The following is a 72,089-nucleotide window of genomic DNA, read 5'->3' on the forward strand; positions in this document are numbered from 1 at the left end:
CTTTTTTCAATGTAACAAAAAAAAAAAAAAAAAGTTGTACATAAAATGTATTATGAAAATATATATTAGGCACTTTGGTGCCATATGACTGTACTTACTTCTAATAAAATAAAATATTAAAAAAAAGAACAAGGATATGTCGAATGTCCTAGAAAGGAAAGTCTCATCTTGGGAGAAGATGAGGCGGAGACAGAGAAATTGGAAGTAGGGATAGTGTCTTTGCAAGAGGCAGGATGGGAGGAAGTATAGTTCAGATAACTGTGGGAGTCGGTAGGTTTGTAGGAGACATCAGTCGATAATCTATTCCCGGTGATGGAGACAGAAAAATCAATAAAGGTGACAAAGTTGTTAGAGATGGTGCATGTGAATTTGAAGGCAGGGTGGAAGTTAGCAGAGTTTGCAGGTTTGATCTATAATGCAGAAACTCAGTCAAATTACCTGGGCTAAGAAGATTGGACGGCACTACAACATCATTCTCGACCTCGTAGACCAGGCTGGTGGTGGAGGTGGAATAGTAGGCAGTAAAACAGCAAGGTTTCATAATGTTGACGGTTAGTTGGGTGTATTTCAGATGATCTCTGAATTAGACACCACTAAACCTTGTTATTATTCTGCCCCCTTCATCCACACGTAGGCACTGCTTGAGTGAATGCTTGCAACAGCTGTTTTCCTGAGGTTTGAGAAGGCTGCAAACAGCCGTATGAACCTGCAGATGCTGGAATATTGAGCAAAACACAGACTCAAGAAGAGTCCCGATGCAAAATGTTACCCGACTACTCCTTCTCCATATGCTGCTCGACTCATTGAGTTCCTCCAGCACTTTATGTTTTGGCCATTGCACATGATGCTGTGACCATCAGAAAATGAAGGAAGAAATGTGGAAAGGATTTTTTTTTTAAAAACAGGCTAGAACTTTCTCATGCGCATTTTATGAATATACATTTTTGAATGGTGTTAACATTGCTGCATGCAAGGCTGTAGAAATAATTTAAACTCAAACTGCTGAAAATTGCTTGTAGGCAGATTTGTTCAACCTACAGCTAAATTAAATGTTCACAATCTTCCTTTAATAATATAAGCAATGATTTTCAATCTTAGCTGCTGCGTTGTACAAACCAAACAGATTCTGCCCTTAAATAATTCCTTTCACAAGCATTCAATTCTATCTACATCATCCTCAGATAATCAGGACATAGATTTAAAATAAATGGGTTTTTTATTCCTTTCAATTCTCACGGAGTTTAACAATATTGTAATTCTGGTGTCATTTTAAGACTGCGCCTGGATTTAAAAACACAGGTTAAATGTTTTAAATCTCTGCAGTTTACCACATCTGGGGGAGGAAGTGAGGCTTGTAGATCACATCTACTTTGTGGCTGCTAATAATGACTGTGTACAAATCGATCGTTATCATAATTGCAATTACTTTTTATACATCCTTTCAGAAATTGGAGATTTATCAGAGAAATTGGGATTATTAAAAAATAGTTAGAAACCATAAGAGTTTAAGAAGGAACTGCAGATGCTGGAAAATCGAAGGTACACAAAAATGCTGGAGAAACTCAGCGGGTGCAGCAGCATCTATGGAGCGAAGGAAATAGGTAACGTTTCGGGCCGAAACATTGCCTATTTCCTTCGCTCCATAGATGCTGCTGCACCTGCTGAGTTTCTCCAGCATTTTTGTGTACCTTAGAAACCATAAGAACATGGTACTCCAAAAGAAAACCCAACAAACTGAGGTAAATGTAGTTTTAGATTATGTTGAGGCATATTATTCTTACAGAGCATGAAAAATTATGTATACAGTGCATTCAGAAAGTATTCAGACCCCTTCACTTTTTCTTCATTTTGTTACGTTACAGCCTTATTCTAAAATGGATTAGATTCATTTTTTTATCATCCATCTGCACACAATACCCCATAAGAAAAAGGCAAAAAAAAGGTGTTTAGAAATTTTTGCAAAGCAATTAAAAAAAATAACCGGAATATCACAATTACATAAGTATTCAGACCCTTTACTCAAACCTTTGTTGAGGCACCTTTGGCAGTAATTACAGCCTCAAGTTTTCTTGGTTATGACACTACAAGCTTGACACACCTGTATTTGGGTAATTTCTCCCACACTTCTCTGCAGATCATCTCAAGCTCTGTCAGGTTGGTTGGGAAAACGCCGATGCACAGCTATTTTCAGGTCCCTCTAGAGATGTTCGATCGGGTTCAAGTCCGGGGTCTGGCTGGGCCACTCAAGGACATTCACAGACTTGTCACAAAGCTGCTCCTGCATTGTCTTGGCTGTGTGCTTAGGGTCGTTGTCCTGTTGGAAGGTGAACCTCCGCCCCAGTCTGAGGTCCAGAACGCTCGGCAGGCAGCAGGTTTTCATCAAGGAGCCCTCTGTGCTTTGCTCCGTTCATCTTTCCCTCAATGCTGACTAGCCTCCCAGTTCCTGCCACTGAAAAACATCACCACAGCATGATGCTGCCGCCACCTTGCTTCACTGTAGGCATGGTAATGGCTAGGTGATGAGCAGTGCCTGGTTACCTTCAGACGTGACGCTTGGCATTCAGGTTAAAGAGTTCAATCTTGGTTTCATCAGACCAGAGAATCTTGTTTCTCATGCCTCATGCCAAGTGGGATGTCATGTACCTTTTACTGAGGAGTGGCTTCCATCTGGCCACTCTACAATAAAGGCCTGATTGGTGGAGTGCTGCAGATATAGTTGTCCTTTTGGAAGTTTCTCGCATCTCCACAGAGGATCTCTGGAGCTCTGTCAGAGTGACCATCGGGTTCTTGGTCACCTCCCCGACCAAGGCCCTTCTCCCCCGATTACTCAGTTTGGACGGGCGGCCAGCTCTATGAAGAGTCCTGGTGGTTCCAAAGTTCTTCCATTTAAGAATGACGGAGGCCACTATACTCTTTGGGACCTGCATTGCTGCAGAAATTGTTTTATACCTTCCCCTGATCTGTGTCTCGACACAATCCTGTCTCGGAGGTCTATGGACAATTCCTTTGTCTTCATGGCTTGGTTTTTGCTCTGACGTGTACTGTCAACTGTGGGACCTTATATAGACAGGTGTGTGCCTTTCCAAATCATGTCCAAGCAATCTAATTTACCACTGGTGAACTCCAATCAAGTTGTAGAAACATCTCCAGGATAATCAATGGAAACAGGATGAACCTAAGCTCAATTTTGAGTGTCATAGCAAAGTTATTTCAGTTATTTCTTTTTAATTTGCAAAAATGTATAACACCTGTTTTTGCTTCTTCATTCTGGGGTATTGTGTGTAGATTGATGATAAAAAAATGAATTTAATCCATTTAAAAATAAGGCTGCAAGGTAAATAAATGTGGAAAAAGTGAAGGGGTCTGAATACTTTCTGAATGCACTGTATATAGCATAAAGGATGTGCACAATACCTAACCCATAATAGGCAAAACATGCTGGAGTGATTAAGGCAGCATCTCTGGAGAGAAGGAATGGGTGATGTTTTGGGTCGAGGCCCTTCTTCAGTCAGAAGAAACGTCTCGACCCAAAACGCCACCCGTTGCTTCTTTCCAGAGTTGCTGCCTGTCCCGCTGAGTTACTCCAGCATGTTGTGTCTATTTTCGTGTCTATCTAGTGTCCATTTTCAGTCTAAATCCGCATCTGAAGTTCGTTCCTACGCACCCAACTCATGCAATTTTTAGTCCATTTAGGTACCCATTTATGACCCATCACCCCAAAAACTAATGCTATCCTGAACATCAACTTGAAAAGTTCAAGAAGTAAAACATCTCAGGGCATTCCACTGCACCATAACCCAATGCAATTTGACATTGAGCCTTATAAGCATATTTCAGGGCTGATGATCAAAAATCAAAGCAACATGAGTTAAGACGTATTCTGAAAGAAAGGAAATGAGGAAGGGACCTTCTTGGTGGTAATGGTCCCTGGTTGCGTTTTGGGGGCTTACGAAGGTGAAACCTCAGTAAATAACTCCAGGTGTAGTGCATAGAGAGACCCCTGCATAAGAGAGGCACCCGCGTTAGACTGAAACTCTGCTTTCAATACCATTATCCCAATCCAAGCTCATTCCCAAAGTTGTAGAACTGGAAGTCAGCACTCTACTGGATCCTCGAGGAACTGGATCCTCGACTTTCCGACCAAAATACTCCAATCAGTGAGTAAGGGAGACAAATCATCCTCTACGATGATCTGCAACACTTGTGCCCCTTTCTTTAATTCTTCTATACCCACGACTGTGCAACCACATACTAATACAACTCATCATCATACTGTGCCAGATATCACATAATGATGAGCATAGGAAGGCAATTCAGAATCACATAACCTGGTGCCAAGACACCAATTTATTCCTCAATGTCTGCAAGGCAAAGGAAATTGTGATCGACTTCAGGAAGCAAAGTGGTATACATACCCGCAAAGTAGATACGATTGAAAGCTTCAGGTTCTTAAAAATAAATATCATCAGTAAATTGGCCTGGACCAGCCACATCAAAACAATGGCTAAGAAAACACACCAATGTCTTTTTCCTCAGAAGGCTTAAGAAATTTGGCATGTCCCTAAAAACTCACACCAACTTCTACAGATGCGGCGTAGAAAGCATTTTATCAGGATGCGTCACAGCATGGTTTGGGAACCGCTCCATGCAAGACCACAAGAAATTGCAGAGAGTTGTGGACATAGGCCAGACCATCAGGCAAACTGACCTCCCTTCCATTGACTCCATCTATACTTTATGCTGCCTTGGCAAGGTCACCAGCATAACCAGCCTCACTCCCTCTCCTCCTCTTTCCCAACAGGCAAGAGGTACAGAAGTTCCAAAACGCACATTCAGATTCAGGGACAGTTTCTTCCCAGCTGTTTTCAGGCAACTGAACCATCCTAATACAAACTCGAGAGCGGTTCTGACCTACCATCTGCCTCTTTGGAGACCTTTGGATTATCTTTTATTGGATTTCACTGGACTTCTCGCACAAAACTTTTTTCCCTTTATACGTATCTATAAACGGAGGACGGCTTGAATGTAATCATGTATAGTCTTTCTGCTGAATGGATAGCATGACAAAAGTACAACAAAAATGCTTTTCACCACCTTGGTACACGTGCCAATGATAAAACTAAACTAAACTAGTGAAGAAGGTGCACACTGGTGGACTGGTGGCGTACAAATTGAATGTTTAGGTGGGTGCATGAAATGTTAATCGAGTGAATTGCTTTGAAATGGAATAAGGGAAAAAGACGTGACAAACATTTTGAGTGCCATTGCTACTACATTTATCCAGGCAGGTGAAGAATATAAATATATAAATAAAAGGTGTAGCAAAGGTGCATTTACATGGACCCCAATGGACTTCAGCAGTTACCTTGGTGACACCTCCTCTCATCCTGCCTCTTGTAAGGATGTCATCCCTTACACTCAGTTTCTCCCTCTACACCACTTCTGTTCTTAAGGTGAGTCTTTCCACTCGATCAAAGTCGATGCCTTGATCAAAATTCCCTTCCTTTGTCATGAATCATGGCTTCCCTGTTACTGCAATTGATGGAGCCTTCATGCACATTCTCCCCATTAGCCGGACATCTGTTCTAATCCTCCCCTCCCACCCTCCTCTCAGGTAGCATGGGGATAGAGTTCCCTTGGTCCTCACCTTTCATCCTTACAACCTCTGCATCCAGTTCATCATCCTTCATCATTTCTGTCAGCCGCAATGGGATCCAGCCACCAGTCACATCATCTCCTCCCCACCTCTTTCTGCTTTTGGCAGGGATCTCTCTCTGTTATTCCCTAGTTTATTCATCCCTAACACCACTTCCTTCTCCTCTGGTACTTTCTCTCCCAACCATTGGAGGTTCAACACATCTCCCTTCCCACTATTCAGGAACATAAACAGCCTTTCCAGGTCAGTCAAAGATTCACATGCACCTCCTCAAACCTCGTATACTGCATTCGGCCATCTTTTCACACAAAGGGTTTATGGAACAAGCTGCCTGAGGAGGTAGTTGAGGCAGGGAATAACCCAACGTTTAAGAAGCAGTTCGATAGGCACATGGATAGGACAGGTTTGGAAGGATATGGATCAGACTGGTGTAGCAGGAACATGTTGGCCGGTGTGGGCGAGTTGGGCCAAAGGGCCTGTTTCCACACTGTTTCACTCTATGACTCTATGACTCTCAATGTGATCTCCTTCACATCAACAAGATCAAACTTTAATTAGGTGACCTTATTATGCAGCACCAATGCTCTGGCCATCCTGCTGTTCTGGTTCCTTTTCATTTCTCCCCATCCCATCTCATACAGACCTAAAAGCCCTTGGCATTCTCCAGTGCCATGCTGAGGCCGAAACCAAACTAGTATATTCTGCCTGAGTAGTTATAACCCAATAGTATGAACACTGAATGTTCCCTTGTGCTCCTTTCCCTCTCCTTCTGATTTTCACCCACCCCATCACCCAGTTTATAATATTAGTAGAAAGTTTAATTAAATTACAATTACAATTTAAATTCTAATTAAAATTAAATTGTACAGTTATTAATAAGATTATTATGAGTTATAATATGCGGCACGGTGGCGCAGCGGTATAGTTGCTGCCTTACAGAGCTTGCAGTGCTGTAGACCCGGGTTCGATCCCGACTATGGGTGTTGTCTGTACAGAGTTTGTACGTTCGCCCTGTGACCTGCATGGGTTTTCTCCGAGATCTTCGGATATAAAAATTGTCCCTAGTGTGTGTAGGGTGGTGTTTATGTGCGGGGATTGCTGGTCAGCGCAGACTCGGTGGGCCGCAGGGCCTGTTTCCACGGTGTATCTCTAAACTAAACTAAACTAAAAAACTAAGTGATTCAATAGATCGAATATATTTTTTAATGTCACGTCATAAACAGCTAAGTCACTTTACTTGTTAAATAGTTACTATTTTGATCCTGGTCAGCCGTGCGGGGCGGCAGAAACCGCAGGCCATACCTTGACAACAGGCCTGGCAGAAGCGGGAACCCACCTGGAATCATCCGAGGCTCGTTTCCTGCACGACCCAGATGACCGCCAACCGGTGAGGAGGACTGCGATGGTGGTGGACACTGGACAAAGGGAAGTTTTCAAGATGGCGGAAAACGGAGGAGAAGACCGCCAGGACAATGGGTCTTTAAGGCCAAGATAAGACTGCACTCTTAAGAACTTTGTTGGTGCCAGAAACGTGGCGATTCTTGTGTACTGTCTCGGTGAAGTCAACACTACATCCGTTACACTTTTGTACTTATCTATGATTGTACCTATCTATAGTATGATTTTAGTGGATTGTATGCAAAGCAAAGATTTTTTACTGTGCCTAGATGCACAGGTTTATGTGACAATAAAGTATTATCATCAAAATAGGTCTCTTTTTAGCATTAGACTAGACAATGTGCGGATCCGCTGGCCCCATCCCCCAAGGCAATATTCCACCACTGACCCATAGCCCCCAACTGTACAGGTGCAGCTGTGGGGTTCCCATTGTGACGCCAGAGATCCCTGTTATGATGTGAGTCACAGAACCCTCCCCCAACTGTGCCTCGCCATCCCTCTTCCTACCCATCTCCTCCTCCATTCCCCCAGCACTCCCTCTCCCTCCTCTTCTTTCCCCTCTCCTCCTCCACTCCCATACTCCCTCCCTCACTTCTCCCTCCCTCTCCTTTCCCCTACCCTCAGTCACTCCCTCCCTCCATAACCCCTCTCCCCTCGCTACACCTCTCTTCTCCCTCTATCTCCCTGCTCTCCTACTCCTCACCTCCCCCTATCCCACTTCCCCACTCTCCCTCCTCACCTCCCCCACTGACTTCCTCTCCCTCTATCGCCCACTTCATACCCCCCCCCCCACTCCCCCCTCTTATCCCCCAGCACTCCCTCCCCCTCCTTTTCAGCCTCACAATTGCACTTGCTGCCAGGACTTTAAAAAATAATCAAATTGCACTTCCCCTGCCTCCCTCAGCATTCACTCCCCCTCCTCTTCAGGCTCCCTGTTTGTAAACTTAAAAAACTTGCTGGCAGGACTCAGTGTTCTGTTACCTTTATTGGTTGCCTTTGTGACGCCAGTAAAGACGGGAAGCTTCCCCCAAGTGCGCATGCAAGGGTGGGGGTGCTGTTTTAAGTTAATTTAAGTTTTAAACGTTAATAACTTTTAAAATATACCATCAATCTGATCGAAATTTGTTTTATTTACATCACAGGACAATGGTGAGTAATGGTGTTTTGGAGTTTCTTTACTTTTTCTATGCGGGGGAGGGGGGTGGGGTAAGGGGGAAACCGCTTAACAATTGCTTCCTGGTGAGGAAGCGACTATTCTCCGAGTAGCTTCCTCGCGGCCTACCATCTGGATCGGAGCGGCCTTTCCTGCCGGGGACCGGTTCAAAGTTTCAGCAGCGGAGTCGCAGCTCTGGATTCACCGGGGAGCGGAGCAGAGTGGAGCGATGCCTACCTGGATCGCCGTTTGAAGCTCCGGAATGCTGGGTCCGCTGCTCCAACATCGTGGAGCTGAGGTTTGAAGAGCTCCCAACGCGGGCGGCGCTGACCAACATCGAGGAGTCCTGGGACCCTTTGCCGAGGGCCGCCATCGTGAATTTCCGCCCAGCGCGGCCTGTGGACTCCGGGAGCCGTGGACTCTGGTAGGAAGCGGCTGATTCGGAGGTCTAAGCCGTGGAGGTTGTTCTCCCGTTATATCGGGCATCCTTAGGAGGGCTGCGGAGGGCTAGGGAGTCCCCGACCATGGGTGAACATTAAGAACAACAGAGGAAGAGGACTGACTTTGGTGCCTTCCCTCACAGTGGGAAAATTTGATTCTGCTGTGTGGTGATGTTTTATGTTGGACTATATCGTGTGTTGTGCTCTTTATTTAAACTGTATGGCTGTATGGTGAACACACATTTCACTGTGCCAACTGGCACATGTGACAAATAAATGTATCTTGATCTTAAGGTGGGCCAAAAATTGTAGCACAATCGTGTACGTTTTTTGTGCAAATACAAACCGGGCAAACAAACCGGCAAACCAACAAGATGAGAGTTTTAGAGATAGATAGATAGATAGATAGATAGATAGATAGATAGATAGATAGATAGATAGATAGATAGATAGATAGATAGATAGATAGATAGATAGATAGATAGATAGATAGATAGATAGATAGATAGATAGATAGATAGATAGATAGATAGATAGATAGATAGATAGATAGATAGATAGATAGATAGATAGATAGATAGATAGCAGTCCCTTCAGCCTATCAAATCCACACTGACCAGTGATCCCCATTCACCAGCACTATCCTACGCACTAGGAACAATTTACAATCTTTACCAAAGCCAATTAACCTACAAACCTGTACGTCTTTGGAGTGTGGGAGGGTACTGGAGTGCCCGGGAATAACCCATGTGATCATGGGGAGAATGTACAAACTCCGTAGAGACAGCACCGGTAGTCAGGATCGAATCCGGGTCTCTGGCTCTGTGAACCACCAAGTTACATTGATGAGAAAGGTAAATTGGAGAGTGCTAATAAAATGTTTCAAATACTTAAAATTAATAGAAAGGTCCTGGACATTAATAATAAAACAGAAAATGCTCGAAGTGCTCAGCATATCAGGATGCTTCTGTGGGGAGAGAAACAGAGTTAATGTTTCAGACGTTCACTCTATTTTTGTTCCCACAGATGTGACCCAACCTGTTAAGTATTTTATGTTTATATTTTATGTTCCAAATACAATTTATAATAGAACAAATTCATTTGGAAACAAAATATAGAAAAATGGAATACCCATCATTTAAAGGGTTTGCTGTTCAAAATTGAAACCAAGAAGCGGAGAAAGTTATATTTATCAATGTTAACTTCATGTGCCTGAGCAGGGATCAGGTCATTAGCCAGGTTAATGCACAACTATGATTTTGCCAAGAGATCTTTGGCCACCTGTCAGTGATCATTCTGAGTTCCCAGGAATAGAAAATTCAAAGCAATAAAAGGATTTCTTTTGATATGTCAAACTCTGTGCTTTTTCTGTGCATTCTAATATAGTTGTACAGTTGTACTGTTGTTGTGCAATGATAATAAATGTATTTGATTTGCTTTGATTTGAATTTGAGTTATCAACTAACCAAGTGGCTTCTCGGGCAATATTTAAAATTGAACTTTTTTTCATGATGAGTTTATTGATGATATTTAGATGATATATTTTCAGTTCTCTTTTAATTTTCTTTATTTTCTGAATTACCTTCTGTCTTCACTCTGACAGGCACTTTGAACGTGAACTCTAGACGTGTTATGGAATTTCAAATATTAATCAATTTTTTAGACGTCCCCATAAAACATGTATCCTATGTCAAATTAAATTAAACATATGTACACCACCAGTCAAAACAGGAAATCCATGTAGATAAAAACAATGGTTTTGTGACAGTAATTAATTGGCTTGTAATGATTTGGGTCCTTTGCTGGAAGTTCTGGAAATATTCACTGCTGGAATTTGATGTTATAATGTAATATAATTCACTATAAAGGCATATGCTATAAGATACGTTTGAGTTTCACACTTTCTCTTTTTTAATCCTTTCTATAAACAGACATGCCTAGAAATTCATTAGATCTACTTTTTGCAATGTTGATACAAATAGCAAAGCAGTTCATTAATGTTCATTCAATTCAATGCATATCGACGTTTGCAATTTGAGTGCAAGTACAAGGGCAAGATATTCTTTCATGGAATACTTCCATATATGGGCAGCAGTATGTGACATGATGGTCGCTCTTTCAATTCCAGGCAGCATTTCGCCATGGAGCAGTCAAGGCAAGGTTTCAGCTCTTAAAGGGGCACCCTCCATGGCAACCCAACAGCAGAAAATGTCATTGGGGAGATAGATGCAGGGGAGGGAAGGCACTGATTCCATGATCCAAGCATAGAAGGCGATGGGCCAAGCGCTGGTAAATGGGATAAATATTGACGTACTTTAAGCTGAGCTTGGACATAGTGGGCTGAAAGACCTGTTTCTCTGTTGCAGGAACCTGTGACTCTATGACTCACAAGCCATAGCTTGGAGATAGTGCTGGAGGAAATTCACAAATTCACAACAATTCACAACAGAACAGTTTTGCTGCAGCACAAGTGACTTCTGTCTTTTTTTCGCTCATACTGGGATTTTTTTTTGTTGATTATATATTATCTATGGGTATTGTGTTTACAGATCTGTAAAGCTGCTGCAAGTAAGAATTTCATTGCGCTGTTACTGGTACATACAGCAATTAAACACTCATGACTCTTGACTCTCGCTTGGCCCCTAACCTGCGTATAGCCTTTCTCTGGTTCATGTTCACCCAAATCCATCTAAATGCCAGTTTTAACTGATATTCTTCATTTCATCTTCCAAAATGAAAAACCTCACATTTGTCCAAATTATGATCCTTCTGTCATTTTGCTGCCCAGCTCGTTCCTCATCTATTTATCACTGTTGCTTCTACCACAGCTTACATTTCCACTAAGTCCAGGGGGGATGGGGGGCACTCAGCTGGGCCGGTTCAGAGCCGCTATAGCTCTGGGAATAAAGCTGTTTCTGAGTCTGGAGGTTCGGGCGTAGAAGGCCTTGTAACGTCTGCCGGAGGGAAGTAGTTCGAACAGTCCATTACAAGGGTGTGAGGAGTCTTTATGGATGCTGACGGCCTTCCTGAGGCACCGTGTGTGGTAGATGCCCTCCAAGGCTGGTAGCTGTGTCCCAATAATCCTCTGAGCTCCATGGACGACGCACTGAAGAGCTCTCCTCTCCGCCTCCGTGCAGCTGAGATACCACACAGAGATGCCATACGTTAATATGCTCTCTGTGGTGCAGCGGTAGAACGTTGTCAGCAGCTGTTGGGGCAGACCAGTCTTTTTTAATGTCCTCAGGAAGAACAGTCGTTGCTGGACTGGTCCAGGAAGGCTGAGTCAACAAAGCGGTTGATCAAATTAATCTGATTTTTTATTCTTTATATCCCTTTTTCCTGAAATCATTTAAATGGGCAGATATTTCAGTATTTATGGGCATTGTGGTCTCAGCAGAGATAGCCAGTATTTTATGCAACATCAACGTTATACGATACAGTACGATAGAACTTTATTTATCCCAGGAGGGAAATTGATCTGAACAGTCATAAAACACAAGATGCATGAAACATGAAATTAAAGTGACGAGTGGAAAGGGTACCGTTTGAAAGCCACAGGGAAAAAGGATCTCCTGTGGCATTCTGTACTGCATCTTGGTGGAACCAGTCTGTTGCTGAAGGTGCTTCTCAGGTTGACCAGTGTGTCATGGAGGAGGTGAGCTGTATTGTACAAGATGCTCCGCAGTTTGAGGAGCGTCCTCCCATCCAAGACCATCTCTAGTGCCTGCAACCCTAGCCCCAGGACGGGCCAGTCTTCTTGATGAGCTTGTTAATTCTGTTGGCATCCACGGCCTTCACCCTGCTGTCCCAGCACACGCCAGCGAAGAAGATGGCACTGGCTACCATCTTACTGCAGACATTGAAGGAGCGGAGCCTCTTCAGAAATTACAGCCGGCTCTGCCCCTTCTTGTGCAGGGCCTCAGCCTTCCTGGACCAGTCCAGTTTACTGTCAAGGTAAAGTCCAAGGTACTTGTACTCCCTGGTAAACTGCACATCCACACCCTTGATGGAGACAGGGGACATGGATGTTCCTCTCTCCCAAATTCCACCACCAACTCCTTAGTCTTGTCAGTGTTGAGCTGCAGGTGATTCAGCCCACAACACTCCACAAAGTCGACGACTACACCTGTGCACTCAGCTACCCTCCTCTCACTGATGCAGCCCGCAATTGCAGAGTCATCTGAAAACTTCTGCAGGTGGCAGGAGTCCGAGTGGGATCCGAGGAGTCCGAGTTATCTCTGAGCAGAGTTATTTATTCTCCATTGAATTGTGCCTTGCAGAATGTTTTGCACAATGAAGCTTTGTGAGTTGTGTGATTCTGTGTTCATGGAACACTTTGTAGTGGCAAATTCAAATGGCTGTATGCCATGTGGAATTGCTCGCTTGCTAATGTGAACATAGGATATAGAACATCGAACAGTACAGCACAGGAATGTTTGTGCCGAACATGATGCCTAGTTAAACTATGATCTCATCAGACTGAAAATGATCCATGGTCTCTTATTCCTTGCACTTCCATGTGCCTATACAAAAGCCTCTGAAACACCACTATCGTATCTGCCTCCACCACCACCCATGGCAATGTGTTCCATGCCCGCAACACACTCTGTGCAAAAAACTTGCCCCACACATCTCCATTAAACGTTCCCACTTACCTTATAGCTATGCCCTCTAGTGTTGGACATTTCCACCTGGAGAAAAAGGCTCTGACTCGCTACCCTATCAATGCCTCTCATAATTGTATATATTTCTATCAAGTCTCCCCTCAACCTCCAATGTTATCACATGGTTATCACATTTCATGAGAATTGTGTCTTCAGTCTGTAGTGACAATGAGCTGAATTTGATAAGCTTCTCAAATTTAACTTTATGCTGCTTAACTTGGCTTTGTTGTGCTCATGTAGACATTAATCGTCTACATCACATAAAAATGTGCATATGTATAGGTTGTGCAAAAATAAGTAGCTGGCAGCCTTTCTGTCATTGAACATAACCATAAATCTGTAAACAATGATAGTGTTATGGGCTCCATGCTTTAACATTAACATGATAGACAACCTTATTGGTGGGCGGCGCGACTTTCGTCAGCAGCGGCCTCTGCAGTCCGTCTGCGTTTTTATTATTTTATGTCTTATGTTTTTATGTAGTTTTTGTTATTTTTGTTGGGGTATGTGTGTGGGGGGGTGGGGTGGTGTGGGGGGGAGGGGGTAACTTTTAAATCTCTCCCTGCACGGGAGACCCGACCTTTTCTTTGTCGGGTCTCCGTTGTCGTTGGGGCTGCAACGAGGAGCGGCCTCCAACAGGAAGACCGGGGGCTGTGGTGCCGACTACTCACCTCACCGTCGCGGAGCTGGCCGAGTCCAGAGCGGGTGGAGCTGTGGTGGACGCTGCTGCGGCCCGACATCCGGAGATTCGGAGGCTGCAACTGTGGGTCTGGCGGACGGCACCGGGAGCCCGCGGGTCCCTGGAGGGAGACCGCTTTTCAAGGCTCCTGCAACGGCGACTTCTCCCGCCCGAGTTGCGGGGTTGAAGAGCTCCTGGAGCGGGGCCTTACATCATCGCCCCGCGCGGCTTGGAATGGCTGCGGGTCTCTGCGAGCGCACGCCGGGGGCTCTAACACCAAGACCCGGTGTGCGGCCTTGCATCACCCGGCGTGGCTTTAATGGCCGTGGGACAATTCGCCATCGCCCGCCGGGGGCTTTGACTTTGACTTTGACTCTGACATCGGGGGGGGAGAGTGCAGTGGAGAGATAAGTTTTTTTGGCCTTCCATCACAGCAATGTGATGGATGTTTATGTAAATTATGTTGTGTCTTGGGTCTATTTGTTTGTAATGTATGGCTGCAGAAACGACATTTCGTTTGGACCTCAAGGGGTCCAAATGACAATAAATTGAATTGTATTGTATTGTTGTATTGTATTATTTCATATTTGCATAAATCTTTCTACTTTACCTTTGACAAGTGGCCAGTCAATTGTGATTTTTGCAATTTGTAAATCCCAGTTAGGTTGCAAACTTTCTGAAATTTTCTGTGTTGAACGATGATCTATTGTTCATCCTCTAGGGGCTGTCCCACTGTGGGGACCTAATTTGCGGGTTTAGAAGAGTTTGAGCTCGACTCAAACTCGCAGCATGGTCGACACGTGGTCCTAGGAGGTCTATGTGCTCAACATCAAAATGCATAAAGACATAATGAAGCGTTGCCATGGTAGTGATAATAGCGTTAGAACTGACAATATAAACAAAGAGGAATCTAACAGTCATTGATAATTATTGGCAAATGATCAGAATATGGATCTATAAAATCAACAAAAAAGTAAACCGTCTCTAATTTCATGCAATTTTGCATTTTTTTAACGTTGATTCTTGCAGGTTTTGCTATTTATTGTTGAGATTTGTTGATAATATGTTCTATTCTTGGAAACAATACATTTTCTCTTTAACAAGTTTTGATTTCTTGAACGTTAATGACTTTCAAAGGTTTCAAAGGTCTTTTATAGTCACATGTACCAATTAAGATGCAGTGATATGTGAATTACCATACAGCCATACGAAAAAAAGCAACAAGATACACAAATACATAAAAGTTAACATAAACACCCACTACAGCGGATTCCCCACATCCCTTACTGTGATGGAAGGCAAAAGAGTCCAAGCTTCTTCCTCTTTATTTCTCATGCGGTCTGGGCAGCTGAACCATCCGTCGAGGCGATCAAAGCTCCCGCAGCCGGCGTTCATAGCTCCTGCGTCGGGGCGATCGAAACTCCAACATCAGGACAGTCAAACCTCCCGCGGCTTGGAGTTCCCGATATCGGTCCCTGACCAGTGACTGCGGGCTCCGTGATGTTAAGTCCACAAGCACCCAAGGTTGGAGCTCCGAGGTCGATCCCTAGCAAAGGGATCGCTGGCTCCGTGATGTTAAAGTCCCGTAGGCACCCACGGTGGAGCTCTCAAAAGTCGCTCTCCAGCAAAGGCAGCCAACTCCTCGATGTTAGGCCGCAGTGCAGACTGAGATATAAGATACGGAAAAAAATTGCATTTCTTTCGAGGTAAGAGATTAGAAAAGGTTTCCCACAACCCAGCCGGATGTTAATCTGGTTTTAGTTTTAGAATTTGGACAACTTGTTTGGGTGAAAACCATCAGGTGGGCTCATTTCCGATTCATTCACTGATGTCCAAAGAGAGCAGGAATTCAAGTTCTTTCTTTGTATTAACAAACGTGTAAAGGGACTCCTATGGTGTGGCTGGCTGATCGGCTATATACTGGTGCTGACATCCAATATGTGTAAGAAGGAACTGCAGATGCTGGTTTACACTGAAGATAGACACAACATGCTGAAGTAGCTCAGCAGGTCTGGCAGCTTTGCTGGAGAGAAGGAATAAGTGATGTTTCTGGTCGAGTCCCTTCTTCAGACTGAGGGTCAGGGAAACTAGAGGTATGTAAAGATACAGAACAGATCAGAGCCGAGACCGATGGCCAAAGAGCCCACAATGGTCCATTGTTGCCTGTGGAGGAGGTGATGCTCCTTAATGCCTTTCACCCTTCAATGCTACTGAAGCAAACTGTCAAGCTGCTAATGTTGTGTTTTAATTTAGTTTAGTTTAGTTTAATTTAGAGACAGCGCAAAAACAGACCCTTCCGCCCACCGAGTCCGCACCGGACAGCGATCCCCACTAATTAACACTATCCTACACACACAAGGGACAATTTACACTTATACCGAGTCAATTAACCTACAAACCCGTACGTCTTTGGGAGGAAACCAAAGATTTCGGATAAATCCATGTGGTCACGGGGAGAACGTACAAACTCTGTGCAGACAGCACCTGTAGCCAGGATCGAACCCGGGTCTCTGGAGCTGCAGGTGCTGTGAGATAGCAACTCTCCTGCTGCGCCACCATGCCACAGGTGGTCACTAAACAAGTGATCTTTACAATGTCAAGAGCTGTGGCTTCATTAAAACACAGAAGACTAACACGGGCACCTTAGATTACATGTTGACACTCTTGAATTTGAATGTTATTTGTGATAAATGCAGTTCATGAAATGTCAAAAGATTAATATATTTATAAGGAAAATAATACTGGCAATTCCTCTCTGACTTAAACAAAGACAGCAGATTTGAAATACAAAGAACTGCAGGTTTGGAGACACAATGAATTGCAGATGCTGGAATCCTGGGCAAAACACAAAGAGTTGGAATAACTCGGATCAAGCAGCATAGACGTAGATAAGTGAGAATTTGGTTTGGCTCCTCTTGAGATTCAATGTAGTGAAGGGAGAAAGCTGGAAAATAGGTGGGTTAAAGGGAGGGGGGGGGGGTGTGGAAGGCCTGTTAAATGTTTGGTGGATACAGCTGGTGGGCTGGTGCCTGATAGGCAGATGTGTGGACAAAGGCTAAAGATGTAAAAGAGACAACGCTGTGGATGTGAGGGAGGAGGTGTAGAGACTGGTCTTCTATCTCCTGTGATTGTAGGGGAAAGTACTTGGGTGGTTTAGGTGGGAAGGTATGAGGGAACCTAGGAATTGGGGCAAAGAGTCATCTCTGTCGAAAGTGGAAAGGGATGGGAAGAGGTGACTGGTGATAAGATTACATCAATGTGGCGGAAATATCGCAGAATGATGCATTAGAAATGGTGGATGGTGAGATGAAAGATATAGACCAGAGGATATCATTGTTCTATCTGGGAGGGGCGGGAATCGAGAGCAGAACTGTGGGACACACAGGTGTCACAAGTGAGTGATCCAACGCCAATAGCAGGGGGTAACCACACTTACTGAAGAAAGAGGACATCTCAGATGTTCTAAAGTAAAATGTCTCATCAAGGGAGCAGATACAGCAGAAATGGAGAAATTGAAAGGGCCTGTCCCACCAGCATGCAATAGCATGCGTCTAGCGCGACCAAACATGGTCGCTTCAGGCGTACGGCCTCGCGGGGCCAGTCCCAATTCGAACCACGGAGGCGTATGGAGTTGTGCGGGGCTGGTCCCGACATCAAACTCACCAATCAGCTGGGCAGGAGGCGGGCCGACTGAATTTGGACGCCGCACGGCGTCGGGCAGTGACGTCATCGCGCAACGCCGTGCGCTAGGCGTACGCCGTCAAGTCGCCGCGTACGACGTCAAGATGCTGCGTCCGGCGTCGAGACGCTGCGTATGGTCTCGATGCGGCTGCGGGCCAACAGGCCGTTGTCGCGCGGGATTTTCGGACAGTGCAAGATTTTTGGAGCCCCGCGCGATGTCGGGACCAGCCCGCACAATTCCATACGCCTCCGCCGATCGAAGTGGGACTGGCCCCGCGAGGCCGTACGCCTCTAGCGACCACTTTTGGTCGCGCTAGACGCATGCTATCGCATGCTGGTGGGACAGGCCCTTAAGGAATGCTCCTTGCAAGAGGTATGGTGAGAAGAGGTGTAGTCCAGATAACCGTGGGAGTCAGTATAGTAGACATCAATAGATGATCTTTCTCTTGTGATGGAGACAGAGAGGTTTGTTCATTTATTGAATTGACAGATGTAGCTGTAATGGTTCAATGGTTCAATTTATTATCATGGTTACAGTGAGATTCTGTTTTTACATATAGATCAGTGAGATTATTGTCATATGTAAGTATAATCTCTGGTGAAGCACATAATGCATAGAAACAGCCCACTGTGTCTATATGCATTTGGCACCAAGTTTTGGCTCCCTTTCACAGTCCCAACTGCAGCTTGCCGTAAAGACCTGTCGCAGCCATTGCCTCCACACTTATAGTACTTTGATTTGTGAGTTGCTGCTGTTTACCTTAATTGCAATTACAGTTTAAAAGAATGAGGGGGATCTCATTGAAATGTACAGAATAGTAAAAGGCTTGGATAGAGTGGATGTGGTGAGGATGTTTCCACTAGTGGGAGAGTCTAGGACTAGAGGTCATATGCTCAGAATTAAAGGACACTCTTTTAGGAAGGAGATGAGGAGAAATTTCTTGAGTCAGAGGGTGGTGAATCTGTGGAATTCTTTGCCCCAGAAGAATGTGGAGGCCAAGACATCAGGTATTTTTAAGGCAGAGGTAGATAGATTCTTCATTAGTAAAGGTGTCAGAGGTTATGGGGAGAAGGCAGGAGAATGGGGTTAGGAGGGAGCGATAGATCAGCCATGATTGAATGGTGGAGTAGACTTGATGGGCTGAATGGCCTAATTCTACTCTTATGACCTCTATCCATGGCTGAGTGCTTTGATGAGTGGGGAGAATAACAAACGTGTGCTCAGGATTTTAAAGTAATTGATCTCTGCAACAGCTTCCACACTTGTCACATACTTTGATGAGCACTGATGCACGAGGTTTGCTGAATGATGAAATTCTATGCAAAGGTGATTCCATGTATATTCAATCGTTTTCCCTCAGAAGGACATTCTGCATTATGGGCCACAACAATTAAAATATTGATGAGATTTCTGCTTCCCTTATTGATGCCAGTGAATTTCCACTCACTTCAAAGGGAGACGTTCAACCTTGGAGTTTCCTTTCTCCTCAGATTTTATTCACAGCCACCTCTTTTGTCCCTGCATCTCGACTACTGTACATCAACGACTTTACAAATTTGAGCAAGGCAGATATTTGATATTCTTTTCCTGAGCTTTCCATCAAAGTTACTTTGATGCAAATTCTTATATCTGCTCCTACTCTAGATTGGAAAGTTGACATTTTGCGATCATTGTTTTTGCTTTCATCGCTATTCACTTAGTTCTTGCCTCATGTGATACAACACAATTGTCTTGAATGTCACACTATGCTTTGGAGTACCATTTTATACTCCTTTATGTTATTCAGCCTTGACAGACATCTCACAAAACACTGGTTGCTCAACACTTTAACACCCCTTCCCATTCCCACACCGGCCTTTCTGTCCTGGGCCTCCATTGTCAGAGTGAGTCAACGCAAATTGGAGGAACAGCACCTCATATTTCGCTTGGGCAGCTTACAACCCAGCGGTATGAACATTGACTTCTCTAACTTCAAGTAGCCCTTGCTTTTCCTCTCTCTCCATCCTCTCCCAGTTCTCCTACCAGTCTTACTGACTCTGACGACAACTTATCTCTGTACCGCCCACTCCCCTGACATCATTCTAACGAAGGGTCTCGACCCGAAACGTCACCCATTCCTTCTCTCCAGAGAAGAGTGCAAATGTTGCACGCTATCTGGGCCTATAAATTCTGCCTGTCTTACTCAGTTACTCCAGCGTTTTGTGTCTATCTTTGATATAAACCAGCATCTGCAGCTCTTTCCTACACCTCTCATATAATTGCTTTATCATAAACTCTTGCCTCTCTCTTGAGGAAATCAGTGTACCCCTCTGTCCTGCCTTGAACAAAGGTCAGTAATGGAGCGTCAGGGTCACCAATGTAACATGACGATAATCCCGAAATGAAGGTGAGGAGGCAGGTGTTTTGGGAGGTATTTTAATCGCTGTCCTTCTCCAGACGAGTCTGCAAGAGGAAGATGGCACCTAAACCCCTGCCCTTAATCCCTTTAGCTAAGGGCTGCCTCCGGACTCATCCATTCCCATGTTGAGGGGTTCGTTAGTGGAAATGGCCTGACCCTTGGGAGCCGTCACAATACATTGATGAGGTTCCAGTCCCAGGAAATATGACCTTTACAATTAAGGCAGGCTGGAAAAAATGATCAGATCATCTGTTTTTGTCCATATATCTTCTATATTACTAAAAGTCTGATCTTGACCGCTTTTGGCTCGCTGTGGCGTGATTTCCAAGAAAACGCCGCCACCTACGGCTGTCACTTTTTACCACCTCGCTGAGAGCCCCCTCCGCCTTCTGGCGCCGGACAATTTTTCCCATTGATGAAAAATTGCCATTCTCTCTGCTGCCCCTGCTGGAGGGAGAGGGAGGGACTATAAAACCCGGAAGTGGTGTGCCTCACTCAGTCTCTGCAAGATGGAGGAACCAAGAGGGTCACGTCTCTCTGAGCTCTGAATAACACTGAACACATGTCTACTCAACTGTGAGTGCCTTTAATGTGGTTTGAAAATGAAAATATGGTTGGTTTGAAGTAAAAATGCACTGCTAATGAAGTAAAAATGCACTGCTAATGAAGTAAAAATGTACTGCCAATGAAGTAAAAATACACTGCTAATGAAGTAAAAATGCACTGCTAATGAAGAAAAAATGCACTGCTAATGAAGTAAAAATGTACTGCCAATGAAGTAAAAATGCACTGCTAATGAAGTAAAAATGCACTGCTAATGAAGTAAAAATGCACTGCTAATGAAGAAAAAATGCACTGCTAATGAAGTAAAAATGCACTGCTAATGAAGTAAAAATGCACTGCTAATGAAGTAAAAATGCACTGCTAATGGAGTAAAAATGCACTGCTAATGATGTAAAATGCACTGCTAATGGTTGTTTGGGTTGAAGTAAAAATGCACTGCTAATGAAGTAAAAATGCACTGCTAATGAAGTAAAAATGCACACTGCTAATGAAGTAAAAATGCACACTGCTAATGAAGTAAAAATGCACTGCTAATGGTTTTGGGTTGAAGTAAAAATGCACTGCAAATGGTTGTTTGGGTTGAAGTAAAATGCACTGCAAATGGTTGTTTGGGTTGAAGTAAAAATGCACTGCTAATGGTTGTTAGTGTTTAAAAAATGTTGAGAATCTCTCTCCTGTCAATCACACCATGAAGGCCACACCTTTTCCGGTGGAAGGGGGAGGGATTATAACACCCGGAAGTGTGGATGTGGATGGGGGAGGGAGAGGTCACAACTCTGTCTGAGCTGTGAATCAACTGAACACACTGAATGTCTACTGAACTGTGTGTGGTGTTTTGTGTGGTTTTATGGTGGTTTCACCTTGCTTTAAATGGTATGAAACTGCATTTGAATGTGGTGTTGTTGCACCCTGCATGAAATGGTATGAAACTGCATTTGAATTTGGTGGCCTTGCACCCTCCTTGAATGGTATGAAACTGCACTTGAATTTGGTGGCCTTGCACCCTGCTTGAAGTGGTATGAAACTGCACTTGAATTTGGTAGTCTTGCACCCTGCTTGAAGTGGTTGGAAACTGCTCTTGAATTCGGTGGCCTTGCACCCTGCTTGAAGTGGTAGGAAACTGAGCCTGAATTTGGTGGCCTTGCACCCTTCTTGAAGTGGTATGAAACTGCACTTGAATTTTGTGGCCTTGCACCCTGCTCGAAGAGGTAAGAAACTGCACTTGAATTTGGTGGCCTTGCACCCTGCTTGAAATGGTAGTAAAATGGATTTTTCTACCAACGGGTCCCACTTAGTCTAGTCTTTTCATGTATCTTTCATCAGTTGCAAATGTTGCACGCTATCTGGGCTTATAAATCCTGCCCATTTTTTCACTGTGTTTCACATTTTATCAATAACAATTATATTGCGTGTTTATCTCCACACACCAATTTTCACACCTACCATTAATATTGCAGCTAATGAAACCTGTTTGTGATTATCACCTTACATTCATACTACTTTGATTCATTTTATTTTCTAAGAATTGATATGTTTACATTCTTTCCTAACCTTTTTATCTACCCAAAGAAAACAGAAAATTGCATTAACATGGAATCATTCACATTCCCAAGATATCCATCATCCCAAGCTTTAGCTTGAGCCATTGCAAAGTATCATAAAATGTTTGCATCTTGAAAGACAGCAGCATGCGAATAAAATGTGTAAAATGTCATTGCTTGGCGAGGCCTGCTGTTCTCAGCTCAGGGACATGGATTTTCTTCCCTTTCCCATTCCTTTGGTCACAATAGGACAATATGTGGCTTATGTTAGACAGCACTGTGTGGAAGAAGATGGAGGCCAAGATATTCAGTGTGGCAGTGACATTCACCTTTACTGGCGGAGTAGTCCTTGCATGGTAGCATAGCCAGATGGCCAGAGGGCCTACAGAGGGTGGCAGAGAGTGCCATAGATGCATTACTCCTCAATCTGTTGGCAAAAGGAATTTGCTTCCCAAGCCCAGGGACCTTGCGAGTGATATCCCATCCTATCCTAACCTAACCTAACCAGAACCCTTCTCCCCTCTCTCCAGCTCCACTGGCAAGTCAACTTTTCCCCTTCATCTCTATGCTGCCACTGGATGCCGACCAGGTCATTCACGCAGCAAGGCTCATGAGTTACAGAATTATTTTAAATATTATGTTCAACATCGTAGTACAAGACAATGGGGAAAAACACATAATTACCCATATTCTTGCAATGTTCCTGTTTTACACCAAGAACATTTGTAATAATGGTTTCTCAGCCTGAAGTGAAGTGTTCCAGTTTCCTTAACTCTTGCCTCTGACTCAGGTTTATAAAATATATAAAAGGTCTAGATTAATTGATTCAGTCGCATGAAGTAAATTTTATTATATGTAGGGAGAAAATTAAGAATTTGCCATATTTGGAAAACAGTCCAAGTTCAGAGCACAAGGGTAAATTTAATTAGGACTTAAGAATTTAAGACTGACTGTCACCTTTTCTCTTTGCTTTCCAATGCTAAAAATACCTTTGAAATCTGGTCTCCCAATATACTTTGTTTGAACCATACATTCTTCTTCTGCCTTCGACTTTCTCCTCCAGAGGTGACACAGATAGAAGTGGGATTTTTTGTGTAAATTGCGGTGATATATTAGTATGATTCACATTCCTGCATGTGCACATTCATCACGATAGTTGTTATGGTTAAAGGCTTTTTCTTTTATGATGGATAGGTGAGGAATTGGGTAGTTCTATCAACCTTTAGTTGCTTTATTAATAGCTGCGAATGAAAAATATGAATTCATCCATTTAGGCGAGACAATGCCACTGACTCATGCTAAGATGGAAGAGAAGGAAAACTGGGAGTAGTGCGGTTAGCATGATGTGTTTACTTGCTAGTTCCAAGTCACGGGAAGCCAAAGGAGGTGGAGAATCTTTTAACTCTATCTGGAAAATGAACAGGTACCCTTTCAAAGGACCATGTCATGCCTCTACAGAGCATTGAAACAAATTTAATAAGTCACTGGAGAATCTCAAAGGACTACTGGGGGGAGGGATGCCAAAACATTTTATTTCATGAAGTTTCATGTAATCATCACATGCCTTAACCAATTTGTCATGCGGACATTAACGGCATAAACTTGTAGAGGGCAGATGTGATTACATGCACATCTGCAACTCATTGTGGCCAGTGTAAAACTTTGACACTATTTTGGAAAACACAATAAAAGAGGCATTAGGGTTTATTCCTAAAACAAATAAAATGCATCGGTTAAAAATCGCCTAGTCAGCATTATGTTCTCACGTCAACTTCGCACCTGCTTTCACAGGAGCTTTCTGAATGTGGCTTTGTTTCAAAGGTGGGCATTGATAGATGATTCCCTGTGTTATAGAATTATTATTAATGAATGGTTCATTTGTACTCCTCGGGTTAAATTGTTCACAAACGTGCTTAATTGACACTTTTCCCTAGAAATTGGATTTTGCCAGTTTCTGGCCTGCCAAGACATTGTTGCTTACTGCACCAGTGCCAAGTTGCGTTCCCCCAAAGGAATGCAAAACCGACTGCAAAGACCATTAGCGTGGACTCCACCCAAACAGATGGGTTAGATGGTGGCTTGTGCAGGTTCCAACAGGAGCACTCCCAAATCATTAGAGCTGTCACCACTTTGCTGCATATCAATCAGAGAAATACACTGCTCCTTAAAGGCACATTCCCATGGCAGCCAACCAGTAGCAACACATATTATGATAGCCACGGAGGAGAGAGAGAGAGGCTGCAGGGGACAAGGTGTGACAGCCAAGGCACTTTAAAAGAGTAGACAGACACAGAAAGCTGGAGTAACTCAGCGGGACAGGCAGCGTCTCTGGAGAAAAGGAACGGGTGACTTTTCTTGACTGAATAAAGGTCTCAACCAAAAACATGCCCTATTCCTTCTCTCCAGAGATGCTGCCGGTCCCGTTGAGTTTTCTGTGACTGTCTTTGGTTTAAACCAGCATCCGCAGTTCCTCCCTACACATTCTTTAAAAGAGACATGAGCAATCGAGCAATGTAAAAAAATAATGACATCAGAGTTGTCAAAGTGACCTTTGTGTCCAAATAACTACAACTCTTCAACCACACAGACACGCACACACACACACACACACACACACACACAGACACACACATGCACATGCACACACACATGTACAATGGTTCAGCATCAAGCTCACTAGATGAGAATTTCTGTGCTTCCTTTAAATTCACTGGAACCTTGTTTTCAACACTCCTTATAAAACACACTGTGTCTCCTTCCACAATCCGTTTAAACTCATTAGGACATAGTTTCCTGAGCAGTTCCATCCGGTATAAGTTTAATCTAAATTTGTATAGAAAGACGACATAAGAAATTGCAGATGCTGGAACCTTGAACAAAACACAAAGTGCTGGAGAAACTCAGCAGGTCAAGTAATATCTATGGATGAATGGACATGTGACATTTGACATTTTGGGTTGATACTGAAAGGGCTCCAACCCGAAACTTCATCTGTCTACTCCATCCACAGATGTTGCCTAACCTGTTGAGTTCCTCCAGCAGTTTATTTTGCATAGAATGACAGTTGAGTTCATTTGATATATGTTTTCAAGGCACACTAGAGGCACAGGAACTCTTTTGAAAAGCAAAGCATGATTAATCATTAACTATCACACCATTCCTAAGTATGTTAGTGTTTGTATGTAAATGCCATGTCCTTACAGGATGATAATAAGGGGAATGGAGAACTGCTAAACATATGCATCTTTTTTAGTCCACTCTCTCCAACTAACCTGAACATAGAAACATAGAAACATAGAAATTAGGTGCAGGAGTAGGCCATTCGGCCCTTCGAGCCTGCACCGCCATTCAATATGATCATGGCTGATCATCCAACTCAGTATCCCGTACCTGCCTTCTCTCCATACCCTCTGATCCCCTTAGCCACAAGGGCCACATCTAACTCCCTCTTAAATATAGCCAATGAACTGGCCTCGACTACCCTCTGTGGCAGAGAGTTCCAGAGATTCACCACTCTCTGTGTGAAAAAAGTTCTTCTCATCTCGGTTTTAAAGGATTTCCCCCTTATCCTTAAGCTGTGACCCCTTGTCCTGGACTTCCCCAACATCGGGAGCAATCTTCCTGCATCTAGCCTGTCCAACCCCTTAAGAATTTTATAAGTTTCTATAAGATCCCCTCTCAATCTCCTAAATTCTAGAGAGTATAAACCAAGTCTATCCAGTCTTTCTTCATAAGACAGTCCTGACATCCCAGGAATCAATCTGGTGAACCTTCTCTGCACTCCCTCTATGGCAATAATGTCCTTCCTCAGATTTGGAGACCAAAACTGTACGCAATACTCCAGGTGTGGTCTCACCAAGACCCTGTACAACTGCAGTAGAACCTCCCTGCTCCTATACTCAAATCCTTTTGCTATGAAAGCTAACATACCATTCGCTTTCTTCACTGCCTGCTGCACCTGCATGCCTGCTTTCAATGACTGGTGTACCATGACACCCAGGTCTCGCTGCATCTCCCCTTTTCCTAGTCGGCCACCATTTAGATAATAGTCTGCTTTCCTGTTTTTGCCACCAAAATGGATAACCTCACATTTATCCACATTATACTGCATCTGCCAAACATTTGCCCACTCACCCAGCCTATCCAAGTCACCTTGCAGTCTCCTAGCATCCTCCACACAGCTAACACTGCCCCCAGCTTAGTGTCATCCGCAAACTTGGAGATATTGCCTTCAATTCCCTCATCCAGATCATTAATATATATTGTAAATAGCTGGGGTCCCAGCACTGAGCCTTGCGGTACCCCACTAGTCACTGCCTGCCATAGATACATTCACCACACAGATATCCCGTTTCCTTTTTCTGTTGAAAAAATGAGTCATCTTATATTTACATTATTTGCAGATGTAGAAACATAGAAACATAGAAAATAGGTGCAGGAGTAGACCATTCGGCCCTTCGAGCCTGGCGCCATTCAATATGATCAACAATTGTTCATCCCAGTTTGGCAAAAAAAAAAATCAGGGAAGGTAGTGCATCCGTGGATAACAAGGGAAATCAGGGATAGTATCAAAACAAAAGATGAAGCGTACAAATTAGCCAGAAAAAGCACTTCCAGAGGACTGGGAGAAATTCAGAGTCCAGCAGAGGAGGACAAAGGGCTTAATTAGGAAAAGGAAAATAGATTATGAAAGAAAACTGGCAGGGAACATAAAAACTGACTGCGAAAGCTTTTATAGATATGTGAAGAGAAAAAGATTAGTTAAAACAAATGTAGGTCCCTTGCAGTCAGAAACAGGTGAATTGATCATGGGGAACAAGGACATGGCAGACCAATTGTATAACTACTTTGGTTCTGTCTTCACTAAGGAAGACATAAATAATCTGCCGGAAATAGCAGGGGACCGGGGGTCAAATGAAATGGAGGAACTGAGTGAAATCCAGGTTAGCCGGGAAGTGGTGTTAGGTAAATTGAATGGATTAAAGGCTGATAAATCCCCAGGGCCAGATAGGCTGCATCCCAGAGTACTTAAGGAAGTAGCCCCAGAAATAGTGGATGCATTAGTGATAATTTTTCAAAACTCTTTAGATTCTGGAGTAGTTCCTGAGGATTGGAGGGTAGCTAATGTAACCCCACTTTTTAAAAAGGGAGGGAGAGAGAAAACGGGGAATTACAGGCCAGTTAGTCTAACGTCGGTTGTGGGGAAACTGCTAGTCAGTTATTAAAGATGGGATAGCAGCACATTTGGAAAGTGGTGAAATCATTGGACAAAGTCAGCATGGATTTATGAAAGATAAATCATGTCTGACGAATCTTATAGAATTTTTCGAGGATGTAACTAGTAGAATGGATAAGGGAGAACCAGTGGATGTGTTATATCTGGACTTTCAGAAGGCTTTCGACAAGGTCCCACATAAGAGATTAGTATACAAACTTAAAGCACACGGTATTGGGGGTTAAGTATTGATGTGGATAGAGAACTGGCTGGCAGACAGGAAGCAAAGAGTAGGAGTAAACGGGTCCTTTTCGCAATGGCAGGCAGTGACTAGTGGGGTATCGCAAGGCTCAGTGCTGGGACCCCAGCTATTTACAATATATATTAATGATTTGGACGAGGGAATTGAATGCAACATCTCCAAGTTTGTGGATGATACAAAGCTGGGGGGCAGTGTTAGCTGTGTGGAGGATGCTAGGAGGCTGCAAGGTGAATAGGATAGGCTGGGTGAGTGGGCAAATGCATGGCAGATGCAGTATAATGTGGATAAATATGAGGTTATCCACTTTGGTGGAAAAAACAGGAAAGTAGACATTTATCTAAATGGTGGCCGATTATGAAAGGGGGAGATTCAACGAGACCTGGGTGTCATGGTACACCAGTCATTAAAAGTAGGCATGCAGGTGCAGCAGGCAGTGAAGAAGGCGAATGGTATGTTAGCATTCATAGCAAAAGGATTTGAGTATAGCAGCAGGGAGGTTCTACTGCAGTTGTACAGGGTCTTGGTGAGACCACACCTGGAGTATTGCGTACAGTTTTGTTCTCCTAATCTGAGAAAAGACATTCTTGCCATAGAGGGAGTACAGAGAAGGTTCACCAGACTGATTCCTGGGATGACAGGACTTTCATATGAAGAAACACTGGATAGACTTGGTTTGTACTCGCTAGAATTTAGAAGATTGAGGGGGGATCTTATAGAAACTTTCAAACTTCTTAAGGGGTTGGACAGGCTAGATGCTGGAAGGTTGTTGACGATGTTGGGGAAGTCCAGAACAAGGGGTCACAGTTTAAGGATAAGGGGGAAATCTTTCAGGATCGAGATGAGGAAAATATTTTTTACACAGAGAGTGGTGAATCTGTGAAATTCTCTGCCACAGAAGGTAGTTGAGGCCAGTTCATTGGCTATATTTAAGTTAGATGTGACCCTTGTGGCTAAAGGGATCAGGGGGTATGAAGAGAAGGCAGGTACAGGATACTGAGTTGGATGATCAGCCATGATCATATTGAATGGCGGTGCAGGCTCGAAGGACCGAATGGCTTACTCCTGCACCTATTTTCTATGATTCTATGTTTCTATGGCTGATCATCCAACTCAATATCCTGTACCTGCCTTCTCTCCATACCCCCTGATCCCTTTAGCCACAAGGGTTACATCTAACTCCCTCTTAAATATAGCCAATGAACTGGCCTCAACTACCTTCTGTGGCAGAGAGTTCCAGAGATTCACCACTCTCTGTGTGAAAAATGTTTTTCTCATCTCGGTCCTAAAGGATTTCCCCTTTATCCTTAAACTGTGACCCCTTGCCCTGGACTTCCCCAACATCGGGAACAATCTTCCTGAATCTAGCTTGTCCAACCCCTTAAGAATTTTGTAAGTTTCTATAAGATCCCCCCTCAATCTCCTAAATTATAGCGAGTACAAGCCGAGTCTATCCAGTTTTTCTTCATATGAAAGCCCTGACATGTCAAGAATCAGTCTGGTGAACCTTCTCTGTACTCCCTCTATGGCAAGAATGTCTTTCCTCAGATTTGGAGACCAAAACTGTGCACAATGCTCCAGGTGTGGTCTCACCAATACCCTGTACAACTGCAGTAGAACCTCCCTGCTCCTATACTCAAATCCTTTTGCTATGAATGTATTCCCTTTCCAGGCTTTCTGGGCTTCTTATTTTGTCAAACTAACATGTTCATGTTGCATCCATTTCTAATGAGGAAGGTGTCACTTGACTCTTCAGAAGAATTTTGTGTCATCGTTTTCCTCATCACCACTGAAACAACCTCTGGATTGCATGCAAAATCACACATCTTTTTCTTGTATCTTGCAGAAATTAAGCGGTTTAGTGTACGTGTCTAACTGTCTTCTACTTTTACAATGACTCTCTTTGTATTAAATATCACTTCAGCAACTCATTTCCAAATGTCACTTTTCTCCTCTGATGTTAATGATGTTAACATTGTTTAAAATATTTTTCTTCATGGCTTGGATTATAACTTCATTTCCATCTCAACTGTGCTTCTTTCACTTTCCTCTCAAGATTTGTTGGAACTAAGTTCAATCATGTTCTGAGTTTCCTTTGAATTTGTACCTCAACAAAATTATAACATAGTGTGGGGTTAAACTGAAGATAGACACAAAGTGCTGGAGTAACTCAGCACGACAGGCAGAATCTCTGGAGAGAAGGAATGGATGACGTTTCGGGTCGAGACCCTTCCCAAAATGTCACCCATTCCTTCTCTCTAAAGATGCTCCCTGTCCCGCTGAGATATTCCAGCACTTTGAGTCTATCTTTGGTTTAAACCAGCATCTGCAGTTCCTACCCACACATACTGTGGGTTAGTTCTGTGTATGAATGCAGGCTTATTTTGCATATCTATTGTAAAATATCAATTACTCTTCGTATTTACATACAACTTAACAATTGCAAAGGAATAATCTTGTTTGTTGCAAACTTTGGCCACCTGTTGAATCTGATACAGATCCAATGCAATATGCAACTGGAACTGCTTGACATTAATTACTGATTTAATGTCATCTGGCAACCACTGCACTGTCAAACATGTTTGGTTGCATTAGCTAAAACTAAAAGAGCCAGAGCACAAGGTCAGCAAATTGAAGGACTGATGGGAAGAGAGAGGTTAGGTCTTCTGAACGTCAAAGGAAGGACAGGTAGGGAGAAATTAAGGAATATCATGAAACTGATGGGCAGAAATGTATTTATTTCAATGCAAGGAATATTGTGGGTAAAGCAGATGAACTTAGAGTCTGGATCCGTCATCAAAAGTGTTTTATTGTCATATGTCCCAGATAGAACAATGCAATTCTTACTTGCAGCAGCACAACAAAATATGTAAACATTGTACACTGTAACCATATAATAAACAAGAATAAACAAGTGACTCTGGTACTCTGGAATTTAGAAGGATGGGAGGGAATCTTTTTGAAACATATAAGATTTTTTAGGGTTTGGACACGCTAGATGCAGAAAACATGTTCCCGATGTTGGGAGAGTCCAGAACTAGGGGCCACTGTTTAAGAATAAGGGGTAAGCCATTTACAATGGAGATGAGGAAAACACGTTTTCACACAGAGGGTTGTGAATCTGTGGAATTCTCTGCCTCAGAAGGCAGTGGAGGTCAATTCGCTGGATGCTTTCAAGAGAGAATTGGTTAGAGCTCTTACAGATAGTGGAGTCAAGGGATATGGGGAGAAGGCAGGAACAGGGTACTGATTGGGGATGATCAGCCATGATAACAGTGAATGGCAGTGCTGGCTCGAAGAGGCAAATGGCCTATTCCTGCATCTATTGTCAATTGTCTATTGTATTGTCTAAATCCCTTCGCTGGTGGGCGGGTCAAAACCCGTGATGGACTGGGCAGTGTTCACAACATTTGTTGGGGGGCTATGATGTTGTAGACATTACAGAGACTTTTTTTGTGAGAGGTGCATGTCTGGCAATTCAACGTTCCAGGAGTTCAATGTTTCAGACGTAATGGAGAGGCACTTAGAAGAGGTGGGGGAGTTGCTCTATTAATCAGAGAAAATATTCACTGAGGCGATATGGATAGAGCTCAATATTAAGAAAGGTGCAATCGCTCAAATGGGATTGTCCTATAGTTCTCCCAATAACCAGCTGGAGATCATAAGGTCATAAGTAATAGGAGCAGAATTGGGCCATTCGGCCCATCAATTCTACTCCACCATTCAATCATGGCTGAGCTATCTCTCCCTCCTAACCCCATTCTCCTGCCTTCTCCCCATAATTTCTGACACTCTAATGCCCCTGTCCCACTTAGGAAACCTGAACGGAAACCTCTGGAGACCTTGAGCCCCAACCAAGGTTTCCGTGAGGTTCCCGGATTTTTTTTAATCACTCTCCCTAATGGTCGAAAGTGGTTTCCACGTAGTCGAGCTTCTTCTATGTTCCGGCGATTATTTCAAAAAATTCAAAACTGGCCTCGACTAAAAATAGGTTACCATTTTAAAAATCGGTAATTTTTTAGTCGAAGCCGGTTGCGATGCTAGTTGAAGGTGGTTGCCGGAGGTTGCAGGTGGTGGAAGGTAAGACCTTTTTTTACCCAGTTTTATTCCACCAGGGAGGTCTTACCTTCCACTACCAGCAACCTCCGGTAACCACCTTCAACTAGCGTCGCAACCGGCTTCGACTAAAAAATTACCGATTTTTAAAATGGTAACCTATTTTTAGTCGAGGCCGGTTTTGAATTTTTTGAAATAATCGCCGGAACAGTGCAAAAAGCTTAGATGGGTTAGATATGTCCAAGAGGGCTTCCTAAAACAACATGTAGTCAGCCCAACTCGATGGCTGACAACACTTTACCTGGCATTGGGAAACATGCCTGGCCAGGCGAATGGTGTTTCTGTGGAAGAAGATTTTGGCGATCGTGATCGCAACTTCAGTCTGCACATAGGCAGAGGTTCACTTGCACCACCTCCAACCTCATCTACTGTATCCGTTGCCCCTGACAGTCCTTTCAAGTGAGACAGAGGTTCACTTGTGCCTCCTCCAACCTCATCTACCATATCCATTGTTCTCAATGTGGACTCCTATAAACTGGAGAACCAAGCGCAGACTGGACAAACGTTTCACTGAACACTTACGCCCAGTCCACCTGGGCCTACGCAAACTCCCGGTTGTCAAACATTTTAACTCCCCTTTCCATTCCCATACTGACCTTTCTGTCCTGAGCCTCCTCCACTGTCAGAGTGAGGCCACACACAAATTGGAGGAACAATGCCTCATATTTCACGGGCAGCTTATAACCCAGTGGTATGAACATTGATAGGTTTCATTTCAAGCAAACTTTGCTTTCCCTCTTTCTCAATCACTCCCCCATTCGAGTCATCCTGCTAGTTTCACTGTTCGTATCCCTTCATTATCACCTCTTCCACAGCCAACAATGGACCATTGTGGGCTTCACCTTTCCTGTGTTATCAGTGCCAGCTCTGATTTGTTCCTAACCTTTTCATACCTCTAGTTTTCCTCTCCTCTGACTCACAGTCCGATGAAAGGTCTCAACCTGAAATGTCACCAATTCCTTTTCTCCATAGATGCTACCTGACCTAATAAGTTACTCCAGCATTTTGTGTAAAACTAAGTGTTCTAATGAGTAATTTTCTATATCATATGCTAACAATTTAGAAACATTCGCTGCAGATTGCTCACTTACAATAATCTCAACACCACCGGCCAAATTAAACTTCTAACAGTTTCTTGGTACCAATCACGGACTCCCACCCACCAGCATTTATCACCCAACCATACCTCAAGATAGATCACTGACATCAATCCAACCCAATAGAACGAATGACCAAGCTAGTCCTTGAACAAATCACTGACGCCCTCTACCTGCACCCACTCTGTTCAGACAATTTATTGATCATTGGGGCAGCATGGTGGTGCAGTGGTAGAGTTGCTGCCTTACAGCACTTGCAGTGCCAGAGACCCGAGTTTAATCCTGACTATGGGTGCTATCTGTACAGAGTTTGTACGTTCTCCCCGTGACCTCGTGGGTTTTCCCCGAGATCTTCCGTTTCCTCCCACACTCCAAAGACGTACAGGTTTGTAGGTTAATTGGCTTGGTATAAATGTAAGTTGTGCCTAGTGTGTGTGGGATAGTGTTAATGTGCGGGGATCGCTGGTCGGTCCAGACTCGGTGGGCCGAAGGGCCTGTTTCTGCTCTGTATCTCTAAACTAAACTAAAATAAACCAAAAAGTTAGAGATCCCGTTCCAACAGCACAAATGCTGGACCTCCACAGCACCCGCATGAACTATCTTCCCCAACCCGATCTCGAACATTACACCACCAGCTCCAGTCATCTAACCCCACCCATCATAGAACATTGATACTTCTCCAAAATTATCCACCTCAGCATTCCCCGCCATCCATCACTGAAAATCTATCACCAGCACCTTGGCACTGATCTACTGATACACCTACAATGTGTTGTATAAACCTTCCCTGCTGCCAAGGGAAGCCTTGACTTTAGAGTTTAGAATCACCACCAGACCTAATCACCTAATCCGTCCCCACCTCTGATTAATTACATCCCCTTTTCCACTCCTTTAAGCTTACACTCTCTCAACAACTAGTATGGAAGGATGCTGAATCTACCATTTGCAAAATGCACTGCAGTCATTTAACAAGGCTTCTTTGAAAATGTCCCAAACTGATCACCTCTCCAATTCATGATGCCAAAGGCAGCAGGTGCTTAACAGCATCACCACCTGCAAGGTCTGTGCAAAATGTGTTCAAATGTGTTCAGCTTTGGGCACCATGTTATAGGAAAGAGTAAAGAATTTTGCCTCACACAGAAATTTGTCCCTTTTTATAAAGTTCACTTTAATGAACCTTGTTGGATAATCTGGTCTTATTTTTTTTATTGAATTTAGATTATGTTGTCCAGCTGGAAAGGGTACACAGAAGATTTACAATGATGTTGCTAGGGCTAGAGGGTCTGAGCTTTAGGGAGAGGTTGAGTAGGCTGGGTGTCTATTCCTTGGAGCGCAGGAGGATGAGCGGTGATCTTATTGAGGTGTATAAAATCATGAGAGGAATAGATCCGGTAGATGCACAGAATCTCTTGCCCAGAGCAGGTGAATCGAGGACCAGAGGACATAGGTTTAAGGTGATGGGTAAAAGATGAATAGGAAACTGAGGGGTAACTTTTTCGCACAAAGGGTGGTGGGTATATGGAACAAGCTGCCAGAGGAGGTAGTTGAGGCAGGGACTATTCCAACATTTAAGAAACAGTTAGACAGGTACATGGATAGGACAGGTTTTGAGGGATATGGACCAAACACAGGCAGGTGGGACTAGTGTAGCTAGGACATGTTGGCCGGTTTTGGCAAGTTGGGCCAAAGGGCCTGTTTCCACACTGTTTCACTCTATGACTCTTGGACTCGAAAGTCAAATTCCATTACGACGTGAAAACATATCATGATTCCTTTGCAATCGGTCAATCAAAGTGGTTTAACTTGCAGCAGTTCACGAGATGGACTGTAAGGATTCGGGAGATGGCGTACTTCCACATCATCAAGGGCGATCAGCATAGGGAAGTAACTGCTGGCTTTGCCAGCTCCACCTGCTTTTCATAACTAAATGAAAACAGTGTTGCAGATTGCAAGGAATATAAGCTCTTTGTACTCTATGGTGTCCCATTTAACTGAGAAAAGAGAATGTTGCATTCATTCAATACCTTTAATGAACTCATTACTTTGTTTCAGGTCTCAACTTCTATACATCGGCGAGACCAAGTGCAGGCTCTGCGATCGTTTCTGATCTTCCGGTTGCTCAGCACTACAACTCCGCCTCCCATTCCCAATCTGACCTTTCTGTCCTGGGCCTCCTCCATTGTCAGAGTGAGGCCCAGCGCAAATTGGAGGAACAGCACCTCATATTTCACTTGGGTAGTTTACACCCCAGTGGTATGAACATTGACTTCTCTAACTTTAAATAGCCCTTGCTTTCCCCCTCCCTCCATCCCCTTCTCTTTCCCAGTTCTCCCACTATTACTGTCTCCGACCACATTCTATCTTTGTCCCGCCCCCTCCCCTGACATCAGTCTGAAAAAAAGGTCTCGTCCCAAAACGTCACCCATTCCTTCTCTCCAGAGATGCTGCCTGTCCCGCTGAGTTACTCCAGCATTTTGCGTCTACCTTCAGTACTTTGTAAAATGCTTTTTAGATAATTAAGTATTTTGGGCAATTCCATTTTTAATATGGTGAACGTTGTAGACAATTTGCATATTGCAAGCACCCATAAACTGTAATCAGTTGAAGACAAATTAATCTATTCTGGTAATATTGATCGTTGGATAAATATTGTCCTATCCCATGAAGCGGACTTGTTTAATAGTATCAAAGAGGGCACACTGACTATATTTTACAACACATATTGGACCACTCTACGTCAACTGAGGTTATATTTTCAAGTCTCTGACTCCATTCTTTTACATTTTTCTGAAAATATCCAATTTCCCCCCACTATATTAGGCTGCACCACTTCATGCTGTGTACCTGATATCCCCACTTTTGAAAATTAGTCTGAAGAAGGGTCTCGATCCTAAACATCACCCATTCCTTCTCTCCAGAGATGCTGCCTGTCCCACTGAGTTACTCCAGCATTTTGTGTCTATCTTTGATTTAAACCAGCATCTCCAGTTCCTTCCTACACATCCCCACTTTAAAGTTGTTTCCATGGTTTCCATTTTAACAAACTTAGTCAAAAACTGTTGGGCACTTATATTTATTTATTTATTTATTTTATTATTTATTTCGAACAGAATAAAAGAATAAAAAGCAAGTGTGAAACAGCATACAAAAAACAAAACAAAAATATTTATAAAGTGTCATAAACAATATCTATAAATAAATGAAATCGTATGTGTCCGAAAAGGAGCAGGAAGAAGCCAAAGCTTATTAATTCCCACCCCTTATTCAACTGCTTGTAATTATCTTATACAAATTTAGCAGCTATATGTACACCATGTGTACACCAGCCACTATATGTACACCAAATTATTTACATTTATACACTAATCAAATATTTACAAAGCCATACAAAAAAGAATAAAAGAAAAAGAAAAGAAAAAAGCCTCATATACCATACAGTATCTTAGTCATATATACAACCCATCACTCTATAATCACCCTTCCCAATACAATCAGTATAACAAATATCCTACTCACAATCACCTATCCTCATCCCAATATCCTTTTAAACATGTGTTTTTGTACATCTTTTTAAACTGAATTATGCTTGATCTAAGTTTTATCTCCTGTTCCAGACCATTCCACAAATTCACACCACAGATTGCTATGCACATACCTTTAAGAGTTGTTCTGACATTGAGTTTTTTAAAATTATGTTCCCCTCTCAAATTATACCCACCCTGTCTAGATTACTTTAAATTACCCACTTTAAATTCTGACTAGATGTCTATGGGGAAGTATTTTACTCTCTTAGCAGAGACTTTATTATATAAATTGAGAACAGGGTCCTGATGTTCCAGGTTTACACTTTGTTACACATATTATTGTATTGTATTATTGTACCTGAAATCAGAGAGTAAAGAATAGTGCCACACACTGAAATTTGTCCCTTTTTTAAAAGTACACTTTAATGAACCTTGTTGGATATTAGCCACCATCTGGTCTTATTTCGTAATCGATTTTGGATTATTTTTGGAACAGAATCTCAAGGACTGATGCTAACTCTGCCTCCTGCTGGAGTGATACAGTATTTCGCAGTTAACAAGCAGTAGTTTGCTGCAGCACCACTTGTAGTTGCCAAGAATAACAACACTTTAAGGTTTGATTGATGTGACGAACATGTACATGCCAGCAAAGTGTTTATATCGTGATTAATATTCAGCCTAGAAATCTATACTTAACAAATTAATAAATAAGAATCATGAAATATTCCTGTCAGTTGAACGCAACACCAACCCTGCCAAAACACACTCCTGTTTGCTTTCAATGTTCAGAATTTTGAACCTGACATTACAACTTATATGCACTGACGTCTTTGACCATACAAATTAAACTATTCAAATTTGAATCTGATTCTAATGTTTAATGACAAGTTTTAAAGTGATTAAATGCTCCATGACCTAGCAGGAGATCAATTTAGTATTTTAATTAATAAAAAAGATCAATGTAAACTATTAAATATATAAAACAGCAAAAAACTTAGAACAGTATGATCTTAATAATAAAATTCTCGGCGACTTCCATAATATACAACCTCCGGGTTACCGTTGAAGAGGAAAAGAAACTGCATTTGTTGGAAATATGAAGTTTTTATAACAGTGACATATGTGTTATATCCGGGTGCTCCGGTTTTCTCCCACACTCCAAAGACATACAGGTTTGTAGGTTAATTGGTTTTGGTAAAGATTGTAAATTGTCCCTACTGTGCAGGATAGCGCTAGTGTACGGGGATCTAGTGTACAGAGAGTGGCGAATCTGTGGAATTCTCTGCCACAGGTAGTTGAGGCCAGTTCATTGGCTATATTTAAGAGAGAGTTAGTTGTGGCCATTGTGGCTAAAGGTATCAGGGGGTATGGAGAGAAGGCAGGTACAGGATACTGAGTTGGATGATCAGCCATGATCATATTGAATGGCGGTGCAGGCTCGAAGGGGCGAATGGCCTACTCCTGCACCTATTTTCTATGTTTCTATGTTTCTATCACTGGGCGGTGCGCACTCGGTGGGCTGAAGGGCCTGTTTCCACTCTGCATATCTAAATTAAGCTAAACGTAAAATGCTGGGGATACTCAGCAGGTCAGACAGCATCAATGGAGAGAATAAAAGGGAGCAGTTAGCATTTTAGCCCGATTACATTAGCCCCTTGAACCGACTGAAAAATGAAGCATATTTAAAAGGTGTTGCATGGAGCTCCTAGTTTTACGTCCCACTGCAAATCCTGTGGGTCATGGTAAATTGGGTTCTTGTTATATATCTGTTTGGTCACAACAGGCAGAATAGCCTCTTTCTGCACCATCAATTTGCATTTTTCTACGATTCTCCATGGGGTTGTGTGATTATTGCGGATTCAATATGCGAAGCTGATGATATTTGTGATAGTATAACTTCAGAAAGAGACTAGAAAAAGATAAAGATAGCATATATCTGAACGAGAACCATAAAATGCCCAAACTGCATTGGCAGCATACTCAGCAGAAAGAGAAATGAGTTCACATTTCTCCAGAAATTTGAGATGTCAGAAAACAAGCCACATCTTCGTTACAGAGAAGGAGGAGACAAAGGGAGTGTCCATGATACATGGAATTGCAAATGCTGGAATCTGGAGAGAGAAACAAACTTAGTGCGGCAGGCAACATCTGTGGAGGCAAAATGACGTCAATACTTTGGGTCGAGACCCTCCCTCAGGATTAATGCAGTGTCTGGAAATGTTGACCACCCTTTTGTCTCCAGAAATGCAGCTTGACCTGGTGTGTTCCTCCAGCAGTTTGTTTTTTGCTTGCGTGTCCGTGATGGTTTAGATACTAATAGATACTGTGATGCAGGTTGTGATGGCAGCTGAAGAAGGGTGATGAAGGCTTGTTTACTGCATCTAATCAGTGTGGAGGAGATGTAAATAGAAGAGGCAAGTGTGGACAGAGAAGGGAGATTAAAGCAAAAACAACCTTTGTGACTGTGAGGTGCAGGACACAGCAGCAACTGGGAGAAATTTGTAATAAAAATCAATATAATAAATAGCCGACAACCTTGAGGGAGAAAAATTAAGTTGTTATTATAGAATGATGGCCTATCATCAGAACTGGCAATTCTGTTGCAAATTAGAGGGCTAGTTATCAGAAGCTGTTGAGATCTGAGGACTGTATAATGCACAGTCAGAAAATTGGATGCTGTTCCTCAAAATTATATTGGACCTAATAAGAGGCCAAAGACAGCGATGTTAGACTTTAGAAACACATGCATGGAAAGAGTCCGAAGATAGACACAAAATGCTGGAGTAACTCAGCGGGACAGGCAGCATCTCTGGAGAGAAGGAATGGTCAATGTTATGGGTTGAGACCCCGTCAGGGGAGATGAGATCCAGAGATATGGAAGGGTAAGGTGTGAAAACGACAGATCAAAGCAGACGATGGTGAAGGAAATGTAGAATGGTTCATTGTTAGCTAAAGGGAAGGTGACAATAAGACATACAATCAGTGGAAGTGATCAGGAGGGCAGTGAAACTTGTCGGAGATCTAGGGTGGGGGAGGGATGGAGAGAGAAAGAGGGAAAGCACGGGTTACTTGAAGTTAGAGAAATCAATATTCTTACTGCTGGGTTGAATAGAGTCCCTTCGGCCCACTGAGTCCACGCCGACCAGTGATCATGCCGTAAGCTGGGCTGGTTATCCACGGAGCTTCACTGGAACATGACAAGAGGTTAAGGAGAGAGGGTTTGGGCATGGGAGCCAAGCAGGGATACTTGAGTCCCACCTACAGACTAATGGAACTGTTCACAATGTGTCCGTCCCAAGGTAAAGAGGACATATATCGATTTGTTGGGGTTCAACGCCAAGAAGCTCGAAAGGTAAATTGGTTTGTTGCATAGAAAGGATCAGCGAGAGAAAGAACGATGCTGAAAGTATTCACAAATTGCTGGAAGAACTCAGGAGGTCAGGCAACGCCGCCAGATAATGGGCCTTCATGATCAGGTCACCAACTGGGACTTGAAAATGGTGCCAAATGTGGTGACTCTGTGTCCTATAGCTGAACAGTACAAGTATCTAAGATTCTTAACTAAGATGTAACTAAGTGCTTATGTATAGTGATATGGGTGGCGCCACCACCAGACTCTGGTCTGGCCTTTTTTTTGTTATTTTAAGTATGTGTTAAAAAGTATGTTTTAGTGTTCCTTGGTTTGTTTTATGTGGGGGGTGACGGGGGGGGTGGGGGGGGTGGGGGGGGTGGGGGGATGGGTTGGTAGGGAGAAACCTTTTCAATCTCTTACTTCGACAGAGATGTGACTTTTTTTCCGTATAGTATCTCCATCCCCTCTGCGGCCTAACATCGTGGAGTGGCGCGGCCTTTCCTGGAGACCGACAGGCGCTCTAAGCCGCGGGAGTCTGCGGGACATTAACATTGTGGAGCTTGCGATCCCTTTGCCGGGGATCGAAGCTCCAACCGCGGGGCCTGTGGACTTTAACATCATGAAGCTGGGGTCTCTGGTAAGAAGAGGCTGACTTGGGAGCTCCATGCCGCGGAGAGAGTTTCTCGACGCGGGAGTTTCGATCACCCCGTCGGGGACTTTGATCGTCGGCTGCAAGGGCTTTCATCGCCCTGACCGCGGATGGTTTGACTGCCCCAACCACGGGAGAACAAGAGGAAGAAGATTGAATTGAGTGACTACGTGACCCCGTCCAGCACGCATGCGCAACATAGCGTCTCAGGCAGTGCACAGCGACAGACGGGAGTACGAGCTCTCCCGCAACAATTTGAAAACGGACCTTCAGGTAAGCAAATCTTACTCTGTCCTTGAGACTCTTGAAAGGCGCCCATAAAATTTTTATTATTAATGGGGGTACATTGAGCAGGGTATTTAAACCCAAAAACTTAAAATTGCAAAAAATGTTGATACCCCTGACGTCGGCTATCACTCCACATGTTCATTCCATGGACAGGGTTGACATGCCAAAACACCCTGGCTCTACTGTGCAACACAGTATGTGATTGGCAACCTCCGGAAAGAGGTCATAAGACCTGCCCTCAACCTCAAAAATTCGCAGGACTGTGTAGAACGCCGGCCTCAGAACCACAGATCCTGCTATTTGGCAAAGAATTACCAAATCGCCTAAAATCTGGACGAAGACTCCAAGGCATTTGGCCTCATGAGGGCAATGAGCAAAGCACGCAAACCCCAGACGGCAGTACCTCTACGCATCCGCCAGTAGGCGTCTACTTCATGGTACTGGTAAAAGCTCGGGGCCCGCATACCATCCCCGCAAGTCTTTCGGGACAGGGCCCAGAGCGGACCCCATGGAAAATGCGCCACCCCCCAACAACACCACCTGACAGACAAGGAACCAGAAACCGAAGAAATGAACACACCACCAAACAACAGTGGAGGTAGGTGGGTCTGGTTCCTACCATCACATAAAAGGTGAGGGGATTGTGCTAACGGGGGGGGGGGGGGGGGGGGAGAAACTACACATTTGTTTTTGGAAGCAAAAGAACTATCCCACTTGGTAGTTATATATCAAAAAGTATTCAAGGATATATTGAATTTAAGAAAAACTTGCCACCAGGTCAGCATGCACCCCAAAGGGGTTTTACCCTCTCACTAAAAAGAAAACATGAGGGACGAGCTGAACTGGAGAAGTTACATACATAGGGGTCATAAAGAAGTCTAAATATGAACCTTTGGAATTCGTATTAAATTTACTAAAACCAAAAAAGTTGGTGAATGTCACACCATCATTGACTTAACCACATTGAATACTTTCGTCAGGTATACACACTTTAATGGAAAACATTTGTAACTGCCAAACAATGGATTTTCTAAGGATACTTTATGGTAGGCATCGACTTAAAAGATGCATACTATTCAGTACCCATTCATAAAGTTCATCGGAGATATCTAAAAATTCACCTGGATGGGGTAACTATGGCAGTACAAATTATTGACTAATGGGCTGATATGAGCCAAAACTGTTTTCCAAGATATTTAAACCAGCCCTGACACTATTAAGGAAACATATTGTCATGGCATATCTCGATGATATTTAACAATAGACAAAACCATGGAATTAGCTAATTCAGCAGCATTAGCTACTAAAAACTTATTTAACCTTGGGCTTTGTCATACATCCAGATAAATCTACGTTGACACCATCCACAACTATGGACTATCTGGTATTCAATTAACTCAGTTCACATGTCTATAACGTTGCCAAAAGAAAAGTCAGCAGAATTGGCACAAACCTGTAACAAATTAATGGTTAACAATCAACCAACCATTCGACAAAGTGGCAAGAGTAATTGGGAAATTAGTAGCAGCATTACCAGCTACTTAACTTGGACCTTTGCATTAGAGCAAAGGTGCTAGCGTTTTAAACAACATACAGGTCACTTTGACTGAACCATGAAATTGCCTATTTTCAGACCTATAATGATGGAAAGAGAACATTTGGCATAGTTCCCGTGCCATCATTTATCAATAACCCATATCCAGAACAGATGGTAGATGGACTAATCTAGAGTCATCACTACTGCAGACAAAGGACATAAAACCTAGTTGGAAATGTTGTGTGCGTTCTATGGGTTAAAAGCATATTGTTCTAAAGTGCACCATTTTGCATGTTCGTTTACAATTTGACAATATCACAGTGGTGGCCTGTACTAACCACATGGGCGGGATAAAATCGATATCATGTGACAATTTGATCAAAACAATCTGGTAATGGTGTGTCGACAAACATATTTGGCTATCAGCAACTTACCTACCAGGTAAGCTAAATACTGTGGCAGACATGTTAAACCTCAAAGTATTTGCTGAAATTACAAAGCAATATGGAACACCAGATATCAATTTCTTTGCATCCCGACTGAATCACCACGTACCGATGTATGTCGCTTGGGAACCAGACCTTGAGGCAGCGGCGATGGATACATTCTCGCTGAACTGGGGGGAACTAATCTCTATGTTTTTCCTCCCCCCTTTCTGCCACGCGGAGGTCGAGTGAGTGACATGAAGTTCGAGCGAAGTCCACGGGAAGTTCACGCGTGACGTACGGCGTCGAGGCGGCTGCGGGCCGAAAGGCCATTGCCGCGCAGAATTTTTGAACACGGTCAGTTTTTCGGAGCCCCGCGCGATGTTGGGACCAGCTCCGCACAACTCCATACGGCTCCGGCGATCGACGTGGACCAGCCCCGCAAGGCCGTACGGCTCAAGCGACCACGTTAGGTCGCGCTTGCCGCATGCAGGCGCATGCTCGTGTGACAGGCCCTTTACAAAGTACGCCGGCTCCTCCTTTGTTCACCCCCTTCCCCTGCCCCCCCACCAGGTCCTCCATTGTCCATTATTCTTCCCCTCCCTTATGGCGGTCCCCTCACGCTGGATCCTCCAATCTTCTTCCCCCTCCCCCCCCTCACCGTGGTTCTCCCGTGCCCCTGCGAGGCTTCACCACTGCCACGATGATCCGTCGGCCACGAGGTCTCACTAGGGATAATTTACAATTTGCAAAAGACAATTAACATATAAATCTGTGTGGGAGGAAACTGGTGGACCTGGAGAAAACCCATGCAGTCATAGAGAAGAAGTACAAGCTCCGCAGAGACATCACCCGTAGTCAGGATAGAACCAGGGTCCCTAGTGCTGTAATGGTCCTGTCCCACTTAGGCTCTTTTTAGGTGACTCCAGCGACTGTCATAGTCGAAGCAGGTCACCGAAAAACTGGCGAATTTGAAATAGAATCATTACTTTAACAACAAAAATAAACCCGAAGTCTACCTAGGTTAACCTGGCGACAGCTAGGATAACACCTATGTCAGGAGTAGTCAAGCTCCGCTCATTGGTGTCAAACCCACTGTCTCCGAATTTTTTTGAACATGTTGAAAATCCCGGGGTGACCAAAAAGACGCTATGGCTCTTTGGGCGACTGAGGGGAGTACTCACAACTCAAAGGACTGGGCAATTCAGCGGGTCAGGCAGCATCTCTTGAGGGAATGGATAGGCATTGTTTTGGGTTGGGCCCCTTCTTTAGACTGATTGTAGGAGGGGGGAGAAAGCAGGAACCATGGCTGGAGCGAGACAAAGTCTGGCAAGTGATAGGTGAATGCAGGCGAGGGAGGTTTTGATTGTCAGAAGAGTGGCCAATAATAATAAACCAATATGAATCAATATATATCCTCTCAGATGATGAAAATGGAGAAGTCAAGAATGAGAAGCAATGTGTTAGATATGGATCATGTGAAAGTGAGACTGGTGTGGAAATTGGCAGCAAAAAATAATGACATTTCAAGTTCTGCACGAAAGCGGGAAGCTGCACCAATAGTCTGAGCATTATTGAAAGTGAGGGGTTTAATTTAAAAGCATCAGTTTCCAGCTGGCTTGGAAGGCAGATTCATTTGGACTGTGACCTTCCACTATTGCAGACTGTGTTATGGTTACAGAGCAATATCTAGTGGAACATCTTAATGGTGGATCATTGGGAAGAAGGAAGGATAAGCACTGGTCCTGCCAAGGCCACCAGCAAATGAAGGATGTTAGCTTGTCCTCATTGAAATGGGGCAGACCAGGATTGTTATGGAACATGAAACACAGCCAAAGACCTCAGGTTTCTGTGATGAACTTCCTCGTAACTCTATGGAGGCCATTGTCGTGGGCTTTTTTCTATATGTGCTTACCGTTGGGTAGAAACACTTTTACCTCTTTACAGACCCTAAACATGCATTAAACAGTCTCAGCACAGCTGCTGGTGATTTCATTCAAGCTGTTGCAATGGAGGAGCTTTGCTAACTCCAAATCAGCCACGAAAATTCAGAAAAGCCTGTTAATCCTGAGAATGAAATGGAACTGTAAAATCTGTATGGCTATGCAGCATTTTTAAATTAAAAGCCCTTTTTAAAAAATCTACAGCAATTACACAGGCTCATTGCTTGTTACAAGTTTTATTTTATTACACATCAGTAACGGGATTAAGAAGGAGGCTGGTGTTCCATAATTCAACTGTTTTTGTCAAATGTGGCTTTCTTTTGGAAGTACATGACACAGCAATTTTTGTCCCCCAGTTAAAAGGAGACAAAACGTTTCAGATAAAATTTGATGCCTTGTTAGCTTCTTTCATGTAATACAATTATCATTATTTTTCAACTTTCCTCAACAAATCAGCAATAGCCGTGCAAAAAATTGTTATGAGTGTATTTGATTAATTGGAAGAAATATTTAGTTTAGTTTAGTTTAGCGATATTGTGCGGAAACAGGTCCTCCGGCCAACCAAGTCCGCGCCAACCAGCGATCCCCGTACACTAACACTATCCTACACACACACACACACTGGGGACACTTTACAATTTACAGAAGCCTATTAACCTACAAACCTGTACGTCTTTAGCGTGCGGGAGGAAACCAGAACATCCGTAGAAAACCCACGCGTTCACAGGGAAAACGTACAAACTCCGTACAGGCAGCACCCGCAGTCAGAATCGAACCCGGGTCTCCGGCGCTGCAAGCGCTGTAAGGCAGCAACTCTACCGCTGCGTCACCGTGCCACCCTATGTTTTATTATCCTGAATTCATTGAATTTGTTGCTTTCAAAGTGCAAGTTATAAGAAGTTAATAGCCTCTTAGATTACAGATATTGATGGTTTTAATTGGTTTGTTTCCCGAAGATTAAGGATCTGACAATATTAGAGACAAACTCACAGAGAGTCATACTGCCCCTTAAGGCCATACCATGTTGCTATCCTTTCGGCCAATCGCCGACTGGAAGAATGAATCAGATTACCTCTGCTTTGATGAACTTTATCATTTCCAAGGAGAGGCTGATTTTCTAAGCAGATACTTGCTTTGATGTAAACTGATGCCTGCAATGTCACCGGTTGTGTGTTTGCTGTTTGCCCTTGACATGCAGGCACGGGAACCTCTCGCAGTTGTCACAGCAATCACAGCAATACAGCAAAAAACAAACTGCTGGAAGAAATAAGCACGCCAAGCGGCATCGATAGTGGTGAAAGGGCAGCCGATATTTGGGGTCAAGAACCTGCATTGGGACTGGGAGGGTAGCGGGAAGATATCCAACATATGGAAGTGAAAAGAAAAGAGTGAAACAAGAGGCACATCGATGATAGGTGGAGGGAGTTGGTGGGGGGAGGGAAAGGAGGGGCATGTGTAGGAAGGAACTGCAGATGCTGGTTTAAACCGAAGATAGACACAAAATGCTGGAGCAATTGAGCGGGACAGGCAGCATCTCTGTAGAGAAGGAATGGGTGATGTTTCGAGTCAAGACACGAAGGGTCTCGACCCAAAACGTCACCCATTCCTTCTCTCCAGGGATGCTGCCTGTCCCGCTGCGTTACTCCAGCATTTTGTGTCTATCTTCAATTGGAAGGGGCAGATAGTGCAAGGTGCAGATGGTGCAAGGTGAAGGGGAGCGGGGAAGAGGGGAGGGTGAGGGTTGAGGGAGAGGTTGGTAGGTGATATCTGGAAATAGAAGAAAGAAAAAAATGTGCAGCTGGAATCAGGTGAGGGAAGAGCTAGGATGGTGATGGTGGAATCAGTAAAGGAAAGGTTGATGGACAGATTGGAATTGGGATAGGAATGGTGAACCATGGGAGAAGCAACCCAGGAGATTAGGCACATGGGTGCTGGGCAATTGCAACCAGGCGGGGATGGTGATGGTTGTGTAATAAGAGCAGAGAGGTGGGAAATGGGGAACTAAGGGAGAGAGGTCGTGAGTAGACAGGTAAAGGAAAGGAAACAGGGTCTGTGGGGTTACTGAATTTGGAGAATGAATGTAATTGAATTACCGTTAGGTTGTCGGCTACCCAAGTGGAAAATGAGGTGCAGTTCTTCCAGGCTGTGTTTGGCCTCACTATCTCTGTGGAGAAGTCCGAGGACAGACCGGTCATTGTAGGGATGGGAAGTTGAAATAAAAAACAATCAGAAGCTGAAGATGACATTTACAGACAAAGCATAGTTGATCTGCAAAACAGTTGACTAGTCTGTGCTTGGTCTTGCCAATGTAGAGAGGACTGTATACATTGTGAGCATGGAATGCAATAGCTCAGGTTGGTGGAGGTGCACAGACATATTGGCCTCACCTAGAACGGCTGTTTAGGACCCTGGAATTTGGTAACTCAGGGACTGTACACTAGCTGAGGAGAGTGCTATGGGATGGGGAGAGGTGGGTAGGAAGGGATAAGTGCTCTTGGGATGCATGGAGAGAGTTATCCCTGCAGAAAGCAGAATGGAAGGAGAGAAGAAGATGTGGCTCTCTGTCTCTCTCTCTCTCTTTCTCTCTCTCTTCTGAGAGCAGGTGGTGAGAGCAGATATATGGGAAAGGGTGAAAATGCGACAGAGGGCTCCATCTGCCACAGCAGGTTTGAAACCAATTTTCCTGAAGAAGAAGAAGAAGAACGCTTCAGAAGTCCTGTAGAGAAAGTCTCACCTTGAGAGCAGATGCAGTGGAGACCAACTGAGAGGACACGGGGTGAGGGGACCTGTGGGAGTCCCTAGATTTAGAATAAAAATTGATGAATGTCTGAACTCTGGAGGTGGAGGTAGAGAGATCCAGAAAAGAAAAGATCGTGCCAGAAATAGTCCAGCTAAATTTGAGGACTGATGGAAGTTGGTGGCAAAGGTGACAACAGACAGTGATGAGTTCCACTTGAAGCAGCAGCAATGCAACCCATCAATGTAGCAGAGAGAGAGTTGGGGGTGGTGCCAGAGTAGGCGTGGAACAAGGACTATTCCAAGAAACCATCAGAAAGACATGTGTAGCAGAGGGCCATGTGAGTGCCTACGGTTACTGCTTTGATTTCTAGAGAGTTGGAGGCATCAAAAGAGATGTTGTTGAGATAAAATACAAGGTGGATGAGAGTGTTGGTGGAAGGTTACTGGTTGGGTCTTTGCTTCAGGAAGGAGGGAAGGGCTCGATTGGTAAATGGAAGTGTACAAATGGAGGCCTGTCGCCATAGACATACTTTATTTTCATTGAAATTAACATTTACATCATCAGATAGACACAAAATGCTGGAGTAACTCAGCGGGCCAGGCAGCATCTCTGGAGAGAAGGAATGGGTGACTTTTGATGTTTCGGGTCAAAATTTTAAAACAATTTTTCACAATGCGACATAATTGAAATCATTTAATTTGACTAACGTGAACTTGCCACTGAAGGTGTTCACGTTATTGCAACCTCCGATTCAACGACAGGACTGCAAAATAATAATGTCCTACCTTTTTACATTGTGCTCTAATATTGTAAAATATTGATTTTTGCTATCATTTATCCAGCTGCTGGCTTAAATATGTTTACTTCTTTGCACGTGAAGAATATACGCTTTCTCCCCCCCACCACCACCACTGTGCTAGTTGATCAGCTTCCAAATGCCACTAATTTCATGTTCACAGTTACATAAATGCCACACGTCAAGTGCTGTAATAAAACACCACGGACAATATCACTTGCTAGTTTTGATTTCACAACAGACTTAGAAATCAGCAGACAAGAACAAGATTAGGAAATAAGTATCAGTGAGGTAATGCAAGAATATGCACTCCTGCCTTAACAGCACTTACTAGTGTTTTCCCTTATGTATATATCAACATTGAAGATGCTGGTTGATGTTATAAGTGTGTGGAATTCAATGTGATGAATAGCTAATGTAATACTTTGTACCCCCACATGGCTTCTTCTCATCAGACAGATGAGATTGATATTTGAATCAAGCCTCTAGAAACATCAGTTGTATGTCAACTAACTGTTTTACTACTGTGCCTGTGGGTCACACCAGGAGCGCCTAACATCCCCCTATTTTATTCCATGATAAGTTAACTTGAAATAATACAGTATGTACAAGTCAAATGCACAGAGAATTGTAATTACAGACTCTTCGCAACATCACATGTGAGATGAATTGAAAACATGCTGGGGGATCAGTGTATCTGCCTCCATTGCATCTGTGCAGTGAAAAGCAACTGTCTGACCCAGCACCGAGACCGTGGTTGCTTAGCAACAGCAGTCATGCAAATGTTTTCTTACTGAACCTAAAAAAACAATTAAAAAAAGGTCTGATTATAAAACTTTATTTGGCTGATCATTTCGAGAATCGCAAATTTAAAGGGGCAGACATTGTTCAGACAAGTGTTGAATTTACATCAATGTGGAAAATCGGACGAAAATAATATTGCTTAGTTCAACCATATCTAATCCAAATCATTTGTGTCAAACATAATTAATCTAAAGTATTTTTTGTCCAAAAACAATATTTATCATGGAATTTATATGCACATATGCTCTGACTGACTCTGCTAATAGTATTTAGAATTGTGGAATTTTGTGGAGTTACACATGCACTGAGCAACCTCAACCTTCTCAATGTGAAAAGCTCTTTCTCCTTTTTTAATTCCACACTCAGTAATTTTGAAATAAAGTCCACATCGCATTAAATTTTAAAAAATGCATCGAAAACTCTATAGAGTTCAAGGCAGCTTCTGTATTTAATACAAAACAACAAAGCATCAGGTACCATGAGCGATGAGAAAATATTCAATTTCTGATAGTGGCGTGGTCTTTATAATGTCCGCTGCTGCTTCTCCCTAGGTGAGCTAAACCTGATGCCCACTTGTATTGCAAGAGACTACCTGCAGATGAAAGTGATACTTCTAAAGAAAACTAAAAATCCCTGGCCAGATTTTCAGATGTACAAACTGTGCCGTTGAATTTTTCAGACTGATATTTTTTTATCAAGGAGAAGTCAGCCATGTTCCTGCAATGAACTATCTTGCAGCGGATCGAAGCAGGAGTCGTGTGGGGAGGAGGGGGTGGGTAAGGGAATCAAACATGTGCCTACTCCCCTTAATTTAAAGCCATTTAGAATCCGCCAACTAAGCCCTAGATTACCAATGATACTATCTACTTCACTTAGCTCGGCATTGCAAAAAAAAGGCACTCTCATTAAAGTGTAGTTTAAAGCCAAATAATTCAAGCCTGCATAAATCTTTAATGGGGCTACCTACTCAAAATTAGGTGCACTTTCATTCTCAGCCCAAGGGAAGCGCTATGTGTCTTAGCAAAGAATAGCGGTAAACTCCATGTTGGGCGACATACGATATCTTAAACTAATCCGAAGGATTTTTGCTTTGTCTCCCATAAACAAAAGGCCACCCAGACATAATGCATCTAGGCTTTGGAAGACTCCTTGCATCGGCAGGTGGCAAACAGTAGAAGACCATTCAACACTTAGTCAACCTACAGCTGGAGGCAAATTTACTCTCAAGCAATTATAGGAAATAAAACAAAGCAAATCGTCTCTCACAAGAAACTCGATGTTTGTGTAACCGCTAAATTACTATGCCAGTTTAAGACAAATCGCAGGTAAATATTTTATATCAAGTTGTATAACTCTTTTGACCTTGCACAAACTATGAATAAATACTTGGTATAATACTTCACAGACGGAGCTGAAATTTAAAATAAATAGCTGGCCATTTCCTCAGCCAATTATATTATTGAATTCAGAAATTTAAAAAGGGATGAAGTCTACATAAAATATGAAAGCCAACAAATGATTTTACGGATAACAAAAGATAAATGTTTAGTTTTTACATTTTGCATTCTTCCAGCTACTATACTGATGGAGGTATACGCACATTTAAAAAGTAATCTTAACTGCAATTATTCTCTTTATTCTCCTTTTCTTTTCTGAAGGGAATTCTCTCTTGGCAGTTAAAATCACTTACATAATCTGAAAAATTATTAGTAAAAAAATTGCAACTTATGTTTTGAGTCCACCGAGCAATTATGCGAAAAGAGTTTCTGTATAAACCCAAATTGAAAGGATGGAGCTCATCACGCATCTTTGTAGCTCTAGAATTTTTAAACATAGTGCACAAAGTTTAAATTTAAGAGCTGGGAAATAACAAGTGTGTTACTGATATTACGATTTTAGAACGATTGGTTAAGTTTTAAAAAGAAAAATACCATATGAAGATGTTCATGACAATTAATAATTATGTAAACTAAGGCGCTATAAAAAGTGATCATAGTGTTTCATGTAACTCTCTTGCAGGTGGTAGATCATTTCATTCAGGAATAATTAATGTATCGTCTTTAATTCTTACCCAGCAAATGCTAATATAATGCCTTCCAGGTTATTCAGTCAATTTGATGGTTCCAGGTGAAGGAAAAAAAAAACAAATCTCATTTCCTAGTTAAAAAGGGTAATCTAGATGACTTCCCCTGCAAGAGCAGAGATGATGCTGGGTCTGAATCAATCAAGCAAGCTCATCATTACAGTTAGAGCACCTAATGCCTAAACATGAGCGTGCAGGTGGAAATTAGCACCAGATTATGAACATACATGATCTTCCTGTGGAAGACAATAATATTGGCATTAAGCTCCTCAAGAGGGAAGATGCTGCTCATTTTTAATATATCTTAAATTACTGTATGTCAGAAAAACACTGGAACATCACACAAAAGCCACAGTCAGTGTATATTGCTATCTCATAAAGCTCGAGATCTCTACAACAATATTGACACAAGAGCAGGCAAGCAAATGTCAGCCAATATAACATATGAAATACTTAACGTAACCAATTTTCACCTGTCAATCAGACTGGAATAATGACTGATGCTGTGAATCAATACTCCTCAATTGAATTCCAGCTCACAAACTTGTTTCACTCTGCACTATAAAAGTCTGTCAAATGCCTCGCCTTGAGAGCTGCATTAGGATGCCAAAGATTTATTTCAGCCAAACAAGCCCATTAGTAAAGCAAAACTCTTGACAAAATTATTCTTTCTTTGTCACTCATAAATCTATCCACCCAACTTTGTTACATAAATATCAGATCCAGTCAAAAAAAAAAACCCATATTGTTTCTATAAAGAACAATCCATGGAATGCTAAAAGCAGTTCTATTTTCCAGTTGTGACTAGACATATGTGACATTTTTGAAAGACATTCCCCACCACATAAAGGAAAGCAGAGTCAAGCCTGTGTCGTTCACTCACATTGAGTTTGAAATGAGGACAGCATTCCAAGGGCTATGATCAAGGCAGAAGATCCACTGGCTAGGCATCTAATTTCAGCCCTGACAACTGCCGTTCTCTCAAAGTGAGTCAAGGTGGTGGAAGATTACAGGTCACAAGATCTTCGTTATTTCCCACCTGTAGCTTCTACCAATATTTTATTAAGGATTTTTTCCATCTTCTCGAGGAAATGACCTCCCTGACTGAAAATTCTACACCCTGGGGACAGAACAGACCTCGGCTTGGTAAATGCATGTCAGAAGTAGTGGAGGGTAGTGCTTAAAAAGACAGTCCCGTTATTATTGGATCTGAAGAAATTCACCAACGTTATTTGTGATTTCCTCCAGAAATTGTCACGGCATTTGAGAAATGGTACATCCTGATTCATTCAACCACTGTTTTTTTTTAAGAATAAGAATTTTAGATACATCTTGTTATTAAAGTAAAAGGCATTTAATTTAATATTTCAAACACAGTACTCAAAGAATGCAGTGGATACCGATGGTTCAGTTAACAGTAAATGATCTCCATACAAAAATTTCAGGTATTTATCAAGGATCAGATATCAACACGGCATCCATAATGATTTACGCACACTGCTGTAATGTTTTAAATAGAATTTAAAGAACATGCCTCAGATCATTTCATTTCCAAGTACATTACTCCATTCCAAATTAAAGTCGATGATTAGGAAAGGAAAGCTAACTTAGCATTGTATCATTGTACCATTTGAATTATTTACCTATTTATCTGCTCATCAAATATCTATATTAATGTTGTCAAAATGATTTTATCATTCGTGTTTATTGGGATTTCATATGCTATATAAGCGTAATTATAAAGTACACAGATCAAGGAGATATCATAACGAATAAAGAACAACCAATATGTCCCTGACAATTGTAGCAATCACTCCGAAGGTGTGCCGTTAATTGATAACTAAAAGGTATTCTACAAATAATATTCTTTCAGAGGATGAATGGTTCAGTTATCCAGTGTGATTTGAACAGTGTGGGAAGGAACTGTGGATGCTGGTTTAAACTGAAAATTAACACTAAAAGCAGGAATAACTCAACGAGACAGGCAGCATCTCTGGAGAGAAGGAATGGGTGACGTTTTGGGTCGAAACCTTTCTTCAGATGGATCTCGGCCTGTTATGTCACCCATTCCTTCTCTCCAGAGATGCTGCCTGTCTCACTGAGACTCCAGCATTTTGTGTGCTTTGAACAGTATTGGGCTTCAATATAAGTGCAGAAGAAGGCAGATTTAGTCTAATCTGTTAGTTAGATCTGCATTTATAAATACAAATACACAAACTTGTTTTTTTTGTACGGCTAATTAATTAAAATAATACAATTGTTTATGTTCTGGTACTGGTTGCTAGAAATATTGGAAGAAATAAATGAAGAGCCTGAGAAGAAACTTAACCTATGACTGGCTGTTGTTTCTTGCCTTAAAATAACTGGCCCAGATTTTAAGGATCAATTGATGCCAGGTAGAGTTTTCTCCCCTGTCTGAGGTTTACCTGGTGTCACATATGGGCTCCCCACACTTTCAGGATTAATCCAATGGCTGGGTCAGTGTTGGGATTAGGCACTATCCTGCTGGTCTGTGAATGAGAGCTGCTTTGGGCCACTCAGTTGGCATTAGACTCCAACTAGCACCAAGCAGCACAACACATACCGAACCCTCCCCTCCACCTGCCATGTGTCCCATACCTATTGCATCTACTTATTCAGTCATCAATTGGATCTCAATTATAACCTCATTATTCAGTTAAGCATATCGGACAAAATTAATCGTGAGCAGTTCTGCCATTGCTAAAAAATAATATATGTTAATCTGGAGGCAGAAATGTAAAAAAAATTCCTGGTTTATGATTTTACAATCTTCCGGAAAATTCTGAACCTTTGGCAAAAATGCCCCTTTAAGCTATTGACATATCGCCCGCTTATTATCAATTGTTGGCCCCATTTGTTATTGGGGAATTGGAGATTTTAAAAAAAAATAGTCTTCTGCTATCCACATTGATACCAAAATTTAAAAAAAAACTTTCCCTTGCAAAAGTCTAAGGAAAGAAAATAAATTATGCTCCCCAAGATTTCTCAACAGGATTATCCAGTCAGGCTGAGTGAGAAGGGTCAGGATGGGTTTCATTGTCAGACTGTGCCAATGTAAATGACCTCTCCCCAGTTGTGGAGGGTTACTAGAATTTACCCCTGGGTTTCTAAGTCTGGCTTCAGAGTTCCTGATTTAGAGGATGGAAAATCAACTCGGGCTCATAGTCCTGCTGGTGGCCAATGGACAAATGCCGAAATAATTCCTGAAGGTGTCTCAGTCGCTTTAACATCAACACTTGCACATGATTAACAGCCACTGTGGTGCGATCTGGATGGGTGGCTCCAAGAGAGAGGAAGTGGCAGGCAATCAATTCTTCATAATTATAAAATAAGATAGTAAGATTAAACGAGAACTTACCAGTTTGAAGTTTGATCTGTATTTTATGAGGAGGAACGTTGAGGGAATACGTGAAGAACCCGCTTCCAACGCATGCGTGCCATTCTTCAAAGCAGCGGTGTGAGGTCACAGAAACTATAATGACCTAACATAGTAAGATTATCAAAGAGATACCAGTTTTGATATGATCATAGGAGGGTGGGAGCGGAGGGCACGTATTCCCTCAACGTTCCTCCTCATAAAATACAGATCAAACTTCAAACTGGTAAGTTCTCGTTTAATCTTACTATTTTACTTCGGAGTCACGTGAGTGACTACGTGAAGATTTCAAAGCTCTGTGACCTCATGCCGTGGAACGAGTCCATGCTTCACAACTGCCTTGGGTATCGGGAGAGAGTATCATTAGCAATTTTAGACACACTTATACAAAGACTTGTGTGATATAACAAGAAAATACATTTATTAATTGAAATCATAGCCCTGTAACCCTTCGGGCAAATTATAATATTGAACGTAAAATGCTTTCCGAAAATGATGATGGCTCCAAAAACTGGTTTATTATAAAACCTTTGGAAAGTCCTTTCAGATGACCATCCTGCTATTCTGAGGATTTAGTCCGTGGGTACCTCAGAATTTTTGCTGCGGATTTTGCTGCAGCCCTGTAGGAAATGAGATTTAAAACCATTAGTGTTTATTCCTGCCATCTTTAGGACACATTTGAGCCACCTTGAGATAGTTTGGGTCGTGACCCTTTAGTGCGGTTTCTTGTAAGAAATTAACAAAGCCATTTCCTGACCTCGAATGCTCTTAGTATATTCCATGTATAATTGGATATGTCTTGCTATACACAGACGTTCGTCATATGGATATGCCATAAATTCAATCACTTGACCCGATGAACCTGGTCTGTTTGTTTTATTAACTCATGTATGACAAACACCAGTTTTTCTCGTGAGATGATCAAGGAGTCCAGGCTCAGTTTGCTTAATGACTGGACTCGTTGTGCAGTAACTAACGCCATGAGCATAACCATCTTCATGGTCAGTTTCTGCAGTGATAATGCTGTTTATGGGCTACCAGCTCCTCAGCATGTTAAAAACGACACCCACATCCCAGATTTTGGAGTAGCTGGTTTTAGGGGGATTTGCATTGAATATGCCCCTCATAAGTTTTGTTACCAGGGGGTGCGTTCCCACCGTGTGCCGCTCCGTTCCTTGTGATAGGTAATTGGAGAGTGCACTTCTGGCACTATTGATGGCACTGTAGCCCAATCGTTTATCATAATGGAGGTTTGTTAAGAATTCCAATACGGCCGGAATATTCTTGGCCCTTTGGTCTAGGTTGTTGTCAAAGCAGTATATGCCCCATTTCTTGATGTGTCCGAGGTACTGCTTCCGTGTTGACAGTCTTTGTGCGGATGTGATGAGATTCATCGTCCTGTCTGACAGCCCCATGCCGTGTAGTGGGTCTTTCAGACTCTACAAATCAACAAATCCATAGTCTTATGGCATGGGTGACTGCCCCCCTCCAGTTACTGGATGAATTAATAAATTCGGGCTATGTCCAATAATGGAACATGGTTCTAACACCATTCCCTGTATGACCGAATACCACGGTTGAGTAGGCCAATCGGGTACTATGAGAATCCCAGATGCCGAATATTGTTGAATTTTCCTTTGTACCCGATTGATGATGCAGAATGGGGGAAAAGCATAAAAAACGCCATTTCCCCCAATGCAGTGAGAAAGCATCTGTAGCTTCTGCCCCAGGGTCTGGTTCCCAGGACACATACCTTGGTAATTGGTGATTCAACCTGGACGCAAAAATATCAATATCTGGTCTACCATATTTTGCTGTAATTTCAGCAAATACATTTTATTTAACATCCATTCCGTGTTTTCATTAAATTTGCGTGACCTGGTGTCTGCCACTGAATTTAGCTTACCTTTATGTTGCCGATATCCAAATGTTTCTTTGGATACACCATTTTGTAATACCATAGACGAGTTGTCAATAATGATGGGGTTGGAGCAATACCTAATGCTATGTTCCCACCACTGTAGTTCAATTATAGCTTCCGTAGGCAGCTCCATAGGTCTATCAAAATGACCTTTGTTAAATTTGAGTGCTCTAATTTTTGCTCTTTGCAAATTTTGATAATGTAATGGCCCAAAATGTGTGGCCGGGAATGTAGCCACAATCTTCCCAATTATCCGGCCTACCCGTCTAATGGAGGGTCTGTTGGTGTTAAGAAGCTCGCTGCAATCCTCCTGTAGGGCTGCGGCTTTATTTATTGGTAAAGTTACTAACATATTGACCGTGTTAATGGTGAATCATAGATAATCCATATTCGTTTCTGGTATCAATTTACACTTAACTACCGTCTGTGTTCCCCTTTGATGGGTACTGTATAGTATGCATCTTTTAAGTCAATGCTTGTCATATAGAAACCAGCTGATACTAATTCTTTAGCAGTGATAAAGGTATCCATCTTAAAATGAACATATTGAACGAATGTGTTTAGGGTTGAAAGGTCAATGATAATCCTGCAACCCCCATCTTTTTTATTTTTAATAAATATGTTTGATACAAATTTTAATTGTTCATGAGTAGTATGCTCAATCACACCTTTTGTATACAATCGTTGTAGCTCCATGTGGGCTTTAGATTGTTCGGTTTTTGTAAGGACGAAATGCCTTTCTGGTGTATGTTGTACTGGGGGGTTATTGGGATGAGTAAATTCTATCAGATAACCCTGAATACTGCTTAGAACATACGAGTCTGTAGTGATTTTACACCATTCGTCACTGTAGTATTGCAACCTCCCTCCCACCGTCGTGGGTCCCTTTTTTACAAAAGAACCACACCCACCTACCTCCATGGTTACTGGTGGTTGTATTATTTTCTTTGTTTTTTGAAAAAAGGGGGTTTTGTTTTTATTCGTGTTCGTGGTTGTACTGGAGGTTTAGGCTTCCGCATCTTCCAGGGTGGCCGTCCCTGGCCATACCCTAAAAGAAGGCTGCTGCGGGTTATATTGGGTTCTGGCACTGCCACTGATATAAGCCACACTTTTCGGTCTTCCATGTGGCTGGTACCGTGATCCAAAATAAGCCTTTGCGCTGGTTTTGATGAGCCCCAGTGTCTTGGCTTCCCCAAACAAAAGGGTTGGGGTTTTAACGGCTCTTTGTTTGCAAATTGTTGCATATTTAGGATCCAGTGCTGGCTGAATAGCCGCCCTCCGCATGCTATTCAGCTCATATTGTACATTACAGAACAGGGCTAGTGCGTCTTGGTGGCCTTTAGTTTGCTCTGTTTTGTCCAGGGTGCGGATGTAAGCTGTGATCCCTGCCGTAAGCCCCTTTAAGGCTTTCTGGATTTTGAGATCATGGTTCCTGATTTCCTTCCCCATATGCTTCCAAATGCATTGGTTGACACTGGGGATTTGTAATACATCACAGTTACCAGGTGGCAGATGTCTGGCCAGTGTCTCTGTGAATATTTGTTGTTGGAGTTGATGGCCAGACATGTAGTTAATACTGGCTGCCATCCTGGAATCCAAGTCTGCCCCTGTTTGACTTGGTTTGAAGTAATCAGCCACCATGTCCAGCAGTGTATGTTTTTCTGCAGATTCAGGATCATGGGAAGCTGTGTGATCAGGGTCTGGCCCATCAGGGTCCTGCCCACTCTCCTCCGAAGAGGTCGAGATTTCAGGGGGTCCCTCACGGGGTACCCATATGGGGCATGTCTGCCCACTGTGGCTAGTCTCCACATTCATGGGACTGCCACTGTGAAGGAGCTCCTCCAGCAGCTCCTTTAGACGGTGAGCTGCACTTGCTATTTTTGGCTGCTCCCATTCCTGCAGCCTTTCAGCAGTGTGCTGCACTTTGTATCCCAGCTGTTCCCGTCCCCGGTACTCACGGGTGCTGGTTTGCGGGCTTTCCTCGTCCCGCCGCTGGCCACACCGGTCCTGGCTGTCGGTCCACGTCTGTTCCCGGTCAGCTGTTTCTCCTGGCTGCTCCGTATGCAGCCACTCATAGCGGGTTTGTTCCGTCTGCCGCACCCGTTGAGCCCTGGTCCGATATTGATACGGGCTGGTCGCCCGCTGCTGCTCCAAGTCGGGCTCTGCTAGATGGTGCGTTTTTGTTTGAACTTTGCCTCCCGGCCGGTGAGTAAGTTTCGTCGGTGCCAGAATGATTTCTGGCACAGCTGATTCCTCTACCGAGGCCTCTAGAGCCGACGGCTGCTGTCTCTGCCGTTCATCCACGTTTACAACGCGTTTCTCGGGCAGCTTTTTTGCAGACCGCTTCCTTTTCACTCTGTCCATTTTTCTGTGAATAAAAATGCAGAGTCCTTACCTGCCTTTTGCTGGTCCTTTTTTCCTTCTCCCGTTACTGGGGGATGTCCTCCACCCTTCTGTTGACTCGTGCAATGCGTGTAGCGATATGTCACGCATGCGTTGGAAGCGGGTTCTTCACGTAGTCACTCACATGACTCCGAAGTAAAATTTCACAACGCGGCACATAATTGAAATCATTTAATTTGACTAAGGTGAATTTGCCTCTGAAGGTGTATCATTGAACTATACCACTTGGTCAACTGTGGTGTTATGCACAAAAACACTGAAGTTTCTTCCCACTTTCACCATCTGTTGCATTATTGAATGGATGTGAGGAGTTAATGAAATTGGCAGGTAATTTAGATACTTTAATGTAGTGCCTGCATTTTGTGATTTGGGGGTGTTTTATTTCTTATTCCTCCTTTTTAAAATGTACTCTTTAATTGTTTTTTTTATAGTTATTTCTATGTTTTGATTGTTTCAAATCTCAGAAGACATCATAGAATTTGACTTTCGATAGGCAATTAAACCAGAAAGGTGGCTTTGCTGGCTGACAAAGTTCTTATTAGACTTTTTTTGGGGTTGTGATTTATCGGTACCCCGTCCCTTCCTTGTGAGGTGATGAAATTAGATGACACGCATGATCTCACCACATGGTCAAGTCGGGTCCCAACAGTAAATTCTCATCCAAAACAAATAGAGGAAGAACTCAATGGGTCAGGCAATATCTGGGAGAAAATGGACAGACAAAGTTTTGGCTCAGGACCCTTCTCAATAACGTACCAGAGAAATTCAAATTTTGTTGAGTGGTCAGAGGCAAGTACAGACTACTCAACATCTGATTGCACGTTCTTGTCCAATGCGTCCTGTTTATAATGGGAAATGACCAGGCAAACCTGGTACATTGCAGTTGTAATCTCCTTCCAGTGGTGGTGCTGCTGCATTTTCACTGGTCTGAAATTGCAATCACATCACAACAAGATTACAGAAGCAGTGAGTATTACTAAAGCAGACACTGGAATTTATAATGATTAAGTAGGACAGGAAATGTGAGCAGATGTGGGTTTTTTTTAAATAAGTTGGCAGATGTTAGTTTGAAAAGTTGCTAAAAAAAGTAAGGCAGTGTGAATAATGCTTCCCATCATTATGGTTCAAATTGGCCAGCAAATTTGAAAGACATGGACCATGAGCTCTGGAACATGCTGTTTGAGTTCTGCTGTTCAATTGTTATGTTTTTTTTCCACAAACACCATCTTATCCTTCAACAATCTGTATCCTTTAAGACACAAAGTGCTGGAGTAATTGAGGATGTAAGTAAACTTTAATGATGTGGCAATTGTTATGGACTCCCAATCAACCACATTTTCCCAAGGAGAGAATGTTAAATTCTGGAATCTCATTCTTTCAGAGGGTGACCTGTTGGAAATGTTTTAAATGTCAAAATTATCACAAAGGTCTTTCTTTTGCTTAATTCTAATTATTTTCCTGTCACATATTTTCCCTTTCTATATTTATTTTCCTGTACCTGGTGTTACCGCAATTTATCTTCCTTTTCACTCCTTCCATTGTTTTTTTTGTCTTATGTCCCAAAATGGAACAATGACATTTTTACTTGCAAAACCCATAATAAACAAATACAAAAATGTTCACTATATATTAAAAAACAGACAAACAAACAAACAATAATTGTGCAAATTCAAAAACTATGCCCCCATGTCTATACTGTATCCTTTGCAACATATTTGGATGTTGTAGTGTTTAATAGCCTGATGGTTGTAAGGAAGAAGGTGTTCCTGAACCTGGACATTATAGTTTTCAGGCTTGTTTCCTTTTTCCCAATGGCAGGAGTGAAATGAGAGTATGACCAGGGTGGTGTGGGTCTCTGATGATGCTGGATGTATTTTTGAAGCAGCACCTCTTGTAGATCCATTCGATGGTGTGGAGGTCAGTACCCGTGATGTTCACCACTTTTTGCAATAACTTTGCACAGGCAACACCCGAGGTCAGAATCGAACCTGGGTCTATAGAGCTGTGAGGCAGCAGCTGTGCCAGCACCCTGTTGTCAGAAGTCCCACTCTAGAAAAGTTCAATCCGTTTTGAAAGGATAAATATTATAGGATCATCATGTGTATTTTCTGGACACGCTCAAAATAGAAATTAAATTGTTTACCAAGGAGATTTCATCATGCTTGGAATTGTACCACATTATAATTTTCATTATGTCAGCACTTAGTTCTGAATTTCAGGGAATTAAACAGTCAGGTAACTCGTATGCAAACTGCAGCTGGGACCAGATGAGCCTGGGTTCAGCTGAATAGATTTCCCTCAGTTTTCCATGAGGAATCCTTGTATGGTTTCACTAGGAAATAAATTTAACTCACATTACCTAGTCTGGCACAGTGGCGTAGGAGGTAGAACTGCTATCTTATATTGCCAATGTCTATGTGGAATAGCCAATAGCCACTGTCTATGTGGAATTTACATCAACATCAGCTTGTGCAAACTAGGGACAACTTACATTTATACGAAGCCAATTGACCTACAAACCTGTACGTCAAACCAAAGATCTCGGAGAAAACGCACGTGTACAAACTCCGTAGACCCGTAGTCAGGATCGAACCTGGGTCTCTGTCACTGCAAGTGCTGTAAGGCAACAACTCTACCACTGCGCCACTGTGCCCCCGTAATAGGAACCTGATTTGGTTAATTGACCTCTGTAAATTGCTCCATGTATGTCGGGATTGGATCCAAAAATGGGATGACACAGAACTAATGCAAACGGGTGATCGATGGTCAGCATGGACTCGGTGGGGGAAGGGACTGTTTCCATGCTATTCTCCAAACTATAAATTTATGCAAAAAAACTGGAACACATCGCTCTTTGAAAATGATTAGAAAATTTAAATCAAATTTAACACTAGCCATATATCAGATGTGTGACAATATTATTTTAAAGGTTTACCTGCATTTGAGGAAAACTAATGAAAATGCACCAGGTAACATGTGCAATGTCTTAATTCTTCTCAAGATAGAGTCCTAGAGTCGCAAAGTCTTACAGCTTGGAAACAGGCCATTCAGCCCAACTTGCCCACGCCGGCCAACATGTCCCATCTACACTAGTCCCACTTACCTACATTTGGCCCTTATCCCTCAAAATCCATCCTATCCATGTACCTGTCCAAATGTTTCTTAAACATTGTGATAGTACCTGACTCAACTACCCCCTCTGGCAGCTCGTTCCAAAAATTCACCACACTTTGTGTGAAATAGTTATTCCCCCTATTAAATCTTTCCCCCCTCACCTTAAACCTATGTCCTCTGGTTTTCCATTCCTCTACTCTGAGCAAGAGACTCTGTGCATCTACCTGATCTATTCCTCATGATTTTGTGCATCTCTATAAGATCACCTCATCCTCCTTTGCTCCAAGGAATAGAGTCCTGATATAAGAGTGAAAGTTACTGCATGGTATTACCACTACTTTATGTCTTATTTTCTCCAGATGAGGATTGGATGTGGCAGATTTCAGAAGAAAACTTATGGAAATAATAATGAAATGCTGAGTACATTGTCAGGTCAGCCTGAAAGCTTACATGCCCGCACATCTGCATAAACACAGTGAATCATTTCATGATTGTTGCCTTGGGTTCCACTGTTGCACAAGCATCAGCCATGCATCAGGCCACCTGCAGACTCCTCCATTGAAAGTCAATAACCTTTATCCAGCCCTGCTGCATGCGGGTAACAATGTGTAGAAGCACCAGAGAAAAGAGGAAGACAGGCATCAAGGGAGTTCATGAACGATTATTTCATATTGCTCGTGACCGTAACCAGATTTAATTTATAAGTTTAATTCAGAATATTTAATGTACTCTTGCCTATTAGTTTCACTTTTGTACGAAGGCAAGGGGCTGTAAGCGAACAAAGAATTATGTCCTGTTTATTAATTTTATAGTCGAATGAATTTTTAAGGATAGTCTGATCAGAAAGAGACCACTGCATAATTCTTGCAGGGTATTCCTATGTGAGTGCATTTAGGTAAAGAATCACTATTTCACTCAATTGTGGACTGGATCACTTGGCAGCACTGGAAATTAGTTTTCTCGATTTCAACAAGTTCCTTTAAAGGTTGGTTGGACATATTTTGGGGCAGAAAGAGTTGTTACAGGCATATGGGTGGCTTACAGTTAAAGGGTGCAATTACAGGCAAAACTGAAGCCAACATTTGAAGGCCAAAGGATAGAGAAAAGGTACAGCTGTATGAGATATTTCAGTTTGAGACATTTGAAACTGATCTGCAGTAGTGAAAAATAAGAAGACAGTAATATAAATGAAGATTAAAAAGCAGTTAATAGCTGCTTTTAAAAAAAAAATTAGGATCTGCCTTAGACAGCAGTTTGAGCGTTGTTGAGGGGACTTGACTCCCAGTGTCTTGCATCTCCTTATAAGTGCAAACAACAGCAGCAGCGATAGTTACTCCCCCTCCATTATGGTCTGAACCAGAGATATCATGTCACTTACACACCCTCACATGTGTTCCTCTGGATTGGACTGTGCAAACTCTTGTAGCTGTTTTGTTTTGCATGGGGGGGGTGATTTTCCCGAGTTCCAGTTCTATTCTGCACCTTGTACACCGTCAGAACCAACACATGCCATGGAAAAAGTTTCCATGACAATTTCTCCAACAAAGATCACTAGACTTGTAAAATTGTTCAACTCGTTTCCCTCCTCCACTGAGCCCCTGGGGAAACGTGCTCTCTTCCATGCTAGATGGTCCCAGACTAGCCAATGAATAATACAAATATCAGAAACTCACAACATAGGGAGACCATTCAGCTTTGCTGGCCATGGGAAAACTATCCAGCCCAATCTTGCTTTTCAGGATTAGATTTGCAGTCCTACAGATCACAACTCTCCAGCACCACATCAAAGTCAAAGTCAATTTATCCTTTATTGTCATTCAGACCTTTCGGTCTGAACGAAATTTTGTTGCCTTGCAGTCATACATATAATAAAAAACAAAACAAACAATAAACACAAATTTAACATCCACCACAGTGAGTTCACCAGGCACCTTCTCACTGTGATGGAAGGCAAAAGTCTTAAAGTCTTTGTCTCTTCCCTCCTTGTTCTCCCTCTGCGCTGAGGCGATCCAGGCCTCCGATGTTGTCGTCCACATGAAAGCATGTGATAAAGATTTAGGTCCTTTCCATCTCTTAGGCAGTATTCTAAACCTCTACTATCCTTTTGGATCAAAAACGTGTTCTTGTCTCCCCTCTAATCCTTTCACCAATTACTATAAATCTTAGTTCATTTGTTTTGATTCTGCTGCTGAGGGAAACGGGTCCTGCCAATTCATTTCAGAATTTGGTATGCATCAGTAAGTTACCCTCAGCCTCTTCTGTTCTGAGGAAAATAATAGCAGCTTATCCAGTCTTTCTTCGCAGTGTTCCAGTCCCGACAACACTATACACCCATCGCATCTTTCTGTAATATGGTGATCTAAAATGTATGCAGCACTCAATCTGTGGCCGAAGTAGAAGTATATACAGTATTTCTAACATAACCTTCCTGTTCTTTTAGCCTGTGTCTTTCCAATAAAGACATTCTTTATGCTGCCACCCCTCTATTCCTCCACACCACTCAATATCCTCCCATTCATCAGTACCCATTCATAAAAGATCTTCGGAGATACCACAATTTACCTGGATGGGGTAACTATGGCAGTATAAATTATTGACAATGGCTAAATATGAGCCAAACCTGTTTTCCAAGATATTCAAACCAGCCCTGACACTATTAAGGAACATATCGTCATGGCATGTCTCAATGATATTAACGACAGACAAAACCATGGAGTGTAAACCCTTGCATTGTTTCACCTCCCCACCCAACAAAAAAATCTGGAATAAATTCTACCTGTCATTTTCTAGTCTATTGGACCAGACTTTCTGTATCATTTCCGATTCTAATGATTTGATCCCCACTGCCAAACAAGGAGTTCTGAAGAAGGGTTTCGGTCCAAAATGTTGCCTATTTCCTTCGCTCCATAGATGCTGCCTCACCCGCTGAGTTTCTCCAGCACTGTTGTCTATCGTCGATTTTCCTGCATCTGCAGTTCCTTCTTGAACGAGTTAATATTTGTGTCATCTGCAAACTTCTTTAGCATGCCCTGTTACATTTGTATTCATTTATGTTTTAAGAACCAAGTGATTGAACATCGAGGGCTGAGGAATTTGACTGGAATTAGCCTTCTAGTCACAAAATCACCCATTAGGTATCACTTGCTTCTTGCCACTGAGCCAATTTCATTATCATTATCATTATCATAATCATAATAATAATCATACTTTATTAGCCAAGTATGTTTTGCAACATACAAGGAATTTGATTTGCCATGCAGTCATACCAATTTTGCAAATTATTTGCCACTTTTAAATGTTTTACACAGAATTTTTCACAGAACACGTGACAATAAAGGACCATTGAAACATTGATACACTTGCCCTCAAATCCCATGGGTCTTTGTTTTTTGACCAGTCTGTCCATTGAGACCTTGTCAATGCCATTGTAAAATTCATGTTGGCAGCATCAAAAGCCCAGCCCTCGTTGGTCATCCCTGTTTCTTCATCAAACAGCTGAGTTTGCTTAATTCATCTTTATTTTTCTAAATTAAGAAATATTCTCCTTTTGTGTTGATCCCAATAATTTCCCCATTACTGAAGTAATCACTTGGTTTATAACATGGGCATAGGTTTCCATTGATATACAAATATTTGACTTTTGAATATTTTCTACAATGAAATTCTACCTTTAGGCTAATTTCCCTAATTTACAAAGATTCTTATGGCATTGTAATAAAAACCTTAAATTATGCAGCAGACCGAGCAATTTTATCCTTATTATGTAGCAAATAGCAATTGAAGTTTCGTGTGCATCTGTTTTACCAAAGATCGCTGCCCACAAGACTGAGCTGCATTTACAGTGACCATCGATATAAATGTAGGAAGAAACTGTAGATGCTGGTTTGAATCAAAGATAGACACAAAAAGCTAGAGTAACTCAACGGGCCAGTTAGCAGCTCTGGAGAAAAGGTATAGGTGACGTTTCGGGTCGAGAACCTTCTTCAAACTGAACCTTCAAATTGAAGAAGGGTCTCGACCCGAAACGTCACCTATACCTTTTCTCCGGAGCTGCTGTCTGGCCCGTTGAGTTACTCCAGTGTTTTGTGTCTACCATCGATATACGTGTCCATTGAAACAAACCACAGCCAAGTGGCACAATTGCCTTTGACACAACTGGTTGTTGCCAACAAATCACTATTGTTGTTGGAGAATGTTAATCCAGGAAGGGTATCATGTGAGATGCAAATAGTTTCTGATGGTCAGAATGAAGCATATTGTAAGCAGATCAGAATCTACAGGATCATGTCCCTGAGTTTTATGATAATCCAGATAAAACAAGATTATTACAGAAAGACTCAAAAGAATATGAAGGTCATCGTGAATCTTCTGAAGTGCCAATTTGTTCATGATAGCCAAGGCTGGTTTGAATGTTTCCGAAAATATGGAAATGTGGATAGTATTCACTTGACTAACAGATATTTTTCCAGAGGAGAAGAAAATAATTGTTGCAGAAGGAATCAGAACAAATATTTTCCATGGATGATACAAGACGGCAAGTGCAGATGCTGCAGTAACAGAATGTTTTCCACTGGAGCTGAAAATAATTGTTGGGGAAGGTAACTAAACAAGTGATTAACATGGATGAAGATAGACACAAATGAAGCAGAAGGGACTCGACCCGAAACATCACCCATTCCTTCTCTCCAGAAATGCTGCCTGTCCCACTGAATTACTCCAGTATTCTGTGTCTATCTTTGGTTTTAAACTAGCATCTGCAGTTTCTTCCTACACCTTTAGCATGGATGATATAGGACTGCATTGAAAGAGGGTACCTTCACACACATTTACCTCAAGGGGTGGGAAAATAGCACCAGGCTTCACGGTAGCCAAAGATAGCCTTACCCTTCTCCTCAGACCAAATGTAATTGTAGATTTAAGTCTAACACTCTTAGAACCTGTGAGCTTGAAAGGGGTATTTGTAAACCAGTCTTCCTATGGTATGGTTTCCAAATAATGACTTTCTGGAAGATAGCATTACAGTTCTGAAATGTTATCACATTGCTTCTCTCTCTTGAAAAGACAGAAGGTGTGAGACAAGAGGATTGAAAAGTTGAGAATTTTTAAGCTGTGAGGAAGGAATGTAGGTGGAAGGGAAGAGGATGCTGCCTGACCTGCTGAGTTTCTCCAGAACGTTGTATCCTTTGTATCGTGTATCTTCATATTGTAGAAAGACTAACCTGGATAACGGCGGTTTGCTCATCTTTAGCAATGGCGCTTTTAACATCGAGGACACATGGCTGACAACTTACAGGTAGTATTTTTGCTCCTAATCACCACATTTTTTCACAGCCAAAGACTGCATGCTGTTGCTACAATCAAGGCTTACTACCTGCACATAATGAGGCATGTGAGTTTGAGAGGCAATGAATGGCAAATCTCCAATATCCTTCAGATATAATATTAAGGTAGCCGTAGAGGGGGAGGGGCGCCGTCCTATGGCTGCCTAGCCTGCAGCTGTCTGGTTTTTTTCGTCTCTTTTTCTTATTTTTAGTTAGTTTAGTGTTTTGGTTTGAGGAGTTCTAGCTTTTTATGTGTGGGGGAGGGGGGGAGGGGAGGGGGGAGGGGAGGGGGAAACTAATTTTCAGGGTCCCTACCTGGTCGGAGATGCAGCTTTTCTCTGGGCTGCGCTTCGACCCGTCCCAGCGGCCTACCAGCAGGCCTGGAGCGGCGTCTCCTGATGGGACCGCCTGGAGCTTCGGCATCGGCGGCGGCGGCGGCGGAGCTGCGGGTCGGAGGACGGTGGTGCAGCGCTGGAGCGCCATTGCGGGGCTGGCGGTGACTTCGCTGAACTGGAGCTGGGTCCATTGCGGAGCTGCGGGTCTGTGGAGCGGCTGCGGGCGGCGGCGCTGAACTTTCCATTCGGCGCGGCCCTGTCGGCTCCAGAAGCCACGGTCTCGAGTAAGGAGGCCCGACTATGGGTGGACTTGGGGATGGGACTGGACTTTGTGCCTTTCCCCACAATGGGAACCATTGTGGGGGGATGTTTTGATGTTGAAACTATCTTTTATTGTTATGTTGTATTCTTATTTTATGTGCTGCATGGCAAAAAGAATTTCACTACACCGAAAGGTGTATGTGACCAAAATAAAATTTGAACTTTGAACTTTGCCTGTTAAAATGACATAGTCCATGCAACTGTATAGAGGAAAATACAGTCAGAGTGTGAATTACTCCCTTTGTTTCAGGAATCTTGGGGTTTGGGGATTTGGGATGGCGGAGCAGAGGTAGAGTTGCTGCCTTACAGCGCTAGAACCCCGGGTTCGATCAGGACTAAGGGTGCTGTCGGTATGGAGTTTGTACGTTCTCCCTGTGACCTATGTGGGTTTTCTCCGGGTGCTTCGATTTCCACCCACACTCCAAAGACGTACAGGTTTGTAGGTTAATTGTAAATTGTCCCTTGTGCGTGTAGGATAGTGTTGGTATGCGGGGATCGCTGGTCGGCGCGGACCCGCTGGGTCAAAGGACCTGTTTCTGCTCTGTATCTCTAAACTAAACTAAAACATCTCCACAAATGCAGTGCCAAGTTGGCAAATGAGACAATCTTAAATAGAATTGGCCAGAATGATGCGGAACAAAATAGAATTGCAGAAACAAGGAACTGGAGATGCTGATTAACAAAAAAAAGACACAAGGTGCGGGAGTAACTCAATGGCCCAGGCAGTTTCTCTGGAGAACATGGATAGGTGACGTTCCGGGATGGGATCCTTCTTCAGACGGATTGTAGTGAGGGGAGAGAGGGAGAAGAAAGCAGGAAGAGAGGAAGACAGGACAAAATCTGCAGGTATTTGGTGGATACAAGTGAAGAGGGTTTAGATAGGCAGATGGTTGGACATAGGTCACAGATGGAAAGACAGAAGATGTGAGGCAACAGGATTGAAGAGATGGGAATTTTGAAGCTGTGAGAAAGTGTTGAGTTTCTCCAACACTTTATACCTTTTAATGGAATTGCATGGTACAGAACTCACAAACAAACAACAGGTCACCAGAAATACAAGGAGTCACCAGGTTAGCAACACTACTACTACAAAAATAGCTCAGCTTAAAAACGCTTTCAACCATCTTCCAAGACAACAGTGTCAACATGGAATGCAGTATTGGCTGGAGCTTGATGGAAAATGCTGTATGTGCCTTTATCAGATCAAGAAAAGGTGCAATGCCCAGATGCCTAAGAACATATTCTTTACGTCTCGATCATCAGACTGGTGCGCACGTAACAACTTGTCACTAAACTCCTCCAAGACCAAGGAGTTGATTATTGACTTCAGGAGATCCCATAATGGAGAATACGCCCCAATCTCCATCTACGGGGACAGTGTGGAGAGAGTGTTCAGCTTTAAGTTTCTGGGCACTCACATTTCAAAGGACCTCACATGGTCCACCAACACCGTTGCGCTGGTCAAGAAGGCACAGCAACGACTGTTCTTCCTCAGAACATTAAAAAAGACTGGTCTGCCCCAACAGCTGCTGACAACCTTCTACTGCTGCACCGCAGAGAGCATACTAACGTATGGCATCTCTGTGTGGTATCCCAGCTGCACGGAGGCAGAGAGGAGAGCTCTTCAGCGCGTCGTCCACAGAGCGCAGAAGATTATTGGGACACCGCTACCAGCCTTGGAGGGCATCTACCGCACACGGTGCCTCAGGAAGGCCGTCAGCATCCATAAAGACTCCTCACACCCTTGTAATGGACTGTTCGAACTACTTCCCTCCGGCAGACGTTACAAGGCCTTCTACGCCCGCACCTCCAGACTCAGGAACAGCTTCATTCCCAGAGCTATAGCTGCTCTGAACCGGCCCTGCTGAGTGCCCCCACCCCCATGGACTGTCTCCCTCGGATGGTCACGTCGCAAAGACACATCTGCACTTTAGTCTGTTTGAACTGTTTTGACTGTTTTACTGTTTTAATGTTCTTTTTACAAATTCTCGGGGTATCTAAATCTAAATGTTATTAGTTATTTAAGTTATGACATCGGATGGAAGCTGCATACCAAATCTCGTTGCACTTATGTGCAATGACAATAAAATATGTTATTGTTATTATTATTATCAGAGACTGGAGCAGTCCCAAGAGTGTTTGCCTTCAGTATCACAAGCTTCATCAAGCTCAGCTTTATCAGCACTCTCATCTTCTGAGTACCGTGCTTATAGCTCATCCGTATGGTCACACCCTTATGGTTTATAGCTCTTCCCTATGGTCCACACTGGCTTTACCTTTTCAGAGACAAGTCCCATCCAGTCTCTGCAGCTCTAACACGCTTACTTTGTCTCCTTCCCTGATCTAGTGAAGGGTCTTTGACCACAAATGAAAACTCTGTTGCAGATGCGGCCTGACCTGTTGAGTATTTCTAACATTTTCTAATTTAATTTAGATTTCCAGCATTTGTCATTTTTTAAATTTGTTTTCAGTTTAGTTTATTGTCACACGCACCGAGGTACAGTGAAAAGCTTTTGTTGCGTGCTAACCAGTCAGCGGAAAGACAATACATGATTACAATTGAGCCATCCACAGTGTATAAAAACATGATAAAGGGAATAATGTGAATAACGTTTAATGCAAGATAAAGTCCAGTACAGTCCGATCAAAGATAGTCTGAGGGTTTCCAATTAGGTAGATAGTAGCTCAAGATTGCTTTCTCGTTGTTGGTAGGATGGTTCAGTTGTCTGTTAACAGCCTGATGACAGTTTTTAACATCTAATTCTTGATCAGAGGAGTTGCCAACCCTACCAAAGCATCTCATGATCTAATATTAGAGGGGTCAGTAATGAGATAATGTGGATTTAAGGTAATTGGCTGAGGGCATAGCAGAGAGTTGAGGAAAACATATCATCAAAGACTGGTGGAGGTCCAAACATGCTGCCAGAATGTGAGATAAAAGTAGAATCTTTCATCGCATTTGAACAATACTTGGAAGAGCACTTGGTGTTTATAGCATCAGGAGCTGGGAAGTGAGATGAGCCTATTTGTTCTATTTTGACAAGCTTGCGGATCATGGGCAGAATGGCCTTCTTCGGTGCTGTAATGCCCCTGTCCCACTTAGGAAACCTGAACGGAAACCTCTGGAGACTTTGCGCCCCACCCAAGGTTTCCGTGCGGTTCCCAGACGTTGCAGGTGGTTGCAGGAGGTTGCAGGTAGTGGACGCACGTAGGGAGACTGACAAAAACCTCCGGGAACCTCCGGGAACCGCACGGAAACCTTGGGTGGGGCACAAAGTCTCCAGAGGTTTCCGTTCAGGTTTCCTAAGTGGGACAGGGGCATAAATCTCTGCCATTTAAGTTTGAACAAACAATTCAGCTCCTAATCTTTCCTGCCGTATACAACAAGATCAGGACATATATGTGTTGTGACTTCATTTTGGTTCCTTATGTTTACTTTCTCCCGCACCGTAAGATTTTTCTGTTGATCTAGCTTCAAGCATGTTGGGGTTAAAATTTGAAATTTCCACATGTTATTTGGAGTAGTTCTTCATTCCAGAATAGGTTTATTGATTGATTGATTAAATGGATTGCTTGATTTTAAAATACAGCAAGGAAGCAGGCCCTTACTCCCACCAAGTCCACGCTGACCACGAATCACCAGCTCACAGTGGTGGTATGTTATCCCACGTTCAGATCCACTCCCTGCACATTATGCTCTGGATACAAAGACCAATTAGCCAACAACCCGCACGTCTTTTTGGATGTGGAAAGAAACTGAAGCACCCGAAAGAAACGCATGTGGTCACAGGAAGAACATGCGAACTCCACACGGACAGCACCCGAGGTCAGTATTGAACCTGGGTCTCTAGTGCAGTGAAGCAACAGCTCTACCAGCTTTAAGTGACGTGTTCTTGTCCCAGAACCACACCACCACCACAGGTAATAAATAAATTCCCAAACTATACAACTAAATATTGTAATCATCATAAGAAATCCTCAGATTAAGGTGTTCAACACAAGACATACAACATTAGCTTTAATTCATACTTTGGCCTTTTAAGGCTCATGATTTTCTCCTGCACCTTTTCCAAGACCAATTTAACTCTTATTGGTGTGGAATATAGTTCTCCACGAACTTGTACAAATGGCATCTCACCAGAGCTCCGCACAGCTGTCTGCAAGTTCCATTCGGGTGCATTCCACTCCTTTTAATTAGAAGAGTCATTGAGATAGAATCCTTCATCGCATTTGAACGATACTTGGATAAGCACTAGGTGTTTATAGCACCAGGG

Source organism: Amblyraja radiata, chromosome 1 (assembly GCF_010909765.2).
Source record: "Amblyraja radiata isolate CabotCenter1 chromosome 1, sAmbRad1.1.pri, whole genome shotgun sequence".
NCBI classification, from domain to species: domain Eukaryota; kingdom Metazoa; phylum Chordata; class Chondrichthyes; order Rajiformes; family Rajidae; genus Amblyraja; species Amblyraja radiata.